The following is a 62,093-nucleotide window of genomic DNA, read 5'->3' on the forward strand; positions in this document are numbered from 1 at the left end:
GGAGTAAATGGCAGAGCCAGAGTTCTAGCCCCAATTCCCTGAGCCCCAACCCAGGAGGCATCCTCCTGCCTCCTGCACCTTTCTGGGGGTCCCTGTAAACCTCTCTTTTCAAAAGCAGCCTTCAGTGAAACAAAACACTAGCCCGGAACGTGAAGGAGCAGCAAAGCCATAAGCTACTGATTGTGCCACCGGGTGATGAATAGTTGACATTTCATAGACTTAAGACGTGACCTATAGGTGGTGGAGGGTCGAAAAGGGGAGTGATTGAGGAAATGGGATTAAATAGAGAGGGAGGGCAGGTCCTAGAAGACCCTCAGCCTCCATCGTGCAGCTGGGATTGAATCGTGTGTATTTGCCCTTCTTGTCTCTAGCTCTCAGGCCTCCTGACCCCTGGGTTCTTCTCTCCTCCCCATCTGTCCTGCTCTCTCATTTCCCCCCTGACCTAATCACCTTCCTTCTGACTCTCTCCGCCTCTCCAGTTTCCCCCCTTCTTCCTTCTCTAGGTTCTTTCTCAGGCCCCTGCTTTCCCTGTCCTTCCCCTGACCGCCCCTCAGACTGAGTGTGTCCCAAGAGCCCTTCCTAGAGCAGCCCACCATGTATTCTTGGCGTTTTTCTTAATTATCTAATTGTGGCTCGGCCAGGCTATCGGTGTCATCAGTCTGGTAGCCACGGCACGCCTCCCCCTGTTCGTCCCCCTCCACAGCTGCCTCCTGTCTATCCCACACTTCCTTCCCAGAGTGCCCCATCCCTCATCTTGTCTGACCTCGCTACAGCTGAGCCTGCTGGGCTGATGGCTGGTCACAGGTTCCAGTGGCCCCACTGAGCTGCAAGAATCTCTCTTTCTGCCTCTTCTCAAACACAAAGCATCTCTGCTTCCTCCTGGGATTTCACTGGTGTAGAGAACTCCCCCCTGAAGGAACTCTGTCCCCAAAAGCAGACTGGTACCTTCTCTAAGAGGGTTGTGTCCGGCACTCAAAGGTTAAGTGACCTGCCCACAGTCACACCAACAAACCTATGTATTCCTGGTTTAAAGCCTTGGCACGTAGCAGGCATCAGACTAATGCTTATCCCCTATTCCCACCTCCCAAGGATTGGGACTTGGAACTGGGAACACAAGCTGGGGGGCTGAGGAGAGGCTTTGTCAGTTTGGAGGAGACTGGGGACTCGGACTCTGATTCCTTCCCCATCCTCCTCCTGGAGGAATCAGACTGGGGCCAGAGAGGAGTCTTTACCTCAGTGTCTGCCTCTGTAAAAGAAATGGCCCTACCATGTTAGCCTTCCCTGAAAGCCTGTACAGTGCTGGGTCATTAGCTTTCTGTCCTCTTCAGGAAGACCTGGTGGGACCCTTGGATGGCCGGCAGCTCAGTGGATGGCCAACGCCAATGAGGAGAGCCCCCGGTCTTATCCCGAGGCTGGAGGAGGGGAAATGTCTCTCCATTCCAGGCTTGCAAGGAATGGGGAAGGTGGGGAAAGGGGGGAGCTTTCTTGGGAAATTGGAACATTGGGGGGAAGGGCAGGGGAAAGTTTGCTTCAGGCTTTGAAGGTATGAACCTCCGATGAAAAATAGATAGTCTCTACTTTCTTTTAGAGTATGGGACTCCCCTGTATTTTGTATTGATTCTCTCTCTCTCTTTTTTTCACCCTCACTTTCTTATTTGGAATGACAGAAGAACTTATATATATATGTATATATATATTTATTGTTTATTATATATTCTATATAGATATATTATAAATATAATTATGGCAGAAGAAAGGTAAGGGCTAGGCAATAGGGGTTAAGTGACTTGTTCACTTAATTCAGGTCAAATCCCACAGTGAAAAGTATCTGAGGCCAAATTTGAACCCAAGATCTCTGTTCTCTAGGTCTGGTTCTCTTTCCACTGAGCCACCTAGTTGCCCCCTTAATATCTATTTTAAAGGCAGAAGGTAAGAGTTTAAAATATATGTGGGTAAATATTTAATGTGATATAAATGTAAATATTCAGTAAAATAGGTGACTATCACATGGAGAGAGCACCAAGCCTGAGGCAAGAAGATTTGGGTTCAAATTCAGTCTCAGATACTTACTAGTGTATGCAGTTCTGGGCAAGTCATTTAGCCCTGTTGGCCTCAGTTTCCTCATCTGTAAAATAAGATGGAGAAGAAAATGACAAACCACTCCAGTATTTTTACCAAAAAGCCCCCAATTGGACCCAAAAGAGTTGGATGTGGCTGAAATGGCTGAACAACAATGACAAAAACAACAAAATAGAAATACAACAGAATATAGGTATTTTAATACAAGATACATGGCCCACAGAGGTCTTTATTTCGGGTTAGTGGCCCCTGTTTCTGTCTGGATTTCACCCTAGTGATTTAATTTCCTCAGGCTTCAGATCCCTTCTGGTCCCACAACGATGAGCTTTCTGGGATCCTCACCAGCCTCTTCCCTCTCTAACATGTGAAGCTCCATGAGAAAGAGCCCCCTGAACCTTGGTGGTCCCTGTGGGCCAGCAAGGCTAAAAGTCTGGAAGGAGGAGCTTGAATGCGGGCTTTCTGGGAGCACGGGGCGCTTTCTGGTGTTGTATCTGTGACAGCACAGTGCCTGGCACGTAGGAGTTAACAAATGCTTGATGGTTTGATTGCCCGGGCAGCAGGCATTTCACGGGCAGGAAAGGAACAGTCCTGGAAGGATGGACAGATTCTGTCTGTCCTAGCCATGGGTAGGGGGATGCCTAAGCTGGAGGGGGCAGCATGGCAGCTTTCCTAATTATCTGTCTCTGTGTGTATAGATGTCACTCCCATGCCCAGCGACCCTTCTCCGACCAGCCTGAGGAGCTCATCGGCACAGCCAGAGTGTGGGGCGGAGGCCTGTGGCCCCCCAGACCTGCCCGAACCTGAGGATCCTCCTCCAGCGGCTCCGTGGCCCCCCTTTTTTCTGAACTTAGAGGCCGACTGGGCCTCTGCCCGTGCCCGCTGGGGGCTGGCCTGGGAGGCTCATGTGTACGGGGTGGGCGCGCTCTTTGGGCTGGTGGCCTTGTTGGCTCTGCTGAGTCTGGCCCTGCTGCCCTGGCGCTGCCCACCAGGAGCCCCATGCTTGGCCCTGCTCAATCTGCTCCTGCTTTCAGCGGGGGCCGCCCGGGCCTTTCCCCTCTTCTACGACGCCTACGGGCACAGAGAGAGGCTGCCCGGCCTGGTCCGGCTGCTGCTGCACGACTTGTCGCTGCCCTGCCTGGCGGCCTGCCTGGGGCTGGCCTGCCTGCTGCTGGCCCGCCCCCACCCTCCCCGCTGTCCAGGGGGCCTGGCCACCCTGCTTCTCCTGCTGCTGGGCCTGTCCGCCGGGGCCACTCTGGCCGGAGCCGTCTCGAGGCCGCTTCTCCCCCTCCTGCTGGCCTCCCGGGGCCTCGCTGCCCTCCTGGCATCCCTTTTCTCAGGACTCTTGCTGGCTCTGTCCTGCCGGAGCAGCCGGCGGCGGCCAGGGGTCCCTCTGGGCGGTCCTGGGCTCAAGGGCCTGACGCCCACGCCCCCGAGCCGGGGTCCCTTCGCCCTGCCGCAGTCGTGGCAGCGGGCGGCACGGACGGCGCCCGTGGCGGGGGCCTTCGGGCTGCTGAGCGGGGGCCTCCAGGGGTACCTGGTACTCTACACTCTGGGCTACGGCGGTCAGCTTGGCCTGGCAGGGCCCTGGCCCTGGTGGGCCTTCCAGCTGGGCGTGCGGCTGGGTGAGGTCGGCGTGGCGTTGCCGTTAGCCTTGCTGGGGCTCTACCCGGCGCTCTGTAGCCCCCGTCTCTCCCAGAGATGCTGGGCCAAGCTGTTCCGCTTGTCCCCGGGCCACGGGGCCCCCCTGCTGCCGTCCGGCTGGGGCCCCGGGCCCCAAGACAAGTTGCCCCCAGGAAGCGCCATGGAGCAGGGCGAGGCTGAGCTGTTGCCTCTGTGTGCCCTGGCCGGGCCGGGCCCTGACCTTCTCCTCCCGGGGGGCGGCCACCTGGGCATGGAGGGGGCGGCTGCCCACACAGCCCCGTCGGCCACTTCCTCCCCGGGCACCGGCAGTGACTGCACCGTGGACTTCTGCCCCCCGTCCCCCATCGACCTGCACCGGAGCATTGCAGAAGCCCTCTGCAGCGAAGTCCTGATCACCCCCAGCTTTTTCCAGGGTCCTGTCTTTAGGGAGACCCTGCCAGGGCCCAGCCTCTCCGGAACTACCTCCAGCGAGGAGAGTTCAGGGACGGGAACAAATGGGGTCAACGGGGGAGACCCAAGCTCCCCAGCCCCTGTGCTTCCCTCCCCGGGGGCCTGGCTGGTGGGCAGCAGTGCCTCCTCGGGCTCTCTGTACGGACTCTCCAGGGACAGCTCATCCATGCTGCTTTGCTCCAGCCCAGAAAAGCCCCCTCGATCTTCTTTGGCAGGGATCTGTAGTGCCCCTCAACCTTCAGGGAATAGCTCCAGTCCCCCCGCCCCTGGGTGCTACAGGGCTCTGTCCCTGCCCTCCTGTAACTCTCCAGAAAGGCCAGAGCTGACCAAGGACGAAGCCCTGCTCCAGGAGCAGTTCCTGGACGCCTGCCGACAGATTGACGAGCTCAGCGTCAGCAGCGAGACCATCGACCTGTGAGCGGCCGGGCAGTGCCTTCACGGTCCTCTTCCTGCCCTGTCCCTCCGGGCACTGCACTGCCCATGACCTGTACACTGTAACCTCCCCCTCATCCTGCCTGGCTCCGGCACCCCTTCCCCGGTCTCTTCCCTCCCCTGGGGATGAGTGGGTCGGGGCTTATTACCACGGATGGGGCCTCTCCGAGGAAGGCACCAGAATGGCCTCCCCTCTGCAGCCCTGGGCACCGATGCCTCGTGCCCATCCTATGGGCGCTCAAAGCCTGGCAGAGTTCCACCCTCCTTGGATTCACCAGCAATAAAGTTCCAAGGTGCTCCATTCCTTTTGACAACCCTGGCTTCCCCCCAGGGTGGTACATCTGGTGGTGGTGGGGGCTGCTCTCTCAGAACCCCTGTGTCAGTTTTTACCCCCACTTCTGCCTTCCCGGGGATCCCATAGCCTGTGTGTGTGTGACATGGGTCCCGCCTCCTTCCTGCCCTTCCTTCCATTGGCCCATCCAGGGGCCAGGAGGAGAGGGGCTACTTTTAGAGTTAATTTATCAATAAAATATTTTCTGAAGAGGCACATCTGATCAATCGGGAGAGGCGTGAAGGTGGGGTGGAGGGGAGTGTGGGTGGCAGAAGGGATGCTCCTATCTGGTGAGAAGAGAAAGGTGGCTACGAGTTATGTCCTGGACCTGACCTCAGTCTACATGGGGACTGAGAGGTGGGACAGAAACACAATTCTAGGAGGCAATGGGCATCCTTCCTGGGTACCAGCAGCATTAAAAAAAACACACACACACACACACATAAGCCTTTCCTTTTGTCTTAGATCGGATACTGATTATCCATTCCAAGGCAGAAGAGGGGTAAGGGCTAGATGTTTGGGACTAAGGGACTTGCCAGGGTCACACAGCTAGGAAATAAATGTCTGAGGTCTCATTTGATCCTAGGACCACCCATCTCCAAGCCTGGCGCTCAATCCACTGAGCCACCGAGCTGCCCCTGCATCCTTGTTTAATATTGGGTTGCACTAAATAGGAGCTCGCTGAATCCTGAGAAGTTCTGACAATCTACACTGAAAAGCATTCTGAGAATAGGAAAAGACAGATACACAGGCATCCCCAGAGGGCTTGACAGGTTTGAACTGGGATCCCCTGTGAAGAATATTCTAATTTGTGAAGGCAGCCTTGGCTAGGAAGTTCCTCTGCTTCCCTCCCTCAACCTTCCTGAATTATACAGTTGGCGACTTATCCTTGACGGTCCTTTCTTCATGAGGCTCCCATAAAGTCTCTGCTCTGAATCCAAGGGACCTTCCTTGATTTCTCCTGACAAGATGAAGGCCCCAAGAGAACTATTCACCCATCATGTCTCACCCTTGTCTCATGGCCAGCCTGCTTTTTTCCCCTAACAACGGCTGGCATTTTCCTGGGTCTTGAAGGTCTGTTTCTTTATCATTTGAGCCTCACAGGCCTCCTATGAGGTGATGTTATCCTTATTTTACAGATGAGGAAACTGAGACTCACTGAGATTAAGCAACTTCCCCATAGTCATATATTCACCTGGAGGTGGGACTTCAAATGAGCTCTCTCTTCTTTGTATTATGCCATATTGCAACTAGTGCACAGTCATGTATGGACAAAAATACGTGACTCTCACAAAGAGATATGTTTGAATCTTTACCTTCTGTGTATTGGTTCTGAGCCAGTTGAGCAATAAGGGCTAGGCAATGGGGGTCAAGTGACTTGCCCAGGGTCACACAGCTAGGAAGTATGTGAGACCAGATTTGAACCCAGGACTTCCCATCTCTAGGGCTGGCTTTCCAACACTGAGCCACCCAACTGTTCCCTCTTTATGTCCTTTTTAAGCCAGCAGTGACCCAAGCACCAATGTGGAGACATTTTCCCTTCTCCCCTGCAGATATATTTGGGGGTCCTGAGGACATTTCTCTTCCTGTCTCTCAGAGCCAACATTATTCTCCCTCTTAGCTTTCTTTCTGATTCACCGATGGGTCAGAAGTCATAAGACCAAGGGACACGGAGGCATAAAAGTACGCAACTGCTGGGCACACTACACTTTCTCTCCAGGTTTTGCAGCCATGTACGTCTGGTACCTTGCTGGAACCCAGTAGCAGGAGTATTTTGACTTGTCTCTTTGGTGCAGTGTAAATAGGGTTGATCTTGATGACATTAGAATTGTGGATCAGCCTGTAGAAAGATCTAAAAATCTAGTGATGCCCCTGAATGAATGCTTCAGCCTCAAATCTAGCAGAAAGGCATGGGCACATGGCACAGATGTTTCTCTGTTTAGTTAAGACCAAGGACTGCCTTATAGGGGGCATTGATAGGGGATGGGGTCAGGGGGATTCAAATAATTTTCCTCCCTGTAGGCTTGGAGGAGGAATAAAACCTCTCCAAGGTCTCCTCCTCTTCCAAGCCTGCAGGAAAAGAAGGGGGAGAAGGGAGGGGAAGAAGGGAGAAAAGAAAACCTCTCCAAAGTAGGGGAATGAGATTAAAGAGCCCAGGCCTTGAACAAGGGGGGTGCAGAGCTCTGGCCTGGTTCCCTCTGTGGGAGGTGTCAGGAGGGGGATGAATGCAGGGCAGCTGTGCTGGGGATGATGGGCTACAGAGACGTCAGAGGGGGATAAGGATGGAGAAGTGGGGAGTGAGGGCCACGGCTGCTCCATCACTGAGGGCTTGGCTCAGACATTCTGTTACCTCTTTCCTTTGGCCTGGGACCCAGAAAGCTGCCCAGCCTGGGATCCGCCAGAGTGCAGCAGAGGCTGAGCAGGGCTGGCTGCCATCTTGTTTCAGCTGCTTTTGATTAAGAGAAGATTGTTCTGGAAAGCTTCCCTGATCTCCTTCCCTTCCCTGCCCAAGTCCCTGCCTTCTCTGGCCGGCCTTCCTCTTCTCTTCCAGCTCTCAGTTCCTCCTCTCTGGCCTCTTCCCTGCCCTTATCTTGGTCAGTCCTCTTGCACAGAGTATTCCAATGCATGGATGTTTGAGCATTCATTACTTTTTTCAAGGAAGTGCCTCACTCCAGGAATTCTCTCCCTCTTGCTCTTTTCTCTCTCTTACACACAATTTCACTTCCACCAGTATTTATCAAACACCTATTGTCAAGAATCCCTTAGGGACAACTAGGTAATATAGTGGATAGAGCACCAAGTCTAGAGTCTGGAGGACCTGGGTTCAAATCTGTCCTCAGACACTTCCTAGTTGTGTGACTTGATCCTGCTAGCTCTTGCTACTCTTCTGACTCAAAATTGATACTTAAGAAAGGAGGTAGGGAGACAGGAGTTCCTGGGTTCAAAGCTGACCTTAAAAACTTCTTAGTTGTATGACTCTGGGCAAGTTACTTAACCCAGATTTCCCAGCCCTTATTGCTCTGCCTTGGAACTGATACTTAAGGTAAGGATTTAGAAAAAAATTTAAAAAGACAGAAGGTAAAGATAAAAAAAAGTATCAAGCTTTGGGGACAGGTGGGTAGCTCAGTGGATTGAGAGTCAGGCCTAGAGATGGGAGATCCTAGGTTCAAATTTGGCCTTAGAACACTTCCTAGCTGTGTGACCCTGGGCAAGTCACTTAACCCCCATTGTCTAGCTCTTACTTTTCAGCCTTGGAACCAATACACAGTATTGATTCTAAGACAGAAGGTAAGAGTTAAAAAAAATAGTATCAAGCATCCTCTAGAGATGCTGAATGAGATACAAAGATGAGAAAAACAAGGCCCATGCCCTCAAAGAGTTTATAATCTCCAAAAAATTTAATAAAGAATGCCCATGTCCTAGTCATGAGTCAGGAGTTCTTAACTTATTATTTTTTTAACCCTTGTACTTCGGTGTATTGTCTCATAGGTGGAAGATTGGTAAGGGTGGGCAATGGGGGTCAAGTGACTTGCCCAGGGTCACACAGCTGGGAAGTGGCTGAGGCCGGGTTTGAACCTAGGACCTCCTGTCTCTAGGCCTGACTCTCACTCCACTGAGCTACCCAGCTGCCCCCTCTTAACTTATTTTTAAAAAATCTTGATAATCATTTCAATATAATTGGTTATTTTACTTTGAATATTTTGTTCTGAGAAGGGGTTTGTGATGCAAAAAAACGTTAAGGACCTCTGGAATAAGGTGATGGATGGGGATGGTGATAGAGGCGGGGGTTATTCTAGGTTGGGGGCACAATACAGTGTGGCACTGATTTGGACAAGTTAGTTAATTTCTCTGGGCCTCAGTTTATTCATCTGAAAAATGAAGAGTTTGGACTAGATGACCTCTGAAGTCCCTTCCAATGTAAGATCCATGAACCTCAAATCTTTCCACCCATTTTTTGGGTGTCACCTAAGCAAGAATCCCTCTAACTTCTTTATCCCCATCAAGAAGCAGAGATGCTTTGTTCTTCCTAACCTCACCCTTGGGCCACATTCCCAACTTCTTGCCCAAAGTTGCTTCTCCAGGGAGTGCCTGATTTGTGTTCCAACCGGACTCTTTGGCCCCAAATAGAAGTAGGTCAAACCAGCCTAGGTTTCCAAAGGGGACTAGATAGAGGATTTTGACTTTGGAAGATGATGACTGCGAAGTCTCTGCCAGCCCCTTCAGCTCCTACATGGTGATGGATGGGGAGTTCGCTCACCGTTTATTTCCCCTGGCAGCCTGATGAGAACTGGTGTGGGGCCGGGGTACCACTACTGCTGCTATTTAATAAAAATACCCTGCATGGGTCCCGAGGAGATTGATGAGGGAATATTCTCAACTGAAGGAGCCTCTCGCCCTGCCAGATCTGAAGCAGCAGGGGAAGGCTGAGGCTGAGCAAGAGACTCTCAGTGTGGAGATGGAGAGCTTGGCTGTCCTCTGCTTGACTCAGGGAAGATGGGGAGAATCAGCTATGAGGTATCAGTGTCTGGGTGCCCACAGTACTATACTGTGGGTGGCTACTGCCCTCTGATGGACAGCACTGCAATGTCCTTTGAAGAGGAGGCAAGCAAGTAAGATGGTGACTTCATAGGGTTGTGCACAGGGTACAGAGAACATGCCAACTCATAACCATCTTTCCAGGCCAGACTCTGGTCTTTTTTTTTCAAGGCATTTGGGACTAGAGGAAGGTTTGGGTTTCAGAAGTCTACCATTTCTCCCACCATCTCCTCTCAGACCCTTATAGGGTCTGTCCAGGATCTTGAATCCAAGAGCTTTGGGATTCGCTTTAACTTGCAAACCACCAGACCTGCTTTCAACACAGCTCCCACAGACATCACTGAGAGGTGAAATCATTGTGGAAAGTGGCCCATCTTCCATTCATCACCAGGCTCCACCAACAAGCAGATAGGCACTGGAGCCCTTAAGTGGAACCATACCCAGACCACCAACCCTGCTCCTAGCCCATGCCTCAGAGCCATGATCTGGGGAAGCAAGTATCCTATAGAAATGAGGTCACATATCCCAGTCTAGTGCCCTCACCCATGTCCTGGGGGACATACAGTCTGGTAACTGCCTCTGAAGTTACTATGGCTCCTGAAGACCTGGAAAAGTTCCTGAGATTAAGGTGCTTGATGAGAAAGGAAATAAACATTTATATGACACCTGGTGAATGCTATATAAATGTTTATTTACCAAGTGCTTTACAAATATTAATTCATATAACCCTCATGACAGCTCTACAGAGTAGGTACTGTAAGCTTAAAAATTAATATACAATATCTCCAAGTATTACATTTAATAAGATTTACTAATAATAACTTGAAGTAAAGGAAAATAAAAACTAGAGTAAAGAGGGAGCTAACCTAGCCGCTGTCGTGAGAGAAGAGTGCAAAAAGGTGGGGTTACAGCCAACTTATAAACAAAATGGGAGGATGCAATGTGGGGGAGAGAGGAAAGGAATTCTGGGAGATGAAGTCCAAGGGTACAAAATTCTACTTACATAGTACTGTTATTATCCCCATTTTACAATTGGTGAAACTGAGAAAACAGAGGCTATGTTACTTGGTTACACAGCTACTAGGTGTCTGAGATCGGATTTGAACTCAGGACTTCCTAACTCCAGATCCAGTGCTCCTATCAATTGGAGCCATCCAGTTGCCTTGGTACTGTCTAATGGTTCACCATCTGCAAGCTTTCTGGCTACTTAGGAGATTCTGAACTAAATACTTTGTTTGTATGGATAGCTGTTGTTTTTACATTCCTTAGGATTTTATGTGACTTTATCAATGGACCTAACATTAAAGAAGAGGTATTAACATCTGCTTTGCTGTGGCCCCCTTAAGATCAAGGGACTTTCCATCTGGCTTCTATAAGGGTTATCTTCCTCATTGGAATGTGAGCTCCTGGAGAGCAGGGACAGTATTTTCTATTTTGTTCCTCCAGTGCTTAGCCCAATGCTTTGTTTATATTAAGAGTTTAATAAATGCTTCATTTATTCATTCAGTGTTGGAGGCTATATGTGTGTGTGAGTGTGTTTGTGTGTGTGTGTATTTCTTATGCACACAGAATCTCTCCAGTTAACACCATCTTCTTTATCTGACTCAAGTCTGTGTCTGATATACATCTCTTTTTATTCTGATTGTGATTATGATGATTAGTGTAAACATCTGTTTTACACTTCACATGCCATTCTCTGAATAATGCCATCTGAATAGAGGTTTGGGCATAGGTTCATAGATTTAGAACTGGCAGGACCTTAGAGATGATCTAAGCCAGGGATTCTTAACCTTCAGATTAGTGTACTTGTTTTAAAAAATATATTTTGATAACTGTATTTCCACATATCCATTTCCTTTTGTAAACTTCTGTATTTTCTTTTGTGCATTTAAATATACTTTTTGGAAGAGTTCATAGGCTTCACTATACTGCTAAGGGGAACCTTACATAAAAAAGGTTAAGAACCTTTTCTCTAATTCAACCCCCTCTTTTTTACAGAAGCTGGGAGGTTTGCTTTTACTATATTTTAAATACTTTGGTTTAATACATCTTCCTTCCTTCTTTGCAGAAGAGGGGACTATGAGTATACATATAATATACTACATATAATGTTGAATGCCATTATTTTTCCTGAACTGTTTTCTTTTTTTGATAAAAGGAACAGGGAAGGGGATATATATATATATATATATATATATATATATTGGAAGACAATAGGGGATGTAAAAACAAAACAAACAAACAAACATACTTTGGTTCAGAGTCCTATCAATAGCCAGACAACCTGAAAATATGTGATTAGGAGAGTGATCACAGACTTAATTTGAAAGAGACGTTAGAGGTTATTTAGCCCAATCCTATCATTTTACTGATGATTGTGGTGGTGGGAAGTTGACTTGCCCAAGGTTACAGAGATAAGTTAGAATTTATCTTTCATATACTGTATGAATTCTTGTATATTAGACAGAACTACTGTGTATTCCAGTGCCTAGGATCTGGGTCACATCCAGTCTGCTGCTCTTTGCATTTTCTTTCTCCTTAGGAATCCCCAGGAATCTTCTTCTTCTTCTTCTTCTTCTTCTTCTTCTTCTTCTTCTTCTTCTTCTTCTTCTTCTTCTTCTTCTTCTTCTTCTTCTTCTTCTTCTTCTTCTTCTTCTTCTTCTTCTTCTTCTTCTTCTTCTTCTTCTTCTTCTTCTTCTTCTTCTTCTTCTTCTTCTTCTTCTTCTTCTTCTTCTTCTTCTTCTTCTTCTTCTTCTTCTTCTTCTTCTTCTTCTTCTTCTTCTTCTTCTTCTTCTTCTTCTTCTTCTTCTTCTTCTTCTTCTTCTTCTTCTTCTTCTTCTTCTTCTTCTTCTTCTTCTTCTTCTTCTTCTTCTTCTTCTTCTTCTTCTTCTTCTTCTTCTTCTTCTTCTTCTTCTTCTTCTTCTTCTTCTTCTTCTTCTTCTTCTTCTTCTTCTTCTTCTTCTTCTTCTTCTTCTTCTTCTTCTTCTTCTTCTTCTTCTTCTTCTTCTTCTTCTTCTTCTTCTTCTTCTTCTTCTTCTTCTTCTTCTTCTTCTTCTTCTTCTTCTTTAATAGAATTTAGTTAATAAGTAAAGTGGTCAAGGGTTCTTTTTCTGTGTCCATGTTTCCCTTGATGTAGAGGGATACATAGTTGGATGGACCACCTCCTAATTAGCTATTCAATTAAAGATGTCTTAGGATGTTCAAGGAAGGGGCTGAAAGAGCTTCTAAAACCCTATTTATTAAGCTGCCCCTCTCCGTCAGGGCCATCCCTGGTCATGAGAAACAACCATGGAGACCTCTGTCACATTATTGGTTATGATGCTGGCTTACTCAAAAAAAAATCTGATGCAATCAACAAACTCGTATTCTTACCCCAAAATCAGCATCTTAGGATAATTTTAATCATAACAGGGAATAAATATATGAGATAGGATTTTTAACCTCAGTTTCTTCAGTCAATTATCTTTCAATTTATTACATACTTCCCCCAAATATTGCCACTGTGAGATTGTGAGCCATGGATATGGATCTTCCTCCATGGATATGAATCTTTCCTAACCCTAACCCTAATGCAGGTTGGTACCATCTCTGTAATTTCCAGTCTTAAAGAGTGACTTGGAGGTACTGAAGAGTTAAGTTATTTGCCGAGGGTATCACAGCATCTGAAGTAGGGTTTGAATTCAACTCTTCTCTACTAGTCCAAAGCTCTATTCACCATAACATGCAGCCTCAGGCAACTTAAAAAGAAAAGTAAACACTATTGAAACAGAAAGGATTTACAGATATCTTAATTTTTTTTAATTCTACTTTCTTCCCTGATGGCATATAGAAACAATTTTTAACATTTATTTTCTTATATTTTGTGATCCAAATTCTCTCCTTCCCTTCCAACCCTCAGATTGGCAAGCAATATAAATTATACACGTGCTATCAGTCAATCCATATTTCTATGTTTGTTTTGTTGTGAAAGAAGACACATATTGCACATACAAGAAAAAATTCATGAAGAAATAAAGTGAAAAATGGAATGCTTGCATCTGCATTCAGAGTTCCTTGTATGCCTTTTTCTTTTCCTTTTTTTAAAAAAGTTTTTATTTAGAATATTTTTCCATGGTTCCATGATTCATGATCTCCCCTTTTCTCCTCCCCCCTGGGGAAGCTGACAAACAGTTCCACTGATTTATACATGTATCATTGTTCAAAATCTATTTCCATGCCATTCATATTTGCAGTAGAGGGAATCTTTAACATAAAAACCCTAACTACATCCCTGTCGCACTATATGGTCCATCATATATTTTTCTTCTGCTGTTTCTGCTCCCGCAGTTCTTTCTCTGGATGTGGATAGCTGTTCTTTAAGTTCCTCTGGATTGTCCTTGTCATTGCATTACTACTGGTAGAAAAGTCCATCACATTTGATTGTGCCTTTGCCTTTTTCATCATGAGTCTCTTGGTAACAATGCAGGCATCTGCACAGTAGTTGCCATTCACAGTTAAATTTTGCCATATTGATATTGCTATGTACAGTGTTTTCCTGTTCTAGAAGCTCACTTCACTTGACTTGAAGATTTCTTAATATTCCAGTGCAAATAAATGCTGCAGAATTCAAGGTTATTTTTCTATTTTGAATCCTATTAGTGCTGCTTACTCCCTTTGTGACCGGTGGCAAAGTCACTTCTACTCCAAGCCTCAGTTTCCTTCTCTAAAATGGGAAGAGGGGAAGAGAAGACCCTTGATGGAGGAGAGGGTGTCTTTGTAGCAAGCAAGGCAGGTTTGGAGCAGAAAGGAAGGAGCGTGGTGCAGGTGAAAATTTCCTGAATTTGGGCGTCAGAGGACACAAGATCGAACCCGAGCTATGCCACTTGCCTTCTCTGGGTCTCTCTGGGCTTCAGTTTCACCTTTAAAATGGGGGAAGGAAAGGGAGTTTTGACCTTTAAAGTTCAATCTAGCTCTTCCCATGAGCAGGATTGGGTGAGCAGTTGGCACAAGGCATCCTCGGACTACGGAGTTGTAAATATACACAAGTCAGGAAATCGACAACTAGGTTCCAAGAGATGAACAACCGAGTTGCAAAAAAGCTCCAATCCAACAGAGGGCGCAAACACTGGGACGGACCAGAGAGGCTAGGGCCGCGGCTGCTCCTGACACCGGTTTTCAGGCCAGCGCCCCCTCGCGGCGGGCCTAGGAGCCAGCTCAGGCCTCGCCGGAACAGTTTTCTTTGTTCCGCGCTTTTTTCCGGACCCCTTTCTCCACCGGACTCTTCCGGCTGTCGGATAAGATGGCGGTCTCGGCATGCTGAGAGCTTTCTAGTCCAGCGTGTGCTCCACGGACACCTCCGTGGCTTTTCTGAGTACGTGCGGCTCCAACCTTTCACCTCAATGGCGGGACTGACCCTGTTCGTGGGCCGTCTCCCGGCTTCAGCCAGTACCCCGCAATTGGAGCGTCTCTTCAGTCAGGTGGGGCCAGTGAAGCAGTGTTTCGTGGTCACCGAAAAAGGTAGGGGGCCGTCGGGACTTTTTCGGACTGCGGCTGCGGGGCGTGATCTTCCCTCTTAGGTTCCCCATTGCCAGGGGCCTGGGACAGCTCGAATCCTAGGTGGTGTATTAATTAGCCCACCCGGGAGAGGGATGGGGGCGGGGGGTGGGGGGAGGAACGTCTCACAGCCGGGTGAAATACCTGGGGAGACAAACCAGAGCTGGGTGGCTGGGGGAGAGGGGGAGAGGGAGAGAAAGAGCAGGAGGGGAAGAATAGGAGAGGGAGGGGAGACAGAGACAGAGAGGAAGCCAGCGAGCTCAAGAGCAGGAGCTTTGTATCTCCAGGCACTTAGCACAGGGCCTGGCAGGTAGTAAAGCGGGGCTTATGGGGTTTTAATAAACTTTTTTAGTGTCCTAGACCCCTTTGGCCATCTGGTGAAGCTTATAGATTTCTTCCCACGACGGTGTTTTTAAATGCATGAAACACATAAGATGATAAAAGACACCAACTGTATTGAAATAGTTACCAAAATATTAAAAAAAGATGTTTATCGCACTCTAGGTTAAGAGTTTCTGCTTTAGAAAAAAGGGACCAGGCTCTTACTTTCTCATCCTCGGTCTCCAAAACACACATTTCTGCGCATGTGCTGTCATCCAATACATATTTCCATGTTTGTCATGTTGTGAAAGAAGACACATTGGACAAGCAACCCTAACCTTAAACCCTTATCGTCAGTCTTCGAAGGCAGAAGGGCAGTAAGAGCTAGGCAATGGAGGTTAATTGACCTGCCCAGGGTCACACACTTGAAAAGGAGGGAGCTGGGCCAAGTACCACTTTTCTTTTTAATGCAACTCTTATTTTTATTTTTATTTTTTTTAGTGAATGAACATTTAATTTTCTTTTACCCTCCTCCACCTCCTTGAAAAATAAAAGGAAAACGCTAGTATAGTCAATCAAGATTAAATCTCTACACCGGCTAGATTAAAAAATGTGTCTCATTTTGCATCCTGTCTTGTGCTCTCTGTGGGAGGTGGGGAGCAACCTGTCTCTTCTGGAATTGTGATTGGCCAGTACATTGAGAAGAGTTTTTAAGGTCTTCAAGGTTGTTTTTACAGTGTCTTTATTGTGTGAATTGTTCTCCTGATTCTGCTCACTTCTTTCTGCACCAGTTCATATTAGTCTTCCTAGGTTTCACTGAAACCATTCCCCTTCATCATTGCTTTTGGTGTAATGATATTCCCTTATATTCATATTAAATTCATAATTTCTTTAGCCATTCCCAAACTGAAGGGATTCTCAGTTATTTACCAGTACAGATTATACATAAAAGCTCTTTTCCTTTTTTTTTTCTCTCTTAAATACTCTTTGGAACCTGAGGCTGGGAGGTTTTTCCCCACTTGACTCTATGGCTTGGGTGTATGTCACAGGCAGGAGGAATAGTGAGAAGGGGAGCTGTTTTCAAGAAGTTGATTTTCTTTCTCCCCACCCTGTTATAGGTACCTAGGATGAGGTACATGCCCAGAGCAATCAGATGTGTCCACTGTTTCACCAAGCAGTTAGCATAGGTGCTGCCTCTATTTCTCAGGAGGAGGACTGATGGGAAACCATCATCACAAAAATACATTTCTGAATCTGCTGAGTAGGCAGGCTTCTACATCAGATGAGTAATATGGAAGACCACCTCTCTAATAATCACCCATATCCCAAACTGCTGGTTTTGTTAGGCCTCCATTGCCAATCTACTACTAATACTATTTATTTGCTTTTTTAAGTAGATGTACACAAGGGAGAGAGTAGGGCTACAACACAAGCAGGGCTGGGAATTTAGTTTTTCATGGCTTAGCATTTTCATTGTAGACTAGTGTGTTTCCAAAGTCTTACCTGCAACTGTAGAAGTGTGCTTTGTTTTTTCAAAAACCTTTACTATCTGTCTTAGAATCAATACTGTGTATTGGTTCCAAGGCAGAAGTGCAGTAAGGGCTAGACAATGGGAATTAAATGACTTGCTCAGGTTCACACTGAAAGTATCTGAGGTCAAATTTGAACCCAGGACCTCCTGTCTCTAGGCCTGGCTCTCAATCTACTGAGCCACTTACCTGCCCCCTGCTTTATTTTTCTTGTTCATGTATATATGTTTTATTCTCATGATAACTCAAAAAGAATGCCAATTGATGTCTGCAATAGTAGGGCCTTGACTTTCCAGTTGTGACTTTGGCTCCATTTCCTTCATGTATCTGATAAGGAGTAGGTCTCTGGCCTTTGAACTTCTGCTGGCCGGTTATGGTCAGATTCCTCTTGTCAGGAGTATTCTATTTTTTTTCTCCCAGAAAATTCCATAAGACAATGACCTAGTACTTACTTAGTCCAGTACCTAAGATATAAATTCTTAATAAATGCTTATTGCTAGATTAATTGACCCTAATTTGAATCTTATCTAGAGGTTGGAAACCAATCCCCTATGGCAACATACTGCTTTTCCCCCTCTTTTAATTTCTTCTCTTTGAACCAAGAAGAGTAATCCATTGGAAGTACATGAGGAATGTTTCTTTCATACATTCTATAAATGGATAGGTTTTCCCATGTATATTAAATATCAGACCAAAAGCCTTGACAAGTTCTCTTCCTTACTTCTTCCAAAGCCATGAGACTCTCTTGATTGAGCTCTTGGACAGTTCGCAATACCAGGATCCTCTTTGTGCTAGGCAGAGAACTGGGTCGGATTCTGCTTGTTTTATTTACTTCATAGAAACAGACAAATTAACATATAAATGTCTTCACATGAAAAGGAAACAGACTCTTATGTTGTGCGCCTGGGTATGAAATTTAATTGGATTACATGGTCAATCTGCTTGCAGGGTTCTTGTCCAGGATATAAACTATGTTGTGCAAAGGAAAGGGAACTCTAGAGTCTTTGAATTCTAGTTCTACTTTTGATATTTAGCAAAATCATGTGCTTTGTGCATTTCTACCAGAGTTGACTGTTGGAGAATATATTTTTTTAAAAAGGTTTTTACAAACTTCTTCAGTTTTCTTTTCATCCTTTTAGAGGAAAAAGTAGAAGCTTATTTCACCTTAAAATATCAACAAAAAATATGAGCTGATTTCATTTTTAAAATGACATACAATATTTAGCCTATTGAACAACAAAATTAATTTTAAAATGTTATATGATTATTTGCATGAAACACCAGTAAAGTTTTCAAAGATGAGTCATTGGTATTTAGAGCTAATAAGGAGGCATTTAGACCTCCTTAATCATCTCATCCTACTCTTCCATCTTACTGGCAAGAAGACTCAGGAGCAGAGAGATTGAGTTGCTCAGAGCACTACAGATAATGATTCAGACTCAGATAAAAGTCTTCTGATTCCAAATTCAGTCCTTTTTTTTTTTTTTTTTTTTTTTATAACACATAAATGAGTTCATTCTTTCTCACCTTCATCTCCTGGTAGTCTCCCTCTGACCCTGGTAATTAGGGAGGAAATAATGCCTGGTAGGAAGTGTGTGATCCTATCAGTCAAGGGACCAGGCTCTGCTATAGGTTCATTGTAAAACCTTATTTCTTCAAGCTCTGCTTCAAGTCATTTGTCCTTTCTGTTTCTTATTTTGGGATAATTTAAACAAAACCAAGCCAAACCCAACTACTCCATTTTCCTGATCTCTTCTAGCCTGATCGTTTCCTGATTAATCTTGAGCCTGGTTCATCCATCTTTAGTACTTGTTTTGAGTGTAAATGTTGATGGATCCTGAATGCTCATTTAGCTTAATGTAATAATCAGAATAATGTGTGCTTTTAATTCATTTTTTTTTCATGACAGATGACTAGATTCTTTTATGTTACTTAAATTTCAGTTAAGGAGATTTGTAGTATTCAGAGTTTAGGGAGTTAGTGAGTTGTCAACTGTAAATACAAGCATTTGAAGAGATTTGCTATTAGTAGGACCCCTTTCCCTTTTCTGGACTTTACTATATCATATTCTTGAGGACATAATTATTTATTTTATAGATGAGCCTATAGCCCAGAGCAGCCAAATGGCTTGGTTAGGATTATACAGGTAATACGTAGCAGAGCTAGGATTTACGCAGGTACTCTGATTCCACATCCAGCATTCTGTCATTTCCATGACACTGATGACTACCTTTGAACCCATCTCTCCAATTAACTGCTTTGATTAATGTTGGTACTCAACTGCTAATTAAGCAAAGCAATTTCTGTAGTTATATTTGTGATGGAATCTTCTGTTTTAGTATTAGAGGCATGATGAAGAGAGACTTTCAGTGCTGTATTTTGTACTTCTGTTGTACAGTTGTAAAAATCAGTAAAGCCATAGGGTAGGATTTTATATTTTCTATACCTCTTATTTGTGTGAGTCTAAAAATGTGATCTGCTATAGAAAATTGCCAGAAAATTTCCCTTCTAGTATTTTTATCAGTGATATCTTGGATATGTATGTAAATCGTTTTCATAAAGATTTTATAACAATAAGAAGTTTGTTATAAGGGTCAGAAGTTTCTGGTATCTTCTCAGTTATCTTTTTTCCCCCCACTAAATGCACTGTTTACCATCTTTTTCCTTCTTCAAAAATCTTTCTCTCTTTGAGATAGTTTTAGAATTTGTCTTTGAATATTTAGTTTTTTCAAATGTTTAATTTTCATTGGTATCTTCTTTGGTTTTTCGCAATATCTTGTCTGAATATTTCTCATCCTTTGTAATAAAAGATAAAAAAAGTTCAGCAAAACTAGGCATTTCAAGGGTGGCAGCTAGGTGGCTCAATGGATAGAGAACCAGGTTTAGAGACAGGAGGTCCTGGGCTCAAAACACTCCCTAGTTTTGTGACCCTCGGCAAGTCACTTAACTCTAATCATTCTTCTGTTTTGGAACCAATATTTAGTATTGATTCTAAAATGGAAGATAAGGGTTCATACAACAATAATAGCAACAACAGCAACAAAACCCTAGCCATTTCATCAGCTAACCTCATAGTGAATATAAAGTGTTCTTCTCCTGGTCCTTTATCTCAGCAAAGAAGGGAAAAAGTGGCATTTTTTTCATTTCTTTATGGCCAGGCTTGGTCATTATGATTACATACCAGTCAGTGGTTTTTTTTTTTTTTTTTTTTTTTTTTTTTAAACCCTTACCTTCCGTCTTGGAGTCAATACTGTGTATTGGCTCCAAGGCAGAAGAGCGGTAAGGGTAGGCAATGGGGGTCAAGTGACTTGCCCAGGGTCACACAGCTGGGAAGTGTCTGAGGCCAGATTTGAACCTAGGACCTCCTGTCTCTAGGCCTGGCTCTCAATCCACTGAGCTACCCAGTTGCCCCCCAGGTCAGTGTTTTTTAAAACAAATTCTTTCTATTTCTATTATTGTGGCCATTAATGTATTTTGTTTTCTTAGTTCTGCTTACTTTAAGACTCTTTTTAGTTCTTATCTTTAGTTCAAATCTCCCTTTGGGGTATTTTTAAATGAATTTCTTCATTATGTACTTGCTCAGATCAAGATACTCCTCTTGATTAAGTTAAGACTTCTTACCCTTTTTTTATTCGCATAGTTGGGCACAGATATACTTTCTTTTTTAAAAATTTGATTCTTTATTATATTTTTTCCAAATTATATGTAGATACAATTTTTAGTAATTGTTTTCTGACATTTTGAGGTCCATGTTCTTCTCTCTTCTTTGAGACACATTGTTTCCATGTTTTTCATGTGGTGAAAGCAGATACATATCACTTATGTTAGAAAAAAACTCATGAAGGAAATGATGAAAAAAATTATTTGCTTCCATCTGCATTTAGACTCTTTTATCAGTTCCTTTGGTGGTAGATAGTTTTTCCCCTTATGACTCCCTTGGAGTTGTTCTAGATCCTTGCATTTCTGATAATAGTTAAGTCATTCACAGATGATCATGTACAATATTGCTGTTGCTGTGTATAATGTTCTCTTGGTTCTGCTCCCTTCATTTTGCATTACTTCTTATATTCCATGTTTTTTTGTGATCCTGTTCATCATTTCTTATGGCACTATTGTATTCCATTACAGTCATATACTACAATTTGTTCAGCTATTTCCCAGGTGATTGGCATGCCTTCAGTTTCTAGTTCTTTGCCAACACAAAAAGAACTGCTATAGATATTTTGGTACATGTAGTTTCTTTTCCCCCTATCTTTGAAATCTTTGGGATACAGACCTAGTAATGGTATTGCTGGGTCAAAGGATATGCACAGTTTGTTGATCCTTTGGGCATGGTTCCAAATTGCTCTCTAGAATGGTTGTATCAGTTCACAGTTCCAGAGATACTTTTTAAAAATTCTATTTAAAAAGCTTACTGCAAATGTTCATTTCTTTAAAAAAGAAAGAAAAGGTATTGACACATATCCTTTTGGCACAAATGACCTAACCTAACAAATACTTTGTATTCCTAACACTTAACATAGAGTAGACCCTTAAAAAATGTTTATTGATTAACTTACCCACCCCTTTTCAAAGTACCGTACCTGAGAATGTTATTAATAGAAAAAAAGGATTTCTTAATTTTAATAATATGATGCTAAAATTGGTTTATTTGACCCCATTTTTTTTTTTACAATTCTATGTTGACTTAAAAAAATCTAATTTTTAAATCCTTATGTATTTTTTTGGTTCATTTTTCTTTACTCTGAATTCTTTCATGCATATCTTCCTTTATTTTTCTGAATTCCATTACATTCATAAATGGTTTCATTCAGCCAGTTTCCACTCATTAGGTACTCATTTCGTTTCCAGCTTTCTGTTATCACAAATAACAAAAAGCCTATTTCTTTCCTTTAGCAACAACATTCTTCCCAGTAATTTTTATGTCTTTGAAATAATTTCCCTAAACATTTCAAACATATTTATTTAAATAAAATGCTTGATTTTAAGGAAAAACTATGTAGGAACAATTTCTTTAGAGTAACTTATCTCTGCCCCAAACACTGATTGCTCTACATGTTTCATCCATGTACACAAAATTGTAACATATTTGGTTTTTCAATAAAAGAAAAACACTGAACTTATCCTATGAGTGAGGAATGCAAGGATTTTGTTTTGTTTCTGTTAACCATGAGAGTAAGATAACTTGTTGGAATATAGCAATTAAAGATGAATAATGGAAAATGGAAAATAAGGAGTATTTTAATAGATCCAGTTTATTTTTCCTCTACCCCATTTCCATTTGATGGTTGAAACATTTTTTTCCCCCAAATAAGCATTTATATTTTTTCTGGTTCCTACCTTCTCTACCCACTAGTGAATAAAAAAGGGGGAAAAAACTTCAATAAGCATACACTGACATGCAAATGCAAATTGTTGCTCTGGTTGTGCCTAGAAATGTTAATGATTTCATCTTGTACATTCAGTCTTTCACCTCTATTTGGAGATAGAGAGCATGACTCTTAGAATCTTGATTTGTCATTGCATTGATCAGAATTTTCAAGGCTTTCAATGTTGTTTTTCTTTATAGTGATCCTGTTGTTCTCTTGGTTCTGCATACTTTACTCAGCATTAATTAATAGATATCTTCCTAGCTTTCTCTTGAAATCATCTATTTCCTCATTTCTCATGGGACAAGAATTTTCTATTAAATTTATATGTATTATAATTTGTTTAGCTAGTTTGCATCCATTTGATTTTGTTTTAAATCCTTATCTTTTGTCTTAGAGTCAGTACTATTATTGCATCTAAGGTAGAAAAGTGGTAAAGGCTAGACAATGGGGGTTAGCTGATTTGCCCAGGGTCACATAGCTAGAATGTATCTGAGGCTGGGTTTGAATCCAGGACCTCCTATCTCTAGGTCTGAATCTATATCCACTGAATCACCTAGCCTCCCAGTTCACTTTTGATTGGGGGAAAAACCAAACAAACAAAAAACATACCCATTGGCCATTTAGTTAAAAAAACAAGAAACAAAGCACAAAACAGGAGCAACCTATAAGCATTATGCTTGTGCACATTCAGCAGTTTAGCATTGTCTGCATGTATAGCAGTTTACTTTAAGTACAATAAAAGAATAGAGAAGAAAGAAAAACAAAGAACATGTAAAACTGTACTGGATATAATTAGTATATGGATGAACCAGATCTTGATTTTATAATTTTGAATATATTGTTTTCCTTTGGAGTTAAAATCCTGAAGTAAAATAGAAGGTTCTCTTTTTGGCAAAAGAGCCTATGTGCTGCTAAGACATATCGATTGAACCTTCATTTTCCATTTCTACCTGCTCTGGTATACCTATTTCATTGTTTGGTTGCCCATAAATTGGAATCCGATCTGCCTCATTGACAAACTCAGTTCACAATAGGCTTTCATTAGTTCACTAAGTAGTATGTGTCTCTTAAATTGAAATTGAATCACAGAACCATTTTACTTCTTGCTCTGCTCCTTTCAAATTCATTTGGTGTTTTTTTTTTTTTTAGTCTTAACTCCTTCCTTGGGCTTCTTGTTATCCCTGGTGCATCATGGAGTGTCCTCAGCAGCCACCTCAGAGCAGAATAATACAAATTTAGAAAGAATTAAAAGTACAATTAACACAAAGGGTAATGGAAAGATGTATATGGAAGGTTTGAGCAGACTGCAGCATATTACCATCAGTGACTAGCATGCAAGAAATGGCATAAAAGATATTATCAAAGCATAATTAGATAAGGGAGGCAACAGATGGAATGTAGCACATTGGTATTTCCTGAAACAAAAATAACAAGAGGAAGACAGCGTGGTATGGTGGGGAAACTTGGATTTGGATTCAGAGGAGCCAGGTTTGAAAAAGCCTTGATCTACCACAATTTTTGTGACCTTAAGCAAGTTGTTTAACCTCTCTTGACCAAAGTGCCTACTTACTGTGTGCCATCTTAAAAGGAGGGAATTTTGGGGCAGATGACTTACAGGGTTTCTTCATTTCTAATCATTGACCCTATAAAGGTCTCCAGAACCTTGGGTAGATTCTTAATGGAGTTAAATTTTTTTTTAAAATTATTTTTTATTTTAAAATATTTTTCCATGTTTACATGATTCATTTTCTTTCCCTTCCCTCTTCCCTCCCAGAGCTGACAAGCAATTCCACAGGGTTGTACAAATGTTATTACTTGATAACTATTTCCATATTGTTCATTTTTGCTATAGAGCGATCTTTTAAAACCTAAACCCACAAATAACATACCCATATATACATGTGATAAATATGATGTCATATGTTTTTCTTTTGCATTTCTACTCTCATAGTTCTTTCTCTCAATGTGGTTAGCATTCTTTCCCATAAGTTCTTTAAAAGTGTTCTGGCTCATTGCATTGCTACTAGTAGCAAAGTCCTTAATGGAGTCTAAAAAAAAGAATCCTATAGGATGAAAAAAAATTTTTTTAAAGGGGATTAAATAACTATATTGATGAAATCACAAATCTTTTAAAAGATCAAAGTAGGCCTCAGTCACTTCCCAGCTGTGTGACCTTAGGCAAGTCACTTGACCCCATTGCCTACCCTTACCACTCTTCTGCCTTGGAGCCAATACACAGTACTGACTCCAAGACGGAAGGTAAGGGTTTTTTAAAAAAAAAAAAGATCAAAGTAGAAGAATTTACTTATCTATAGAAGTATTAATACCTGCTATGCCTGCCTCATAGGTTTGTGTGTTTAGAATAAGGCAATAGATATAAATTGATATGGAAGTATTAAAAGTACAATATAGAAACAATTGTTAATAATAGTATGCACATAAAGCAATAGGGGGGTGCAGCTAGGTAGCTTAGTGGATAAAGAGCCAGGTCTGGAGACAGGAGGTCCTGGATTAAAATCTGGCTTCAGATGTAAGACTCTGGGCAAGTCACTTAACCTCCATTGCTTAGCCCTTACCACTCTTCTGCCTTTAAACCCAATATACTGTATTGCTTCTGAGATAAAAAGTAAGATTTTAAAATAAAATAAAGCAATAAAGGAGTTTATTTTGAAGGGTATCTTCTGTATCTTTCTTTCCACCATCCTCAGTGCTTTTTCATTTTCTTTATAATTCTGGCTTGTAAAAGGGTAATGTTTCCTGGTTTACTGTGATATAATTCATAGCAAGTCTCCAACATTTTTATGAAGATGTTTCTATGACTGACAGCTCTCCCCCTCCCCCTTTGCCTTTTAGGTAGTAAGACATGTCGTGGCTTTGGCTATGTCACTTTTTCCATGCTGGAGGATGCTCAAAGGGCCATTAAGGAAGTTACTACCTTTGAAGGTTGCAAGATAAATGTGACTGTTGCCAAGAGAAAGCTAAAGAACAAAATGAAGGAGAAGGAGAAAAAAGGTAAGCCATAAAAGGAGTCAGTTATTGTTGAGAATAAAGAGAAGTATGTAATCTGAAAAGAGGGGTGTTGTGACTCAGGAGACTCTTTAGAGGTAAAGGACTCCAAAATGAATGCCTCAGAAACTACTTCTAATACTTTTATGTACCCAGGCCTCATTGTCTACTCGTTTTATCCCTTCATTCACTCCTGAAATTAGGAAGTCCAGTGCTCCTGCACTGCGCAGAAGGTCTGTCCTAGTTTGATACCGTTCTTAGTAATAACCGGGGCTTGGATTTTGGATCTTTATTATTTATCTTCACTGTGTTGATCATGACTCAAGGTGTTACCTGTAGCTGCAGTGTTTTAGTGTTCTAGTATTCATTCCTCTAGCACGTGCCTTCTTAGTTATTGGAATTCTGTGGCTTTTTTCTTTATAATCAAGGGCAAGTATTTGCTTCTGTCCCTTTCTTTTATTTTCCAGTGTGCTCAGACACTCCACAAGAGGAACCAGAGCCAAAACCCAAGCCTAAAAAAGCCAAAGTAGCTGACAAAAAAGCTAGACTGATCATCCGGAACCTAAGTTTTAAGGTAGGAGCAAGTAACTGAAGAATCTGAGTTGAATAATTAAGTGGGGCTCCAGAGTGCTGGAAATGTGACCTTTAAAATGTGTGAATTGTCAGTGTACTATCTGCCTACGATAGTGATGCATTTTGAAAAATAAGTTGTTGCTATAAGATGTCAAAAAACAGATCTCTTTAGAAGAGAGCCTATGAAGAGCACTAAATGCAGAGGACTTCTCTTTTGGAAGGACTTCATAACTAATCTTCCGTCATTTTCTATCCTTTCTGCTACAAATTCTATAATAAACCAGTGCTTTTCCAAAAAGATGAGTTTTCCATCTTCTAAAACAAATGACTTACTCTTAGTGGACTAAAGTCTCAAGAGCTGGTTGATGCTTCAGGTTTGTGGTTACACTTTGATTTTTCTCTTCAGTGTTCTGAAGATGATCTGAAGACCTTGTTTGCTCAGTTTGGTGCTGTCTTGGAGGTGAACATTCCTAGGAAGCCAGGTACTGATGAACCTCTTTACCCATCTTATGAATCAGAATGAAGTTATAAAAATGTTTAGCTAGCACATGACTTCTTATGTTAGGCACTATCCAGAACACATGTATGAGGTTTTGCTTTTTTCTTTGGGTATTTCAGGATAGATCAAATATCTTATTAGTCTTGTGACTATGGTCCTAAGAGATAAATCATTTGCCTTGAGGTTGGGTCAAGGAGCTAAAAACTCATTATGGGTGGGGAGGTACCACTTTAAGCTGGAGGGAGACTCTAGTCATTTTAAAGTTCTTTCCCCATCTTTGCAACTTGTGTTTCTATGACTGTACCTTCCAAAACTTATTGCTCACTTACTTGACTTTCTGTGTTGTATCTTCTTACAGATGGAAAAATGCGAGGCTTTGCTTTTGTTCAGTTCAAGAATCTCTTAGAAGCAGGAAAGGCCTTGAAAGGCACTAACATGAAAGAGATAAAAGGTAGGTCTGCTTTACCTTCTTTATTCTACAGAAACCTGGGCAATATACTTAGTGTTTAGGTAAATTGTCAGAAAAAGTAAATTTCTTTCTGCTTTCTGAAAAATGCAGGGTTTTACATTAGTCACTATTTCATTGTCAGTGTACTAAATCACCTTGCCAATGTACTAATTGTTTTCCTACTGACAGTTTCTTTTAGGGTTAAATTTGAATGAACCTGATGTAGCTCTAAGTATTCTTTCTCTTGCTTGTTCTTACTTTTTATATTTTTAAAACTTTGAGCCAAGGACTCAAAACAATCCATAATGAATGAAAGTTGACTTCTCTCTTTTGAGTTGATCTAATCTAGCCTTCTTGATTTGTTTTGAAAATTCAGATTTGCTGATGCTCCTTTTTATCATGGTCATTTTCACACATACCCTTCCCTCCCAATGAGTCCTTCCTTGTTAGAGAAATATCCCCAAATCAACCCAGTGTGACCTCTTAACTCTGAGCTTTGGCTCTAGGAATATGGCTCCCAAATCCCTGTCCCATTAAATTAATAGTGTGCAAATTATATCAAAGCTGTTGGTTGATAATAACTCACATTTGCATAATACTCTAAAGTTTATAAGCAATTCAGTGAACTTGCTAGCTCAGATGTTAGCTTTGGCTTTCTTTTTCCCTTTACAAATAAAAAATACTCCAGTTCAGAGAACTGAACTGATTTGCCTAGGGTCAGAAACAAGAGTTTGAACAAATCTTGTTTTAGTTCAGTGTTAATTTTTCCTCTTCATATTTTTTGACATTTTCCTTTTCCCTCTCTCCAGAATCCTGGAGGTGTAGAAGGTGGGAATGGATATGTGTAGTGATCAATGGAGTTGGGGACCCTTCTGATTTCCTATATCTTTCCTAGATTTCATTGCGTAGCTGTTGTCAGAGAGTATGTTATATTGCTAAACAAGGATAGGTCAGTTCTAGGAGTTTTCAGCACTTCCTTATGCCCTGAGGCTAGAAAGAAGAGGATAATGTTACAAGGAAGGAAATATTCTTTTATTTTTTAATTTAAATTTTATTTTATTTTGAAAATATTCCTTCTAATGTCCATTATTTGTCTGGCAGGGCGGACAGTGGCTGTGGATTGGGCTGTGGCTAAAGATAAATATAATGCAACACAGTCTTCTGCTTCAGGTAAGGATTTAATACTTCTCTGGAAGGGATGCTTGGATGTTCTTTCTAACTCTCTTGAATTCCTGTTGAATTTCTGCTCATCCTTTGAAACTCAAATGATACTTTCTTAACCTTCCCTAATTTCTTCCTTCCTTCATATAGTAATTTGTTTAATCCACTTACCCAGTGATGTTGGGTAGTATGACGTTTGTTTCTTTTCTTATCTTTTCTCATCTGCTTAATTCACAGTATTACAGGGTAAGTGGATTAAACAAATATGCTGGTAATATAGTGAGATCTGAGGTTTAACAGAACACATCTTGAAGGCTGGGGCAGTGGTTGGAGTACCAGGCCTAGAGTCAAGAAGATTCATCTTCTAGACACTTACTAGCTGTGTGACCCTGGGAAAGCCATTTAAATTCTTTGTCAGTTTCCTCATCTGTCAAATGAAGGAAAGGAGAAGGAACTGACAAACCATCCCAGTATCTTTGCCAAAAAATTGCCAAATGGTGTCACAAAAAGTTAGACACAACTGAACAGTAATAGCAACCTGGAGGCTGTAGATGCCTCAGGAGTTGTGGGAAAATAGGCATATGCACTGTTACTATACCCTCAGAGTTTTAAAAGTGTGTATGTATACCCTTTGATTCAGTAATACCACCATGATCTTTATACTTCAAGGATCCATATGTACAAAAATATTTATAGTAGCTTTTTTTGGTAATGGCAAATATTGGAAACTGAGGGGTGCCCATAAATTGGGGAATAAGTTATGCTATTTTAAGGTGATTGAATACTACTGAATTGTAAGAAATGATAAAGGATATAGTTTCAGAGAAACCTGGTACTTTGGATGAACCTGATGCAAAATGAGCAGAACCAGGAGAATAATTTCCACAATAACAACAATATTATAAAAACAACTTTAAAAGACTTATCAACTGATTAGTGCAAGGATCAATTGTTTTTCCAGAGAACTATTGTCGAAATATACTTCCTTTCTCCTGACAGAGAGATGATGGAGTGCAGATTGAAGCATTGTTTTTTTTGGGCATGGCCAATTTGAGAATTTGTTTTGTTTAAGTATACATTTATAATGGGTTTTGTTTTTCTTGCTTCATCAAGAAGGGAGAGGAATAGGGAGGTGAAAGAGAAATAATGCAGGACTAAAAATAAAAAGAATCCTGGGTAAGCAAACTGAGAACTTAGAGCTTATCTTTAATTTGGAAATAATTTTCAAAACTTTTATCTGTATCTTTGGTTTTTATATCATCTTCATTTCCTTATGTATTCCTCCCCATCTCACTCAGCAAGCCATACTGTGTAACAAAAAAAATTTTTTTTAAATCATTTCAGCAAAGCTAACTAACCTGTCATCTGCATTTTGACAACATATATAATGTTCTAGACATTCCCTCCCTGCAAAGAAGGAAAAGAAATGCATTTTCTTATCTTTTCTATGAGGTGGGACTTGTTCTTAGAGTTAATCTCACATAGCTTTGAGTTTTGGGAGTCTTTTTTTGTTGTTTCCATTTGTACTGCTGTCATCATTATTTGTTGTGTTTTCCTGGTCCTGCTTGCTTCCCTTTGCATCCATCTTCCTAGGCTTCTTTGAATATTTCGTATTCATTTATTCTTATGGCAGAGTAATAGTGTATTACATTCATATTCCACAATTTGGTTAGCCATATCCTATTGAATGAAAAGACAAGTAACTTTCAGTTCAAGACCAGCTCAAGAGAGCAGACTTCATGGGGCAATGTTATATGACTGTGATTTAGATTGGCGGTCTTTGATTTGAGCTTTATGTTGGGCCAAAATAAGTTTTTTGCTGCTGTCCTCTTCTCTTTATTCCAAATAAGAATAACATTTAATATTTTGTCAAGAAGGGAAAGATTTTTTAAAAGTTGAATGATGAGCCTCAGCTTTTATTTAGTTATTCTCTTGGCAGCTGAAAAAATTAAAGCCTGAGAAACTTAAAGCCACCAGAATGAAGATTTATTAATTAGGGCATTGGCATTGATCTTTACATCTCACCTAGCAGCTACTTGACTTTCTGTGCCAGATTACCTCCATTATTTTCCTTTCTTCACTTCATAGGTGAGGAACAAAAAGTCACTGAACCTAGACAGCAGGATGCAAGACAAGAGGAGGGCAATAAGGAGGAGGATGAGGAGGAGGATGGTGATGAGGAGGATGATGAAGAAGATGAAGATGAGGAAGAAAGTGAGGATGATGAAGAATTACAAGTAACCAAGCCAGCAAAGACTCAGAAGAGGTGAGCAGCAAAGCCTGCTCTGAGTACAGAGAGAAGGATTCTATTTTGGAGGCTCACTAATTATCTTTAAAAAAAGGAACTGTAACTCTTTTGGCTTTGGAAATAGAATTGACTTGTGTAGTAGAACCAGGAAGGCCTTTTGGCTGGCATAGGTTCTTTTTTTTCTCTTTTTTTTTAAACCCTTACCTTCCACCTTAGAATCAATACCCTGTATTAGTTGGAAGGTAGAAGAGTGGTAAGGGTTGGCAATGGGGATTAAGTGACTTGTCTGGGGTCACACAACTAGGAAGTGTCTGAGGCCAGATTTGAATCCAGGACTTCCTGTCTCTAGGCCTGGCTCTCAATCCACTGACCCAGCTGCCCCCTGGCATTGATTCTTAGTTGTGGATGGTTCACTTTTCAGGGCAGGCAAAAGACCACTAACTTTGGATGCAGAGAGCAGTGAGGAAGATGAGGACAGCGACCTGGAGGAAAGAGGTAGCAGTGAAGATGAAGAGGAACCAAATCAGAATGAAATGGATTCTGGTGAAGAAGACCAAGGTTTGCCTAGTAACTGTTTTGCATTGAGTACAGATCTTTATTTGTTTATTAAGAAGTCAAACCAGCATTTTAGGTCACACTTTAAATAGGCCCTTCATGTTTGTCTAAAACCTGTTCTCTCACCTCTTTACTCAGAGCTAATTTTTGAGGGGTTGGCATAGGAAATGGATATGTTGGGAAGGTGAATATTCTTCCCTAGTGAATTGAAACCTAAATTATATAGCCATTGGACCTATTCTACTCAAGTGAAATATTTAGACAAAGAGGGTAAGTGACAGCTTAGATATTCAGAATGGTTTGTCTGCACCTGCCACTGTAGGTGATACACTGGTACCACGTATACACTGTATTGTATTGAAGCTTATTGAAACACTTCTTGAAGCAGTAACTATACTTCCTAAACATGTCATTGAGAGCCTAATGTGGCGTAATGATATAAAGTACAGGGACCTGGGAGTCAGGATGACCTCGGTTCAAATTCTGGTGCTGACACCTACTGGCTAGGTGATCCAGGGCAGATTTCTTAACTTCTCAGTAGACAAAGTAATTCTGGAAGATTGTTATTGGTTGCAGAATAGTTGCTCATCTTCATTGATTTAGGGAATTTTCTCATGAGTATTCCATACTCTAATGAAATCACAGATCTGGACCCCAACAAAGGGTCAGTACCTTTAATTTATTACATATACTTTAAGAGTCAGTAATGTTAGATGCCATGGGAAAGTCCAAATCAGTTGAATTTAATCCTGGAAGCTTTTTTGAATGAAGCATTACAGGTGCAGAAGTCGCTGTAGAATCAGTAACCTCTTTGTAAGGGTAGTATTTTTTTTTTTTAACCCTTGTACTTCGGTGTATTGTCTCATAGGTGGAAGATTGGTAAGGGTGGGCAATGGGGGTCAAGTGACTTGCCCAGGGTCACACAGCTGGGAAGTGGCTGAGGCCGGGTTTGAACCTAGGACCTCCTGTCTCTAGGCCTGGCTCTCAATCCACTGAGCTACCCAGCTGCCCCCTGTAAGGGTAGTATTTTAATGACAACAACCATCTAAACTCCCTTCTTCATTGGATGTGAGTTCAGGCTTATAGGGAAATACAACTTGCTTTTCCACAGGCAGAAGGGAAGGTGTGCCAATGCTCACATTTCTGCCTTTTTTTTTTTACATTGAAAGTTAATGAGACCCTGCACTACCTATTGATTCAAATGCCTCTTTTCATTTCTCATTAGATGAAGAAGAAGTTCCAAAGAAGAAAAAGAAGAGGAAGTTACCATCTGATGTGAATGAGGGGAAAACTGTGTTTATCAGGTAGGCTATATTCCTCCCAAGTGGCAGCATCATGTGCCACCATGGAGATTAGTGTTGCAAATGAGGCCCTAAGGACATTGTCTCTGGGACTCATAGCACTACTTTGAGACTTGGAAACATACTAAGAAAAGATGGGAAATGGAGGTTTCAGTAAGCTAGAAAGGAATTTGTAGGGGCATGCAATATTCAGAGTCATTTGTTAATATGCTTGACTTAGATGCGTGTCTCTTCCCTTCTCTCTTGTTTTTTTTTTTTTGTTTTTTTTTTTTTAAAGGCAAATAGGGTTAAGTGTGTTGCCCAAGGTCATGTAGCTAGTAAATGTCTGAGGCTGAATATGAACTCGGGGTTTTCTGTCCACATTCTATCCACATATCCACAAGTTTTTCCTCACTGTTTTCTCCTTCTCATCTTTCTACAAACTTTGACCCTTCTTTTCCATTCAGCTCCTCCCCTCCTGTTTCTTTCCTCCTTGGTGCTAAACTTCTTAAAAAAAGTTTTTCTGCGCCTACTTCTCACTTTGTGTGTGTGTGTGTGTGTGTGTGTGTGTGTGTGTGTGTGTGTGTGTAACCCCTTGCTATTGAGCTTCAACCTTGTCATTCTCCTGAAACTGTTCTAAGGTCACATGTAACCTCCAAAACCAGTCTCCTTTTTTCATGCCTTATCCTCTGACCTCTCCAGCTTTTGGTACTATTACCTATGCCCACCTACTGGACACTGTGCCCTGGGTTTTAGAAACACCTGGTTTTCTTGGCTCATTTGAGATGTCACAGTGCCCAGAGTGAGTCCTGGAGTCAGGAAGACCTCAGTCCAAATCCAGCTCAGACTGGCTTTTGGTTAAGGTATGTCAGATCACCTGTATACCTTAGTTTCCTCAGTTATAGAACGGGGACATACCTCATGGCTCCAGGATTGTTGTGAGGATCCAGTGAGATGTTACTTGTATCAGCATTTCACACGGTGCCTGACCTGGGTAGGTGCTATGTGGGTACTGATTGCCATCTCTCCTTGCTGGTTCTGTATTATAGATCACTTCATGTGAGAGATTTTCAGGATGCTGTCCTCCTCCCACTTTTCCTTTTTAGCTGCACTTTTTTCTTTTATAGCCTTGCTCCCACAGCTTTAACAATTACTTCCATGCAAATGACTCCTAAATCATTGTTTCTAAGCAAGACCTTCTTCTGGGATCTAGACTTGTGTCAAGTCAATAGTTAGTAAACATTTATTACACACCTAAAATGAGTGAGGCATTTTACTAGGCACTTGGGATACAGATATAAAAAAGAAAGACAGTTCCTGTCCTCAAGGAGCTTACCTTCCAGTGAGAGAAGACAGCACATAAAAGGAAGCTGGAAAGTAGGAGTGAGAATACTGATGAGATGTGAATATAACAAGACTGACTGGGTTTTGTAAGATGTTGCTATTTCCCACTGATGAACTTACTTTGGGTGTGCTGGAGAAGCTGGAGAGTTCCAAAATGAGTTGAGTACAGGCAGTAGGAAATGAGATGTCTAAGGATTTCTGATAACTTTTATTGCCTTTCTCTTTAAGCCTGCCATGTCTTCATACTTGATCATTTCTTTCTGTGGTACCACTGTTTACTATCCCTCTCAAGTTTGAAACTTTGGGCTGTTTCGTTGTTTTTTTTTTAATCCTTATCTTCTGTCTTAGAGTTGATATTAAGTATTGGTTCCAAGGCAGAAAAGGGGTAAGGGCTAGCCATTGGAGTTGTGATTTGCCTAGGGTCACATAGCGAGGCAATATCTGAGGCTAGATTTGAACCCAGACCTTCCCATCTCTAGGTTTGGCACTCTTTCCACTGAGCCGCCTAGCTGTTCCTAACTTGACCTATATTTGACTTCTCTTTTAAGCTCTCATATTTCATCAGAACCAAGTCCTTCTGGTCCTGCATTATAACATCTCTGACATCCTTTTCCTCTGTTTTTTTTAATTCTTATTTTTTCCCAATTAGCCAAAATCTATTTTCTCTCCTTCCTCTCTCCTCGTGCACTAATGAAAAAGAAGCTCTTACATAAATATATTTGTGTATTTTTATATTACATATATGTGTGTGTGCATGCTACATATAGTCAAGCAAAACAGATTTCCATATTGGCCATGTTCAAAAACTATGTTTCAATCTGCACTTTGAGTTCTGTCCCCTTTCTGTCAGGAGGTAGGCAGCATATTTCATTATTAGGTCTCTGGAATTGTGATTGTCATTAGATTGACTAGTTCTGAAGTCTTTTAAAGTTGTTTTTTATGATATTGTTTATAGTGTTATTATTGTAGAAATTTTTCTTCTGGTTCTGCTCATTTCACCATGCATCCTTTCATACAAGTTTTCTCAGGTTTCTCTGAAACCATCTGCTTCATCATTTTTGCTCAACAATTTTTCATCACCTTCATATGCCATATATTGTTTCCCATTGATGGGCATGCCTTCATTTGCAGTCTTTCTCTCTACAAAAAGAGCTGCTATAAATATTTTTGTATATGTATGACCTATTTTTTGTTCTTCAGGTGTAGAGGTTGTAAAGTATTGCTGAGTCAAAGGACATGCACAGTTTAGAAACTTTTGAGGCATGTTAACAATGCATTAATTGTGCCTGACAGTGCCTACTGTCCTCTAACATTTAGTTAGGGTCCTCTAACATTTGTGATTTCCATTTTTTTTGTCAACTTTGCCAATCCAGTGGATGGGAAGTAGTACTTTAGAGTTGTTTTAATTTGCATTTCTCTAAATCTTAGGGATTCAGAGCATTTTCCATATGACTTTTGATAACTTCAATTTCTTTCTCTGGAAACTGTCTGTTCATATTCTTTGACCGTTTATCAACTGGGGAATGGCTCTTAAATGTTTGAATTCATTCCTCACTTATCCCTGACATGAGATGTGTATCAGTGAATCTTGCTGCAAAAAATTTTTTCCCTTAATTTCTTGTTTCCCTTTTGATTTTGTTTGTGCACAATTGGTTTAATTTTATGTAATTAAAATTGTCCATTTTACCTCCTGAGAAGCTCTCTGTTTGGTCATGAGCTCTTTTCCTTACCCATGTATCTGACAGGTAATTTCTGCCATACCCCTTTAATTTGTTTATAGTATCACCTTTACATCTCTATCATGTGCTCATTTGAAGCTTTCCTGAGTATGTGGTGTGAGCTGTTACTCAGTCTTCCCAGCAGTTTTGTTTAATGGTGATTTTTTTACCACCAATATCTGAGATCTTTGGGTTTGTAAAGTACTAGGCTGTTGTACTTGTTTCTTTCTCTTTATTGCATTCCACCTCAGTTCCACTGATTGACCATTCTATTTCTTGACCAGTACCAGATCTTTTTGATGATGACTACCTTGCAATAGATTTTAAGCTCTGGTACTGCTAGGCCCCTTTCCTTCTCAGTTTTTTTTTTATTATTTGATTTTAATTTTGTTATATTTTTCTAACTATTAAGTAATCTCTTGATCTTTCTTTTTCTATAATTTTATTCTAAAACAGGTCCTCATTATCACTTGCATGAGCTATTATAATTGCCTTTTTTGTGGATCTTCCTGCCTCTACTCTTTTCTTCCAGACTATCTTTCATACCAATGCCAGATTAAACATTTATAATGTCATGTACGATCTAGGCACCTTGGGTAAAAATAAAAAAATGAAACAGTCTCTGCCCTATCAAGAATAAGAGGAGAGGGAGATAGCATGTACATATAAAAAAATGTCCAAAATAAAAGTAAATTACTTACTGCAGTTTATTTTGCCCCCAGACACAGGCTTCTTTTTTGTTATTACTTGAGACTTCCGTGAAGATAATTTTATCACAAAGAATAATAGGAAGAGAAAAAAATCTGAAGTTAGAATATAGTGCTCTCAGAACCAATGAGACCATTTCTTACAAATTCTCTACTAGTAAATAATATGGGAAAGGAAAGGAATCAAACAGATGTACAAAAGATGGAGAGAATGGGGGAGACCAAATAAAGCATGTCTCAGGATGGAATGCTGTTGGAGACATCCATCTGTTCTGTTCTGTTCTGTGTGAAATAATTGTGCACAGAGTTTATGGTAGCTACTTAAGGAAAAAAAGTCAAACTGTCGATTTGTATTAGAACTCATTTTCTCTATTCCTGGAATAGTGTGTACAGCTGGGGAAATACGGAATTTTAACATTGTGTTGAAATATTAGAAAACAAATAATGTTTCCAACATTCCTAAATCTTATCTAGAAAAAAAAAAGATTTGTAACTGTTTTCTTTTCTTTCAGTAAGCTTGTAAACATCTTGTGTTTTCTTTAAGTCTAGAAGTTTATTATTTAGAAACTTTTGCTTTTTTTCAGAAATTCAGCCAGAATCCCAATTTCTTTTTTTTTTTTTTTTAAGACTCTTACCTTCTGTCTTAGAATTGATATTAAATGTCACTTCCAAAGCAGAAGATAGGTAAGGGCTAGGCAATTTGGGGTTAAGTGATTTATCTAAGGTCACAGCTAGGAAATTTCTGAAGTCAGATGTGAACCTAGGTCCTCCCATCTCCACTGAACCACCTTGCTGCCCCATAATCCTGATTTCTTTGCCATGTGATCAGCATTTCAGACAATGAAGGTACAAAGGAAATTTGCATTTGTGTTGGTGACCCTCTTATGACTTCTGATTGTCTTTCATAGAAACCTGTCCTTTGACTCAGAGGAGGAAGACCTGGGGGAGATCCTCCAGCAATTTGGGGACCTTAAGTATGTTCGTATCGTCTTACACCAAGATACAGAGCATTCCAAAGGTAACTGTTGGCAGCCAGTCAGGGCCTTAAGAAGTCTGGAGTCTGCTGCTATTGCTGTTAAATGCATTCATTTTTTTCTTTTTTAATGTAATTTTATTTTTAAAATATTTTTCCATGGTTACATGATTCATGTTTTCACCCTCTTCTCTTCCCTGTCCCCTCCTGGAGGTGACAAGCAATTTTTCTGGGTTATACATGTATTAACACATTCATTTTTGATTGAATATTTACTATGTTCAGGGTATGTACAAGGTACTGAGGGAGATGCAAATAACCCAATTTATTTAGCCATTGTGTCATTTGGAATTATAAGCCCTGGGGGACTACAACTCCCAGGACTCTCTCTGCTACAACTGTCTCCCAGGGCTTATGATAATTCCAAATGACATACCATTCACCAATTCAATCCATTCAACCAGAAGTTTTTTTGTTTTTTTTTTTTAAACCCTTACCTTCTGCCCTAGAATCAATACTATGTATTGGTTCCAAAGCAGAAATGTGGTAAGGGCTAGGCAATGGAGGTTAAGTGACTTGTCCAGGTTCACACAAATAGGAAGTTTCTCAGGTCATATTTGAACCCAGGACCTCCTGTCTCTAGGCCTGACTCTTAATCCAATGAGCTACCCAGCTGCTCCCTGAATTTTTTTTAAATCCTTACTTTCTGTCTTTTGAACAATTCTGAGACAGAAGGGCAAGTGCTATGCAAATAGGTTTAAATTACTTACAGCTAGGAAGTGTCTGAAGCCAGATTTGAATCCAGGACCTTGCATCTTTAGGCCTGGCTGTCTATATACTGAGTTACATAACTTCCCCCAGCAGAATTTTTTAAAATCATCTGTTATTTCCAAGCTTCTTTGCTCAACGGTGGGAAAACAAAGACAAGTGAAAAGCAGCTCTTTGTCCTCCAGGACAGAGTTGGGGAATCGGCATGGAAACAGAAGAGGGAGAGAGCACTAACTAAAAGGGATTAGGAAAGATGTCTCTTAAGTGATGGCTCATAGCTGCACTTTGAAGGAAGCCGGAGATGCTAGGAGCTGGAAGGATTCAGGTATGACAGCCTGGTTAATGGTGTAGAATTAAGAAGTGGAATATTGAGTTTGGGGAACAATACATAGGCCAGTTTGGCTAGAACATAGTGTGTGAGGGGAAATAGTGAGAAATCAGCTTTGAAAACTGGCCTGGAGCCAAAATGTGATGGGCCTTCATCGCCTTTAGGGGAACTGGTATTTTATCTCAAAGGCCATGAGGGTGATCAGGATAGTGACATATCAGGCTTGCTGAGGAAGATTATTTTGGAAGCTCTGTGGAACATGAATAGGAGAGAAGAGTTCAATTAGGAGATTATAATAAGAGTCTAGAGAAGCTGGGATGAGGATCTCATTTAGGAAGTCGTGAATAAAGAGGAGGAAATATTTGTAAGGTAAATCTGATAGAATTGAGGAGACTTGGCTACTGATTGGATATGATGGGGATTAAGAAGGAAAAAGGAGAGGAGGGAGAGAGTTCAAGGTGACTCCAAGATTATAAACATGAAAGATGGGAAGAAGAGTAGTTCTTATAGAATGAGGTAAATTTGGAAGAGGATTGGGTTTGGGGGAAGTTTTTACTTGTTGAGCTTGGAATGTCTGTGGGTCATCCAGTGTGAGATGTCCCCTAGATAGTTGGTGGGATTGTAGTTTGGAGAGACATTAGAGCTGGCTCAGTAGAGCTGGCTAGCATGTTCTTCAAGGTGATAATTAAATAGATGGTAGTTGATTATATTACCAGAGAAAAGGTCTAGAGATAAAGAACACAGCCAAGGCTAGAACCTTGAACTCAGTTGGTGATTAAGGGATTTTGGTCCTAATCCTGTGCTAAACTTGGTCACATAGAGATTACCTGGGGGATAGAGCTGACATTGGGATTGCAGGTTGTTGATTTATAATCATTTAAAGAATTAGATCAGAAAAATCAGGATTCCATTTCTTGGCTCCGACTATGTGGACCCAACCTGCCTATCCTATTTGGCTGCCTTGAAAGTAGAACAACTTAAAATGTTTTTGATGCAAAAATTAGTAAGAAAATGTGTCCTGAAATAGATCACAAGAAGAGAAATATAAATTGACTTTTTTTTTTCTTGATTGTGTTTATCTAAATTTAAAATGTAATGGCAGCTCATATGTCCACAGAACTATTTGGACATTACCTAGCTACTTTATGTAAGAAAGGAAAATTACAGGATAGCTTGATTGCATTTGCAAGTGATTTTAGGGATGCTGCATCCCAGTGCTTCATGGTATAGGAGCAAAGAAAGCTTTTTCTACCCAACCTGGATAAGTCAGCACTTCTCTGGGTAGAGAATGTTGAATTTAGATTTTTAACATTTGTAAAAATGATCTGGAAGAGCCAGTGCACACAAGAATACTTATGCAGATGGCACTTATTTCTTCGAGGTAGTCATGTGCTGCCATGTTGAGAGGCATAAATGGTAGGGAGAATTCATCAGACTGTGGGAGGAGGCAGGCAGAAAAGGAGCAGATGAGCTTCAGTGTTGGCAAGAGAAAAAAGTGCCATTTTGAGGAAAAAAAATAACTTGAATTATACCTATTAAGAGAATTAGTTTTGAGCTATCCTTAGCAGGGGATCTTTTTAGTTATTCCAGATTCTTCCCTAACAGTAATCTTCTACCCAGAATATTCCTGCATCCAAAAAGGTACCACCTCACACCTATAAGATTTAATACTTTCCTTTGCTGCCAGATAGGTCAGTGTTAGAGGGGATGTGGTAAAATTGAGACATAAATGCATTGTTGGGAAGTTGTGAACTGATCCCACCCACTCTGGAGGGCAATTTGGAACCATACCCAAAGGGCTATTAAACTGTACATACCCTTTGATCTGGTAATACCACTATTACAGGGTCTGTATCCCAAAGATATAATAAAAAAGGGAAAAGGACCCACTTGTACAAAAATATTTGTGGCAGCTCTTTTTGTGGTGGCAAAGAATTGGAAATCGAGGGGCTGTCCATCAATTGGGGAATGGCTGAACAAATTGTGGTATGTGTTGGTAATGGAATACTATAAGAAATGAGAAGCAAAATGATATTTTGAAAAAGCCGGAAAGATCTGCGGGAACTGATGCAGAGCAAAATAAGCAGAACTGGGAGAACATTGTACATAACAACAGCAATATTGGATGATGATTATCTGTGAACACTTGGCTACTCTCAGAAATGCAGTGATCTGGGACAATCCTGAAAGATGGGAAATGGTATCCACCTCCAGAGAAAGAACTGTTAAGAGTTGTCTTTCACATCAGTGCATTTTTAGTTTTAATTTGGGATTTTGTTTGTGTCTGACTTTGCTCTTACAACAGTGACCAATATGGAAGTATGTTTTGCATGACAATAAAATACCCTGAAAAAACAAAAAGGTCAAAAACATTGAGAAGAATGTTAGAAATGAAACAAAAAAGATTATCTCACTTGCAAAATGATAATGGAGTTAAAATCACAAGGAAGTAGGTGTCTACTATATAAGTTTTTTTAAAACTTTTAGTTTGAATATAGACTTATCAGAAGATAAAGCTTTGAATAGCATGGAATGAAGGGTTCTCCAAATTAGAGGATCTAGAACTGAGAAGACAACCCACTCTGTTACTTTGTGACAGGCAAAACAAGATAGCTCAAATAGGGCTTCTTGAGGGACGGGCAAAATATGGCATGTGCCAGGGGTGCCAGGTGACTGTCACCCCCTCTATTTCCTCTCAGACCCTGATAGAGACAGCTCATGACTCCTTGCCCAAGAGCCCTGGGAATTGTGCCCCTCAGTTCACTGGCCTTTTTTCTAGCTTGGTACAGCCCTCCCTTCCCCCTCCATGGAGAAAAGACCTGAAAACTCCTTCTGTAGATGCCATAGCTCTTCTCAGTAGCTATAGCTACTGAAAACCCAGAAAAGAAGGTTTTCAGCACCAGAGACCTTGGCTCTTTCAAGTGGAAAAGGATCTCATTTTAACCAGTGGAGAGAACACTGAAGAAGATGTGTCACTGGCTGCCTTGCTGCCAAAGGATTAGATGAGATAACCATCAAGTGCTTGTGCCTGCCACATAGTAGGTGCTTAAGAAATGCTTTTTCCCTCCATCCCCCTAGCCTTCATGCCTGTTCATCTGACTTAAAACTAAACCTTTGTCTCTGGGTTACTTCCCTCTTAGTGTGAGCTTTTTGAGAGCAACCATTATTCTGCTTTTCTGTGTATCCTCAGTGCTTAATTAATACAATGCTTTACTCTTGTTAAGGACTTAATAAATGCCTTTTAAGTCATTTATTCATTGAAAAAGATAGTTTGGACATAAATGAAAGGAGCACTGATTTCCACAGCAGAATCCCTATATTCAGTCACTAATGTGAGCTCAAGTTTTTCGAATGTCTTCCAACTCTGGAAGGGGCAGTTAGTTGGTAAGTGACCCATTAACCTCACTCTTTCAGAATAATAAAATTAGCAATATCTATGAATCCTGAAAAACAACTTGGAGTTATTCAAGAAAAATAACTAAGCTCTTCAACCTTTGACCTATCAATCCTCTCTTGGACACATGCCCCATGGAGGTCAGAGACAGAAAGAAAGGTGCCATATATATACCAGAAGATTCATGGCAGTACTTTCTGTGGGCGGGCCTTCCTTGTAACCCTCAGGCTGTCTGCTACAACTTCTTGCCAATGCTGAGAAGTAGGGTATCTTGCTGAAGAAGAGAAATTTGGACAAGCCATTAGGACAGAGAGAAGGAGAGTTAGGAAAAAGGTTAGCTCTCTCTAAGGATATGCCATCAGTGGCATCACAGCCTCCACAGTGTATTGGGCTTGACTTCTTGATGTCCCCTAGAAAGGTGGCTCATTTCTCTTTTTCTCCAGGTTGTGCATTTGCCCAGTTCATGACTCAGGAAGCAGCTCAGGCATGTCTTGCAGCGGCTTCTGCAGAGACTGAGGTAAGATGTTTTATGCCATAGTGATTTCCATGGCAAAATCTGATAGGGCCAACACCTTTGATTATTGTCAGCCCTTGATAAGCATTGAGATTTAGAGGATAGAAAGCTGATTTGAGGATCAGGAAAAACTGGGATCTAGTACTGACTCTGAAACAATTTGGCCGTGTGACCCTGGTCAAGACATTTAACCTCAGTGTAGCTGGGCAACTTTCTTTTTATTTTTTTTAAACCCTTATCTTCTGTCTTAGTTTCAGTTCTAAGACAGAAGAGTGACAAGGGCCAGGAAATGGGGGTTAAGTGATTTGTCCAGGGTCATACGGCTAGGTATTATCTGAGGCCAGATTTGAATCCAGGTCCTCCCAACTCCAAACCTGGCACTATTTACTCTGTTACCTCGACCTGTGCATCTTTCTAAGACAAATAGGTTAGGAGTTGATGCTAAGTGTAGATGGGACTATATTGCTAATGACATTCTAGAACAGGATGATTTTTTTGTTATTTTGTATTGCCATGATTCTGTTCTCTTTAATAAAGTGAATCCTTGTTTGTTCTGGTAGTAGCCTTGCCTGTAGTACAAAGTATTTGCCATTTTACAAAGCCATACCAATTTGATTCTGCTTTCTGGACAATTTTGATAGCTAGGGACTATTCGGGGTCAGTAGTAAGTAAAGGCTTGCTATTTGCAAGTATTTGTTATTGTGTCTTAAGTCTAGAAACTGGTACACCTTAAATGGTATACATTGTTACCCCTAGGCCTGAATATCCTGAATTTGTGTTTTAGATAGAAAGATTTGGATTGCCCTTCCACTGAATTGCTTGTTAAATGCTTAAGTGTTTCTGTCTATCTATCTGTGTCTACCTGCCTCACTTAATAGACTGAGGATATATTTTATTGTAGGATGGAGGGCTCAAGCTGGATGGCCGGAAGCTTAAGGTGGACTTGGCAGTGACCCGGGATGAAGCTGAAAAATTGCGATCCAAGAATGTAAAGAAGCAAACGGGAACACGGAACCTCTATTTGGCCAGAGAAGGCTGTGAGTAAGAGGAGATGAAGTGCACAGTTCCAGGGTCCAGGAGAATGCCACAAATACTTTTTGGTTGATACATTTTTCACAGCTACATTCTCATATCTCAGAAAAGATTCAGCAATAATGTATTGGGGGGGGAGGGGGGCAGCTGGGTAGCTCAGTGGATTGAGAGCCAGGCCTAGAGATGGGAGGTCCTGGGTTCAAATCTGGCCTCAGACACTTCCCAGCTGTGTGACCCTGGGCAAGTCACTTAACCCCCATTGCCTAGTCCTTACTGCTCTTCTATCTTGGAGCCTATATACAGTATTGACTCCAAGACAGAAGGTAAGGGTTTAAAAAAAATCTATTCTGGGTAAAATTTTTGCATTGAAAACCAAAAACTATATTACATGAAGAGATTCATATGACTTCTAAGATTCAGGTTCTAAATCCTGTGACCTTCTGGTTCTATTCATTAATTCAGAACTATTTTTTAAGCACCTTTTATGCATTATTCTAGCTTTTTAGATAGTTGGCTTTAATTAGTTAGGATATGTCTTTCCATGTTGTGGAAAAATCAGGTCCTTGTATCTTCTTTGCCAGGCTGCATTTAAACATTTCACCAGAAGCTGGGCAGAAGCAAAGAGAGAGGATCAAACTCAAACCAGGAATCTTTTCTTCTTGTCACTATTTTTGCTAAAAGGTTTAGTGGGAGTATAGTTTTGAACCAATTGCTAACAATATGATTTTGGATTCTTGATTCTTCCCTTTTTCATAGTTTAAGGAAACTCAGTATGAGAGCTCCCTCTTCACAGGCAGATCAGCAGTTCACCTATAACTTTCAGTTGTAGCTTCTCCTGAGGACATTTAGATTTTTTTTGTCTTTCTTGCAGTTACATAGTTGCTGTGTTTCAGTGGCATCTCTTGACCCCTAAGGCTTCCTGACTCAACTATCCCTTCTTGTCTTGAACTCTGCTGCTTCTCATTAATGTAAAGTTATCTCTAAAAAGCCAGAAACAACACTCCTAACAGCAGTTCCCCACAGACAAAATCATGGAGCCCTCAGAAAAATCCAGAACTATTCCAAGTGCTGTACTGTGTTCTTCCAAGCCATGTTTAGAACTTTAAAAAAATTTGATCCTCCCATCTTTAATATTTTCTGCTCTTACTAGTTCCATATTTGGACATCTTCATGGATGGCTTTTATCTACTCCGAGTGCCAGTGAAAACTCACCAAGATTGGTTTATTTGTGTACATTTTATATTCTTCCCATATAATGTAAGTTCCTTGAGGACAGAGATTGCTTTCATTTTTATTTTTGTATCTTCAGTGCCTAGCACAATGCCTTTCACATAGAAAACCCTTACTAACTATTCCTTGAGTTATGAGTCTCTAATTCACTCTGTGGGTAATGACTGCATATCAGGGACTAGGGACGTTTGCCTTGTAGATATCTGTACAATACAGATTGTTGGGTTCTACTTCCTGGTTTCTCCATCTAACATTCTCCATACATATTCAACCTCTGTGAAAACAAAATGTTCACTGTTTTAGACTTTAGGGCAGTTCTCAGTTCAGAGAATTGTAGCCTCTTTCTAGGCTGTACTGCTGTGTCCTAACCAGCACAGCCCTCTGGGTCTTGAATGCCCTTTGCATCATTCAGAAAACATTCCTCTGATTGCTCAGTGAAAACTCCCTTGGTGACCTCCTGGCCTTTTGCCCCCTTTTTTGCAGTGATTCGTGCTGGGACAAAAGCTGCAGAGGGTCTAAGTGCTGCTGATATCGCCAAGAGAGAACGGGTAAGCATACCTGGAACCAGCTTTTAGGTGCTGGCAATCTGAAAATGTCTGTGTGCATACTATGAACTTAGTACTGTGGAGTATTAAAGAGATGACTACAAGGCAGTTCCCGCCTACAAGGGGCTGACAGTCTCTTTCAGAGAAGGCATACATGTGAACCACTTAATGAAGTACATACATCAATATCATACAGCATCTGAAATATCTGCAATCTCGTTGGTGTATCTTTCTACCAGTGCAGGTTACAGCTATGTGATCTTACCTTACTTAGGTGATCTCCATGGGCTGATATGGCTGAAAAAAATTCATAACCTGATGGCAACCCAAGACCTGCCCAAGCTTGTACTTTGCATAACCTTTAAGAACCAGGGTTATTTCTTCATGATGAATTTGTGATGAATTATTAGAGTAGATCTTTAGTGGAGGGTCAGTTTTATATCTTAATACCGTAAATTACTGAATTGTATAGTACTGAGATTAGGGAAAAATATAATCAGATTCTAATCAGGTAAGTGCAAAAAAAATTAGAAAAGATCAATGTCAGTTTGAGCTGGAGTCATCAGGAAAGCTTCTTCCTAGATGTGGGTCTTCGAGCTAAGTTTGGAATCATAATATTACAGTTATTGAAATGATACAAGTTTAACTGTTTGGATGCATGAGATAAAGAAGTGTGAGAAGCTAATTAATATTAATCCTAATATTATGAGCCCAGAAATTATTAAATAGTAGGAGTTTAGTAGGAAGCACAAGTTCTGTAGTACACAATGGTAGGATTTGGACCATGCCCATTGACTCCAAATCCTATGTTCTTTTCACTACCCTAGTGTGCTATTGTTCAGCTCATAGCTTTCCATTTTGCCTACAAAGATGCCTCGGGTGTTATTTCTGTGGTATGCTGGAGCCAGCTCATACTTGTTCATGAGAGGTTAAATTTTCACTCTGAACATTTACACTCAGAAACTGGCAAAAAGGACTTCATTATTGTCTTGTTACTTGTCTAGACTTAAAGTAATAGAGAAAATATTAATAATGCAGATTCAACTTGAGTGTGTTGTGCACACATTTTTTTTTCCCTTAGGAAACTGATTTCGTTAGACGTTTACCAGCATACTCCTAAGTATTATGCTGTGCTTTGCCAAAATCCAGCTATATTTTGTCCATGATATTCACATATACTCTAGTAATCCTATTCAAAAAGAAATGAGGTTAGTCTAGCATGGCTTGTTCATCTTTGATTTAAATTTAATTAATTAATTTTTAAACTTTTACTTTTTGTCTTAGAATCAATATTAATTCTAAGGCAAAAGAGCAGTAAGGGGTAAGCAATTAGGGCTAAGTAACTGGCCAAGGGCCAAATAGCTAGGAAGTGTCTGAGGTTAGATTTGAACTCAGGTCCTCCTGTCTCCTAGCCTGGAACTTTATCCACTGAGCTACCTAGCTGCCCCTGGCATAACTTGTCCTTGAAGAGCTCATGCTGATTTCTCATGACCACATCTTCCCTTTCTAAGTGCTTACAGACTGTCTTTAATAAACCATTCTAGTTTTTTTTTTTTAATCAGGAATGTATATTGTAGGCCTATTGTTTGAAATATCTACCTTCTCCTTTTTCAAAATCAGGACATTTGAAGAATGAGTGGAGTATACATGGGCAAAAGTGATGCCTCTTTCTTCATTTCTCTTTCTCTGGGGTGAAAGGACACCACATCACTCTCTTAGCATCCTGTATTGACTATAAGGCCATAGAAATGTGACTGGATTTTTGAGTTGCTCATGAGATTATGTGTCTTAGGAATTTACACAAGCTGAGTAAACTTAAGCAAGTCATTTTATCATGTAGTAAGCATTTTTTTAAGCACTTACCTTCTCAGAATTAGTACTGTATATTGGTTCTAAGATAGAAGAGCAGTAAGAGCTAGGCAGTGGGCTAGAAAGCATCTGAGGCTGGATTTGAACCCAAGACCCATCATCTCTAGGCCTGGCTCTCAATCCACTGATTAAGTTCCTGCTCTGTGCTTGGTGCTGAGGATACAAAGACAAAAATTAAACAGTCTCTGCCAGGAAGGAGGGAAAAGGGAAGGCTGCATTTCCATACATAAGGATGTACATAAGAAACATAAGATACTTTTGGTGGGGAGGGCAATAGGAACTGGAGTATCAGGAAGGGCTTCATGAAGAAGGTGTCTTTTGAGCCGAGTTGTGAAGGAAATGAGAGTCTTAAGAGGTGAAGATGAGAAAGGAAAATATTCCAGACAGAGGGAACAGCCAGTGCAAAGGCATGGAAGGGCAAAACAGTCTTATATGTGAGGTCAAGCAAGAAGGCTAGTTTGCCAGGATTGCAGAGATCAGGGCAGGGAGTCATGTATGACAGGGTTGGAAAGGTAGGTTGGGACCAGGCTGTGAAGGGCTTTAAAAACCCAACAGAAGATTTTATGTTTCATCCTAAAGGCACATTGGACAGTTGTAGGATCCAGAAAAGATCTCAATTAGGCTAATAGTCTGAATATTTTAAGCTGAAAATCAATCAGGATAATGTAAAGTCCGACCCTCGATAAAAAAATCAGCCCCACTGAGTACAAGATGAGGAGGTGTAGTTAGACAGCCTTTCTCAAAAAGACCTGGGGGCTTTAGAGGAATGCACTCAATGTTAGTCAGTGATATGGCAGCCAAAAAGGCTTATTCAGTCTTGGGCTGAGTTCAGAGAGGTATACCTTTTTAGGAGTAAGCTGCTAATCCTGCAGCTTTCAAATTATGAGATTGTACATCAAGAAGCCACTGGAATTTATTTAATAAGGAATGGTGATATGGTCAGACCTGTGTTTTTAGGGCAAGTCACTTGAACCGGCTCTGTGGAGGATTTGAGTGTCATGAGACTTGAGTCAGGGAAACCAATTAGGAGGCAAGAAAGAGATGAGGGCCCAAACTATAGTGGAGGCCAGACGAGTAGAGAGAGACAGGAACAATATGAAGGTAGACACAAGATTCAGCACCTGATTGAATGTATTTATTAGTTAAGATGAATGAAGTATCAATGATAACACCCAAGATTCTAAACCTGGGATGTTGGAAGAATGGTGTTACCCTGGACAGAAAATGGGAAATTTAAAAAAGAAGGGTTGTTTTGGGGGGTAGATAATGAGTTATGTTTGGGCTTGTTGAGTTTGTACTGCCTCTGAGACTTGGAACTTAAAAAGTCAAGTGAACAGCTGGATGATGGGCGACGGAAACTCATGAGAAACACTAAGGCTAGATATAGAGAACTGTGAGTCATCTGCATGGAGGTGATAATTAAATCCCTGGGAGCTGATGCAGTTATCAAGTAAGAGAATATAGAAAGAAAAAGAAGAGGACCCAGGAGAGAAGCGTGGGGTAGACCCATGATTTGGAGTGTCTCACAGGGCCTCAATTCTTCATTTGTAAAATAAAGGTGTTGATTCTAGGATCTTATGCTACTCCATTAGAATCCTTCCTTTAGTTTGGCATGGTCTGACCTTTGGGAATCTGCACCTTGGCCATTGATGCTTACTACTTTGATATTTCATAATCTCCTAGCAGCAGATGGATTAGGAGAATTTTTTTCAAAAAATTATTAGTCATGTTAAGTAACAATTTTTTGCTGTGTTAGGTAGGTACTTTATTAAATGAAAAAAGGTATCTTTACTCTCACAAAATTTACTTTATTTTCTATGATTTAGTTTTATTTCATTTTATTTTCCACATTCTTTCCCTTTCTCCTCCCATTGAAAAGCCAAGAAAAACAAAACCCATTACAAATATGTATAGTCATGCAAAACAAATTCCTTAGCCACATCCAAAAAAAGAGAAAGAAAATAAAATATTTTTAATTTGTTCTGTGTCTATCAGCTTTTCATCTGGGGGTGGATTGTTATTTAATTATTTTCAGTGGTGTCCCTCTTCCTGATCCCCTTTTGGGGTTTTCTTGGCAAAGATGGTTTGCTGTTGTCTTTTCCAGATTATTTTACAGATGAGGAAACTGAGGCAAGCAGAGTTGCAAAGGAAGTAAATGTCTGAGGCCAGATTTGAACTCAGGTCTTCCTGACTCTAGGCCTTGTACTTTATCCACTATGCCACGTAGCTGCCTCCTGGAGGTGTACAGTCTATTTCTTCATGAATCCTTTAGAATAGTGTTTAGTCATGATGTTGGTAAGAGTTCTTAAATCATTCAAAGTTAATGATCTACACAGTGATATTATTATTGTATAAGTTATTCTCCTGGTTCTGCTCACTTATACAAGTCTTCCCAGGTTTTTCTGAAACCATCGCTTTCATAATTTCTTACAGCAGAATAATGTTCCATCACATTCATATACCATAACTTGTTCAGTAAAATTGATTTAAAAAAAAAGACACAGCTTTAGTCCAGCTTAGATTGGCACAGATGCAATAGCATGAGCCTAAAATTAATACTGTGAAAAGTGACGAGCAAATATAAGAAATTAAAGACAGCATTTGAACAGAGACTGTATCTTTGGCTATTTAAGTAACCATACCGTATAATTCAGTGATGTGATTATAGGCACAGACATTCCTTTGCCTCAAGGTGGCAGAGTTGAATTTCTGTAAGATCTCATCCTTTGAGAATTTATCTTGTACTTCCAGAATAGACCAGCTAGCATAGCAAAGACATGCACCCAGGTCCCTCTTTAGGCTGGGTAAGACTGTATTATGGCCAGTCTTTTCCATTTTCCTGATATAGAGGATCATTAATGATGAGATTCCCTGCTTTTAAAAGGCAGTTCTTGTGGAGTTTTCAAAACACTGTATTTGTTTGGAACCAGATGACCTGGGATTGAGTTCTGTTCCTGTGGGACTTTGGGCTCTTTTTCATCTCATCTCACCTCACTTCTCTGATCTTCATCTAGAACCTACTTGTACTGCCTTTCTTACAGGGCTTTTGTGAGAATCAAATGAAATTACATAAAGCTCTGTGCAAAATGATGACTTTGGAGATGTCAGTAGCCAACTTCTTCCTCCTTGTTATCATTAATATTCTTTCTTCTTAGTCTTTGTTAAGGTTGGCTTGTACTCTACGAGCTCATTGTTCATTGTTCTTACAGTTTGAGCTTCTCAAACATCAGAAGCTGAAGGATCAGAACATCTTTGTCTCCAAGACCCGACTCTGTCTGCACAATCTCCCGAAGGCAGTGGATGACAAGCGGCTCAGGAAGTTGCTTCTGACTGCAACTGGAGGGGGGAGGGCCGTCCGCCTGAAGGAGGTGAGCAGTGTGCTCCTTTTCTCCCTTTGTTCTTCCTCTTTTCCTTTTCTTTTAAAGTATCCCTTTGGTGTTTATCCACATTTAAAGGAATGTGTGTCTGTGGTGGTGGTAGAGGTGGGTGGGAATGGACTATGCCAACATCTGTGACTCATTTGGTGCAGGCAGGGTTTGGGATTCAGTAATTTTTCTCTGTTCTGTGGTTTCAGACCACATTCCTAACTCATGCCAAGTGCTGGTCACAAGTGGGGCTTGCTGGGAATGGGTAGCTGAATCCATCACCACAAATCTATTTCATTATCCTCAACAACTAATTTTATTGACGGTCTGCCAGATATAAAGGATAGCATGTGGTTATAATTGAATGCATTTTTAATTTTGTATGTATTGAGACAATAACAACTGATATTTGTATAATGATTTAAGGTTAACAAAGCATTTTATAAACATTATCTCATTTGTTCCTTGTAACAACTTGTTTATTGGTCCAGACCTGTGATTTTATTAGGTGCAGGGAATTTCTTGTGTGGAAACTACTTTCATAGGTCCAGATTAGCAACTTATCTGTAGCTTAGAATTTCAGGGATTTCCCAGGAGCCACTGAAAGGTTACATGACTGGCTCTACATAGCTGATATTGTGAAACCCAGCATTGGTACTCCAACTTCAGTGCTGTCTTTCCTATTAGCATATTATTATTACATACTGATTTATACTGTTATTCGTTTTATATAAATCTTGTCTCCTCATCAAGATTGGAAGATCCTTGAAGTCAGTGGTCATACCTTGATCTTTAAAGCCCCTCATAGGACTTTGCACAATGTTGGGCATATAGATTCTCAGCAAAGAGTCATTACATACTGAATTCAGCATCTTAGTGACCTGAGGTCACTTAAACCTTGCCATAATTTAGCTATGACTTAGTGTCATTTTGCATGCTATTCTCCAAAAAACTAGTAATGACTTAATAGCTTTTGAACAGAAAATAAACCCCCTGAACTCTGAATGAGATTGAGTGTTCTCTCCATTTCTCTGGGTCTGTATGGTCTTCATGTTCTTCCTATACCTGGAATCCCCTTCCTGCTCAAATCCAATAGGCAACACTCCTTCCCTTCTTCAGGAAGGTCTCCAAGGGTAAGATTGGTATAGACATACTTCAATACTATAGCTTCCTCCACTTTCAAACACATAAATACTGAAGTTGACAAAGCTTATGTGCACTTAAATATTTTAGGAATCTGTAATTTCATCATACAGATTGCTACCACTTTTAAAAATTTAGTAGATGATCTTTAAGAATTACTGTGGCCAAAAAAAATTAATCACCCTTTGATTAGTTTGGTGATGAGCTGGGCTAGCTTTCTATCAACAGCCATGGCATCTTTCATTAGCTCTGTTCTTGAACACTTTCCAGTTTAGGAGATCCTGAGAGAATTTGCACCCTTTGAGGGTAGGATTTGAAAAAGCAGATTCACCTCTAAACCAAGATAAGGCTTTATTGTAGGGATCTAGGGAAGGAAATGACTACCTATTATTGAATTAACTATTGACAATTTTTTTTGTATTTAATTATCTTACCTTTCCTCATGTATATAAATTTGATATTCATGTTGATGTATATTTTTAGAATCCAAGATCCTAGAACTATGTCTATTTCATTTATTCTCTGTGTGCCCGTCCGTGTTTAGATAGTTTTCCCATTTTATTTTATTTTATTTTATTTTATTATTTCTTTAAAACCCTTACCTTCTGTCTTACAGTCAATACTGTGTATTGGCTCCAAGGCAGAAGAGTGGTAAGGGTAGGCAATGGGGGTCAAGTGACTTGCTCAGGGTTACACAGCTGGGACGTGTCTTAGGTTGGATTTGAACCCAGGACCTCCCGTCTCTAGGCCTGGCTCTCAATCCACTGAGCTACCCAGCTGCCCCCAGTTTTCCCATTTTAAGTAGCCAAAGAAATTGATGTTGTTGTTGTTACAGCCATCCATATCAAAAACTCACTGGAGGTCAGGGGAGATATCTTTTTCTCTCAGTCAGATCAACATTGTTCTTCTCTTGATTACCCACAGTGCCGAGTGATGCGAGACCTTAAAGGTACACATGGGAATGTTAAAGGTCAGTCCTTGGGCTACGCCTTTGTGGAGTTTGAAGAACACGAGCACGCCCTAGCAGCCCTTCGTCACATCAACAACAACCCAGATATTTTTGGCCCTCAGAAGGTAAGGGGCATCCTGCAGAGACATGTGATTTACCCAGGCTGTGCCAATATGTTGCTGTCCATTTCCCCCTTCTATTTGAATAGAGAGATGGGAAAAATTAAGGACGGACAGGTCATAAGGGGAATTCTAATTTTTATAAGTTACTCGTAGAACTAGTAAAACTTACTATTGTGTGAAGTAAGTAAATAGCAAGGCCTGACTTGCACTGTATACATACATGACCTATTATATATACAAGTGAAGATATTTGATTTAAGCCTTTTTTTTTTCTCCTTATACAGAGACCGATAGTAGAGTTCTCTTTGGAAGACCGCAGGAAACTAAAGATGAAGGAAATGAGAGCCCAGCGAAACCTGGTATAGACCTTAGGTTCTTGTTTTTGTAGCTGTTTAAAATGCCCTGTGTTGTTTGTTCTGCCAAGGCCCAGAGCTCAGGTCTCTCTTACTTCAGAGCCTTTTATATCCTTAACTCTTAATTATTCAGGGACCATCAGTTTGTTCTGCTTTTTCCTTAGACACTTCTTCCGTCTCCTGTTTCACATCTTGTTAAGCAAAACTGCACTATTCTAGAAGGAGGGCAGGAGACAGGAGAAACTCCAGACTAATATTGTTATTGGTTAGCAGCTCTAGTTAAAGCTTTTGGTCAGGATAAATGCTAAAGCTATTTTATTTTCAATATTATCTCTCCATTCTCTGTATTTTCACTGCTCTTTGGTTCACTATGCAGTATATAATTCATAGTGTAGTTTTTTTAATTAAAATTTTTAAAAAAAAAATCCTTACCTTCCATCTTAGGATCAATACTGTGTATTGTTTCCAAGGCAGAAGAGTGCTAAGGACTAGGCAATGGGGGTTAAGTGACTTGCCCGGGGTCATACAGCTAAGAATTATCTGAGCTCAGATTTGAAACCAGGGTCTTCCATCTTTAGGCTTGGCTCTCAATCCACTGAGCCACCTAGTTGTCACAACAGTGTAGCTTTAATAATATATTTCTTAAAAAAAATATGCACACTTATTTTGTTCTTATTTTATCTTCTTTTGGCTATTTAAAAATCATATTAACTTGCTTATTCAGCAAATGTTTAGGGTACGGCTCATTTAAATATGAAATCTAAATAGGACAGTAGGTCTGACCAAAAGGGAGTGTAAATTTAAGTGTTATTCAAGGACTTTTAATGTGCTATAAAAAGTAAACATGCAGTTATATATTGTCTAAAAATATTGTGTTACTGCTTTGGAAGCAGTTCAAAAGTTTCTTACTTTTAGATCCCAGGTATTTCCTTTCTTTCTTATCCTTACCAGATGAGGAGAGACTCTCCTCGTCTTCTCCTGACCCTCTGAGACAACTGTAATGCAGGTCAGGTGGCCATTACTGTTTTCTTCAGAGTATGCGGCTTCTTCTGATTCTACTCAGTTCATATAAAATCCATATTCTGCTGAGACTTGTCAGCAGCCAGGTTTCTTAAAGAAACCAGGTGGGAAACTCACTGTGAACTCTTGTTTTATGCAGCAGAAAATGAAATCAAAGCCTGTAGCTGATGAGCCCCCAAAAGACCTGCAGCAACAGCCTGGGAAGTTCCAGAAACATAAGGCTTCTCACAGCCACACACAGGGCCCAGGCAAGCTTCCCCTGAAACCAAAAGGGACGACACCAGGTTCATGGGCAGGATTCCAGACCAAGGCTGAAGTGGAGCATGTGGAGCTGCCAGATGGGAAGAAGAGGAGAAAGGTCTTAATGCTTCCTTCACACCGAGGGCCAAAAATCAGGTGGGAAGAAGCTTAGGGCAGCAGTGGGTGGGTGGAAAGGATGGAGGGTACTTTTTTTTAACTTAAATTTTTTTTTCAATTACATGTAGAAATAATTTTTGACAATTGTTTTCAGACATTTTATGATTCAGACTTTTCCCTTTTTCTCCCCTCCCTGAGGCAGTCTGATATAGGTTATGCCAGAACTTTCATTTAATATATATTTCCAGTATTCTTCATGCCATGACAGAAGACACATACCACACATACAATCCAAAACTCATGAAGAAAACTAAGTAGATGTCATGCTTTGTTCTGCACTCAGACTCTCAACAGTTACTTCTTTGTCTTTGTATAGCATCATAAGTCCCTTGTGGATATCTTCAAAATTTGCTTTGCTGATAGTAGTTTAGTCCTTCATGGTTGGCCATTGTACAAACAAAAAACCCCCAAAATTAGTTTTCCCTACTATGAGTCTAGAGATAAGTTGTAATAGTACAATGTTTGGCCTACTGAACTGTAAGAAAGACACCGTCTCTTTAATCGCTGGAATCCTGGCCTGTGTGGCCCCTGAGAGGTGACCCAGAGTGAATGCTTGGCTCTCTGATTGCAGAATGCGGGACAAGGGCAAGGCTAAGCCTCCTCCACCCAAAAAACCGAAGGTCCAAATGAGACATCAGAAACAGGAGAAGCGGCGCTCCATGTCTTTGCAGGTGAGGACAGTGTGATGGGCCTGCCACCTGCAGGCACGTTCTTGACACCTGTTATCTTAGGGAAGAGTTGGGGCTGGGCTGCAGCTGTCTTTCCTGAGTCCTCTTTCCAGTAGGGAAGGCCCTTTCTGAGTGTGCTGGGATAAGGGGGATAGGGAGGGATATGAGAACATCCAGGATTGGTGATGGTTCCAAGGGGCATTGCTCTCCTTCCAGGCTCATTCATGACTTCCCCTCTCTACAGATTCTTGGGAATAGTTCAGGCTGGAAAGGGTCTTTCTTTTAGACCTTAGCCAGGCTCTGGCCTGACATAGCTGAACTGATGAGGTAGCAGTCAGAGCTATGGCTCAAATCCTCAGACGCGCATCTCTGCCTTCTCCTTCAGGTTTCTAGGTTTGCTGCCTGTAGGTGTGGGGCACTCACAGAGATGCTCCTCTTTTTCTCACTAGTGGTAGAGAGATAATAGAGTTTTTTTGAGCTCTTCTCTGAGGAATCCTGTCAGATTTCTTGAATGGAATTTAGCTTGGGAAAGCTTCTTATTGATGAACAAGCCCTTTGAGTACTACATCCTTTGGATGGCCAAAGTAAAGGTGAGATTCTAGATTAATTCCCTTTTGCCTCTTTCGTTTCTCCTGCAGGTGCCAAAGAAAAAGGCTAAGGGAAATAAGTCAGAAATTCGATTCAACCAGCTGGTCGAACAGTACAAGCAGAAAATACTAGGACCCACAAAGGGAGCCCCTCTTGGAAAGAAGAGCAAATGGTTTGACACTTAACTATAGCAGTGAATGGCACAAATACCTGCCTCCTTTACTGCATTGCAGAACACCCTGTCCAGTAGTTTTGTGTTTTTCATTGTAGGAAAAAGATTATGGATTGCCAAGGGGGCATCTTCTTAGCCCTGAACTGTATGATTCTGGACAACAATTCCTCTCTCTGGATCTTATAGCCATAGAGAGAAATATCAGAAATGTTGCAATAATCATTTTGTATTTATATCTAGATTGTTTATGGAGCCGTATCTTATTGTTCCATATTTATTCTTGTTTCTCAAGCGGAAACAACTGTAAAAAAAATTCATTCTCATGTTGACTTTTAACATGTCTATTTTGATAAACATCCTGTCTCAAGGAAAAAATTTTACTGTTTTTAAAATAACAGATCATGCTATTCATGAACCATCATTATATTCTTGTGTCTAACTGCACAGTCTTTGTATACTGAATATGTAGAACTGCAGGTAAGAGTCAGAAGGGATGAAAAGTCCAAAGTGATGCTCCCTCATTTCATAGGTTTGCCCTCAGCATAACTACCTTAACTGTAGGTGAATTCTATGGCCCACTAGGCTTATCCCACGCATTAAGAAGTGCTGCCTTCTGTCCCCTCTTCAAATGCATCTTTTTGTGATACATTTACAAACCATATGTCACAACTTCTCAGCATATAGAGGAGGAAGTTGGGAGGGACACAGAGGCACAAACTTGCTACCATGGTTTGTCCCATGTCATATAGGTGTTTATCCATCAAAAGTTATAGTAGGAGGCAATAGGTGGCTCAGTTGATAGAGCACTAGGCCTGGAGATGGGCAGACCTGGGTTCAAATCCTCAGATATTAGTTGTGTGACCCTGGGCAAGTCATTTAACTTCCATTGTCTTCTGCTCTTCTGTTTTGGAACCAATACACAGTATTTATTTTAAGATGGAAGATAAGAGTTTTACAAAAATTATAATAAATAATCACAAAAGGGAAAGGAGAGGATCAAAATTTTGGGAACTGTCATCAGGACCTCCAAGGATGGAAAAAATTCCTAATGGTCTAGGGCAGGGGAAAGAAAGAATGTGATAGTGAGTTTAAAAAGTGCTAGATATTTGAAAATGCCATGAAAGCATTCCTAGTACCTAAAATATTTCAGACCAAGCCACCATCTTAACCTCTCACAGGCTCCAAGTTTTCACCTCAGTTTGTTTGAGAACATTTTCTGTGCTGATAGGTTTTTATTTTGTAATGCCAGTGGAAAGTTGGTTCATTTTGGGAAATCTAATTTATAACCACCTTTGCTGGAAATTATTATCCTTAAAGTAGGAGAGGAGATAGCTGTATTTATGCTTTAAAAGGTGCTGAAAATGAGTGTTGACAACCTTTACCCCAAGAGAGCGGAGAAAGATGTTTGGTTATATAACAGGAATATATGCTTGCATAAATGCATTGTCTTATTTTTTTTTTTTTAAATTCTCTTCTGAGGAAACAGAGCTTTCTGCATTGCTTGTCTACATTGGATTCTACTTGACTCAACAATTAAGTGACTTGAAAGTCAGCTGATTTCAGACATTCCTGTAATTAAAATTTGTATCTCTGCCAGTGCCTAGCATAGTGTTTTGTACCCAGCAGCCCATTAAGTATTTATCGAATGAATGAATGAATACCTCCTCCTCTGTGATGGAGCATTATTTCTACACCTAGCTCCCAGGACTAGGAAGTCCTGCTGTTTCTTCTCTCCCAATGTCAAATCCTGGGCAAGCCAATGACAGCTCTAATCTTATTTTAGGCCAACATGGTCGATGTGAAGAAAGTAAGGAAAAATGTTAAATGATACAATTACAATTGAACTATTTATAGTTATTATTCTACTACAATTGAACTATTTATAGTTATTATTCTACGTGGTGTTTGACCATGGCAGAGCAGTTAGCTGGGAAAAATAATCTTCAAGCCAGAGCTTTCTGTGGGTGGGGTAAAAATGGAGAAATAACAAAGGAGAATGAGGCCTTAGGGTAGGCAATAGCAGCCAACTAGGAATCTGTCTACAATGTGTCCTGGAAGACAAACTGGCCTGCCCCTTCATGTGTAACTTTGTGGCAACCTTCTGTATTACATTAATAAAATATGTTTACTGCAAAAAGTTTTCCTTATTTGTCTCAGGCAGCTAGAAGGGAAGTAGATAAAACACTAGATTAAAGTTGGGAAGATCCTAGTGGAAATCTTGACCTTAGGCATGAGCTATTTGACCTTGGACAAGTCACTGAGCCCATCTGCCTCAATTCCTTCCCCTGTTATATAGATGATAATAGCAATGTCCTATTATGAGGAATAAGTGAGGTAATACATGGGAGCTGCTTTGTAAATCTTTAATTGCTATGTAGGTGCTATTATTTTTTAAAGGCCCTAATTGATAACCAAAAAAATTGTAGCCCCTATCTGCAGGCCTGGGTGGCTGATGGAGTCCATAGGAATTATAAGCCTTAGCTGCAAGAAACTCAATTATTTAAAAAAACCAACAACCACAGCAATGAAGTACGTTCTTCTTTTATCTTCTCTCTGTCCCTCTCCCTTTTTTCTCTTTCTCACTGCCTCTGTGTCCTCAAGCTGACACCCCATCACCAGCATGCTCCTCTTAATTAAAAAATCCTTTTAACATCCTTTTAATGAGATTTTTTTTCCCTTCTGATGCCACTGTGGAAAAGAAATCTTACAACTCTCATTCCAGGGTGGGGAAAACTTTCCACGCCACAGTGAACCTCAAATAGAGGCAGGAGCCCAGAACAGTTTTACAATGTCATTCTTGCTGTTGGGGAGTTATGGAGGCTTGCTTTTCAATCAGAAAATAATAATAATTTAAAAACCCCAACAAACACCCCTGCTGTTAGTGCAGGAGCAATAGTGATTAGGCCCGGCAGGAGGTAAAGCCGGAGAGCACTCACTGTAACACCAACGGCACTTTCTCCAGCAGGGCCCCTGGGGAGCAGAGCAGGCCTGCTTTACTTCAGAGGTGAATTAAAAACCCAAGTGAGATGAGCAAGGCTGAGAGATGAACGGTTTATATTCCACAAAGAATGCTAGATCTCCAGTTAGAGGTCCTGAGTTTGAATCCTGGCCCCACCTCTTGTTAATGACACGGCCAAGTCACTACTTCTCCGGACCTTGGTTTCCACATCTGTCAAATGAAATAGATGATCTCCAGACCTCTCTCAGCTATCAGTCTATGATCCTAAGGGACCAAAAAGTCTGAAAAGTCAATCAGGAAACTCCTGGCACTAACTGGGCATTGGCGGTTTCCCTCGGAAATCCCATTTCTTTCCTTTTCTCCCAGGATGGGACTTCAGCCATCTCTGTGCAGGTCTCTTACCATTGCCTTCCCCATAGACTTCTTTCTTTTTCTTTTTTTTTTTTTAAACCCTTAATTTCTGTATTGGCTCCTAGGTGGAAGAGTGTTAAGGGTGGGCAATGGGGGTCAAGTGACTTGCCCAGGGTCACATAGCTGGGAAGTGTCTGAGGCCAGATTTGAACCCAGGACCTCCTGTCTCTAGGCCTGGCTCTCAAAACACTGAGCTACCCAGCTGCGTCGAACCCCCATAGACTTCTAACCTTCTTAACTTTATACCTTGGAGCTGTCCACAGTGTTTGTGACCCGGAAGCACCGGCTTTCTTGTAGTTCCTCCACAAAACCCCCTGGCTGTCCCCCAAAGCCTAGGATGCTCTCCCTCCTCGCCTGTGCCTCCTGGCTTTCTTCGGGAGACCTTTCCACATCCCTTACTCACATCTGCTAATACCCCTCTTCTGAGATTACTCAGTACATGTATGTGCAGAGTTATGTGCTTCTCCTATTAGAATGTACCTTCCTTGAGGGCAGGCACAGTTTGCCTTTTCTCTCTATCCCCCAGAGTAAAGCTTCATGCCTGGCACAGTAGAGCACCGACGTAAATGATTGTTTACTGAGTCTAAAATCTAAAACCTGGAATCTGGCAAATGTCTATGAAAAACAAGAGGGGCCTGCTGTGGGGGATAGTCTATAGAAGTGTATGGTCTGGGGATCTCAGAAGACACGGATCCCTCTGTGTCAATGAACAGACGGAGAACCGTCTGGCGTGCCAGCCTGTGGCGCAAAGGGAGGGACCAAACGGCCGCTTGGGCTCGGAGGGGCAGTCCCGTGCCCGTGACTCGGCTCCGTGCCATCCCAGGGTGGTGGGTTTAGAAACCCACATCACGGGAGAGTTGCCACTGAAGAATGAGGGAGCAACTGAGTTTTGCCAGTCTGGCTAGAACATGGGGTTCCTTGGGTTTCCTACATCTTGATGAGCCTGCGGGAGGCCGGGGCAAGAGAGGGAATTCTGTGTAAGAGGCAGGCAGGGTGTGTTCGGGGGTTTGTGTAAGGGCAGTGCTATTCGGGTCTACCCCACTGGCAAAGGGATGTAGAGAGTCTTCAAAGAGAACAGTCTGGTCCATTCGAGGGGGTGGGAGGAGAAGAGCTCTTCAGGACTAGGGGAAAGGTCCCCGAAGAGAGCCACACAAAGGGAGAGGGGGAGCAGCCCATGGCCTCCTCCAGAGGCTTCCTCTCCTATCACTAGGGAGCCAAGGAGGAAATCGATGCCTCGGCTTAGACGAAGGGAGTTCTCTGAATTAGACGGGTGTTCCGGCTTGGAAAGCTCACAAGTGGTAGGAGTCCTAGCCTTTTTTTCAGGCTGCTGGCTCCAAAGAAAACTAAAAATCATGGTAGAAGAAATCCACTCAAAATAGGACCCTTTCTCCCATGTCGCCCTCTTCTCCCCCTTGCACCCCCCAACCATTGACATCTACCTTGACAGGAAGAAATCCTGAGCAATTCTGAATGCTTAGAGCCCCTCCTGAAGTCAGCCTGCTGCCCACAACTGCACAAAGAGAAGTGGCCGGAGATCGGGTTCCTTGGCATCGAATGGTTAAACTCTAATCCTGTTTCTCGGCTAGATTCTTCTGGGGCCTGGAGGTTTTCTGAATCTCGTTTCTTCAACTGGGTACCTGCCGAAGTGGGTCTGGTTTGCCAGCCTTAATCGGGGAACGGCGATGAGATTCCCAGAGAAGTGACTGTCTCGTCACTGGCCTTCCCAGAGAAAGAAAAGCGATCTGGAGGCTTATTTGGAAAGTAACATTTCAGGCTCCTGGTCGTGTTGAGGGAAGAGAATCGAATTTATAAACAGGGACGAGGTTCGGAATCCTAGCTGCTGCCAGGTGGTGCCGTGGACCCAGCATTGGCCCCAGAGTCAGGGAGATCGAAGCTGGAATTTGGCCTCTGACATTTACTAGCTAGGTGACCCTGGACCAGTCACTTCACCTCTGCCTGTTCTCAGACTCTATTTATAGAAGGAAGATCTAATACTATATATCTATCTATCTATAGAAGGAAGATAATGGCACCTATCTCACACAGTTGTTGTGAGGATAAAATCAGATAGAATAGCTGTAAAGCACTTGGCAAATCTGAAAGCACTAAATAATTGCTGGCTATTATTATTATTATTATTATTATTATTATTATTAGTTGTGATTGTCAGAGAACTCTTCTCTAGTCCTCAGATTCCTTTAAATTCTCTTAACGATCCCCGACAGATCTCAATCCTGGGTATGACAAGCCCCGCACTGGCTCTCATCCCTGCTGCCTCAGTTTTGTAAAGGATGAAAGCGAACAAATGAATTCTGGGCCCAAGAAGTTCATTCATTCAATAGAGAATTTAATTGGCTGCGTTTAGCTATAGCCTATCGATCCAGCCATCCTTGAGGTTGATGACTTTGGATTTTAGGAGCTGTAGAATTTAGTGTCTCTCGAGGAAGAAGTCGGCGACGGCAGACGTTCGCTTTGAATCTCCTTTGTTGCTATTTGAGTAAAGTGTCGTCCCAGCATTTCTTCTGTCTGCTCTGTCATCCTAACCTCTCCCTTAGACAGTGTGCTGTGCTCAGAAGCAATTTTTCAATCCCCTGGAACGTCTTTATTTGAAAATGTTCTCTTCAGGGCCCAAGAGAGCCTTCCTCAGGGAGGGTTAGACATGTGCAAATTTCACTTTTTCAGAATTCAGCTGTTTCTGAATCATTTAACATACCAGAAAGAGAAGGGGGAGAAAGCAAGTTGTTTTGGAAATCGGAAAAAAAAAATGGCCTTTTTTCCCCCTTTGCTAGCTCTAACTCTGGAACAAACGGATTGATTTGGCACAAGCTTTCTTACCAGAGATGATAAATACAGCTCCAAAGGGATTAGTTGGGGAAGCTCTGAGTGAGAGTAAAGGAAGCTTGCTCTGACTTTAATGAATGTTTATGACTAAGTGAGGCTTGCGATACAAGTGGGTGGAATAGACAGTCACCTATATGGTATGATCTAAAAGGGGAAAAGGAAAGGCTTTCACCCCAATTTGTTCTGAAAGCTGAAATTTTATCTTTACAGTCTAGTTCCTTTGGAAGACATTTATATTATATAATAATAATATCCAATACAATTATAATTATATATGATATGAAATATTATATAATCATAATTATATAATAAAATTATATAACAATCACATAGAATTATAATTCTATAATATAAAATATTAAATTATATATAATATAAATTATAGAATAATTATAGAATTATATATAATATGAAATTACTATATAATAACAATTATAGAATTACATATAATATAAACATATTAAATACTCTTTATTTTTAGGGGCATTGGATAAGACTTGCCAATATTTTAATTTGTTATAAAATTCCAGAATGAGCAGAGACTTGGTGTCTGTTTCTCTCATTTTCCAGATTAGGAAATAGGCCTAATCAGAAAAACCTTCTCTTTGAGCATGGTGGCAGTACAAGTGGGAAGAGGGCTTATAAGTGGGCAAAAGAATGTCCCCAAAGG

The 62,093-nt window shown here is 41.0% G+C and overlaps 2 protein-coding genes across 4 annotated transcripts in view; both read left to right on the plus strand.

Annotated features, from left to right (window-relative positions):
- Positions 1-4,588, plus strand: part of PRRT4 (proline rich transmembrane protein 4) — a 13,305-nt gene extending 8,717 nt beyond the window's left edge. The window contains exon 3 of the mRNA XM_044679025.1: positions 2,775-4,588. Within this exon, the coding sequence (XP_044534960.1) occupies positions 2,775-4,588 (1,814 nt within the window). The remainder of the gene's footprint in view (positions 1-2,774) is intronic.
- Positions 4,589-14,775: 10,187 nt separating this feature from the next.
- Positions 14,776-55,621, plus strand: RBM28 (RNA binding motif protein 28). Of its 3 annotated transcripts, none has more exons than XM_044679839.1 (19): positions 14,776-14,965; positions 25,077-25,235; positions 25,697-25,803; positions 26,209-26,284; positions 26,660-26,752; positions 27,851-27,919; positions 29,999-30,176; positions 30,580-30,716; positions 31,939-32,017; positions 36,671-36,780; positions 41,669-41,742; positions 42,641-42,776; positions 44,485-44,549; positions 49,625-49,783; positions 51,848-51,997; positions 52,279-52,353; positions 53,507-53,763; positions 54,356-54,455; positions 55,091-55,621. In XM_044679839.1, exons 1-19 carry the CDS (start codon positions 14,848-14,850, stop codon positions 55,223-55,225), a joined length of 2,277 nt encoding a protein of 758 aa, XP_044535774.1. In that variant the 5' UTR covers positions 14,776-14,847; the 3' UTR covers positions 55,226-55,621. The 3 variants fall into 3 exon arrangements, with proteins under 3 accessions (XP_044535774.1, XP_044535775.1, XP_044535776.1); XM_044679840.1 differs by having other exon boundaries at positions 53,510-53,763; XM_044679841.1 differs by lacking the exons at positions 25,077-25,235; positions 25,697-25,803; positions 26,209-26,284; positions 26,660-26,752.
- Positions 55,622-62,093: the final 6,472 nt, after the last annotated feature.

Source organism: Gracilinanus agilis, chromosome 5 (assembly GCF_016433145.1).
Source record: "Gracilinanus agilis isolate LMUSP501 chromosome 5, AgileGrace, whole genome shotgun sequence".
Classification (NCBI taxonomy): domain Eukaryota; kingdom Metazoa; phylum Chordata; class Mammalia; order Didelphimorphia; family Didelphidae; genus Gracilinanus; species Gracilinanus agilis.

Bases quoted from the DNA above. Each gene is read 5' to 3' on its own strand.
- RBM28 (XM_044679839.1), top strand. From the start codon at position 14,848: ATGGCGGGACTGACCCTGTTCGTGGGCCGTCTCCCGGCTTCAGCCAGT. The intron at 25,804-26,208 runs GTAGGAGCAAGT...TTTTCTCTTCAG, and splicing joins TCCGGAACCTAAGTTTTAAG to TGTTCTGAAGATGATCTGAA. The intron at 44,550-49,624 runs GTAAGCATACCT...TTGTTCTTACAG, and splicing joins ATATCGCCAAGAGAGAACGG to TTTGAGCTTCTCAAACATCA.